The sequence below is a fragment of the Arvicanthis niloticus genome, chromosome 2 (assembly GCF_011762505.2).
Source record: "Arvicanthis niloticus isolate mArvNil1 chromosome 2, mArvNil1.pat.X, whole genome shotgun sequence".
NCBI classification, from domain to species: domain Eukaryota; kingdom Metazoa; phylum Chordata; class Mammalia; order Rodentia; family Muridae; genus Arvicanthis; species Arvicanthis niloticus.
In genome coordinates, this window is record NC_047659.1 from 144,034,789 (window position 1) to 144,100,492 (window position 65,704).

The following is a 65,704-nucleotide window of genomic DNA, read 5'->3' on the forward strand; positions in this document are numbered from 1 at the left end:
ATGCTTTACCACTTCAGTTACATTCATAGAGTTTCTCTCCTGTATTTGTTCGTTTATGTATTCAAAAAATATCACTTCCTGCAAAGGCTTTACCACATTGGTTACATTCATAGGGTTTCTCTCTTACATGTGTTCTTTTGTGATATTCGAGACCACTGCTTCCAATAAAGGCTTTACCACATAGAATACACTCATGGGTTTTTTTTTTTTTTATCAAGTATGTGTTTGCATATATTTTTTGAGATGACTACTCTTTACAATGGCTTTACCCCATTGGATACATTAAGAAGGTTTCTCTCTTGTATGTATTTGTTTATGTCTTTGGAGATTACTTCTTTGTGCAAAAGCTTTACAACATTGGTTACATTCATAGGGTTTCTCTCCTGTGTGTGTTTGTTTATGAACTTGGAGACCCCTGCTTCCTGCAAAGGCTTTATCACATTGGTCACATTCATAGGGTTTCTCTCCTGTATGTGTTCCTTTATGATATTCCAGACCACTCCTTCCTGTAAAGGCTTTACCACATTGGTTACATTCATAGAATTTCTCTCTTGTATGTGTTCCTTTATGTATTTGGAGATAACTTCTTCATAAAGGCTTTCCCACACTGGTTACATTCAAACGGTTTCTTTTCTGTATGTGTTTGTTTATGTCTTTGGAGGTGATTCCTTACTGCAAAGGTTTTATCACATTGGTTACATTCATAGGGTTTCTCTCCTGAATGTGTTCGCTTATGTCTTTGGAGATGACTGCTTTGTACAAAAGCTTTACCATATTGGTTACATTCATAGGGTTTCTCTCCTGAATGTGTGTTCTTTTATGTCTTTGGAGACAACTGCTTTGTCCAAAGGCTTTACCACATTGGTTACATTCATAGGGTTTCTCTCCACTATGTGTTCTTTCATGCCTTTGAGTCTGATATGCAAAAGCTTTACCACATTGAATAAATGCAGAGGCTTGCTCTCTAGTACAGCTTCTTTCATGTCTGCAAATACAGTTGCTACACGTAAAAGCTTCCTCACATTGATTATACTGATGAGTATTTTTATCTGTATGAATTCAAATACAATTTGGTTTAATTATCATGAGCAATCTGATCCTAACATAATATCACTTTGTTTATATTCAAAGCTGTTTTCCTTTATTAACAGTTGTTTTACATTCTTAAAGATGCATGGAATGAGAAAAGTATTGATTACCTGACTCCCATTTGTAGTATATTTTTGTATGAGAGATTATTCACATATTTAAAAAGAACAGGAATAACTGAGAGCTTTGACAAACTGATTGCATTCATAAATTTTGATATCATGTGTGTAGCACTACCTTAGGAACATGAAAAAATGCAAACAGAAAAAATTTCTACTTTCCTAATTCTCAAAAAGATTTTCAACAGTTTGAGTTGGTAAATGTCCCCAATAATGGTAGGAAACTAATTTATAAACTTATAGCACATTTAGCATGTTTACTCACAGTGGGTGTACTGCACAGCTGCTAACTGTTTTGGAAAAAAGAAAGGTATGTTGCTTCTTTCAGTATCCCTATGTTTACATGGCTTGTATCCTTAGTGACCTATGACATCCCTATTAAAAGTAGAATAAGAAGTGAAAGGGTTCCACATTACATTCACACAGTCTGACTTTTTTTTCCTCAAAAAGATGGGGTATAGGGATTAAGTTTTCTCCACAAAACGATTCTTGAATCTCATAAACTGTCCATCTCACTAAATTTAGCAATGTTATTACCAGTATACCATTATGCACAAGGTTACTATAGATTATTTGCTTATGACAAGTTTTTAGACATACACATATCACCTAATCAGTACGTTTCCGTTTTACTAAGTGGTATGAGACTGAACAGACAGGCAGTTCTATAGCATGGCTTTACTGGGCTTGATTCAAATAGTGGCATATCTGTTAAGCCCTTGTTTCCGTGTTTTTGAACTTAAAGGAACAGCTTGCAAACACAAACTGGATACTTGCCGACATACATGGATTTATGAGATTTAATAATCATCCATAAGTTAAAGCAGTGCATGTTCTACACTATTGCTTTTCTGTACAACTTGTAGCACATATTAAACTTTAATCATAGGCATTTTCTTATCCACATGAAAATTACCTTCCATGTCTTCTAGAACTTTGGAAATGTTCACCAATAGTATGGTCTCCCCAAACGTAGCCTAAAATATGGTACCAGAGAAAGTAGGTTACATTATTGGAAAATAGGCAACATTTAAGTTATTGAGTTGCGGGAACTTTAGAACCATCTCTGATTTATTCACCTCATTCTTCCTCATTCTCCACCGAAACTACAAAAACAATTAACAGTAACAAAACAAATCTGCCTACATTTTACAAAGTGAAAAAAAATATACTGTATTACCTATAGTTGTGAGATTCCTATAGGTCTCCAGCATCACATCTTTGTAGAGACTCTTCTGAGAAGGATCCAGCAAAGCCCACTCTTCTGGAGTGAAGTTCACATGCACGTCATCATAGGTCACTACATCCTAAATTTCCAGTATATGTATATACATAAGAAAGAATGGTTCCAACAACAGTGTAAATGTGTTTAAAAGGAATAGTTGCTGACTGGCCTGCCCATCCACATAGGACTTTTTATGCAATAATCAAACAGTTGTTCACAACTAATGAAAAACAAAAATTTAAGTAAATGTAGAAGCAAATAAATGATCTCTTGGAACCTGATGCCTCTGTATTAAGACGTTGGGTATAGAACGATGCAGCATCCTCCCAGACCTTCCTTGCATTTTGTTCCCTAAGACCCAGTACACAAGGGTGCCCTTAAGACTGCAGTTTCCTCTCACATGTCCATGCCTCTTGTAGATACATAAAACCATTTTCAACTTCCCTTCTCTTTTTGCCCCATCTCTGTGTCTGAGCTCTGAACTATGTGTAGAAACCCCCTACTCAACCACAGGCCATTCCTCCAGAAGACTAAACAGTCTGTCTAAAGACCCATCCTATTATCTGTTAGCCAAGACCCAATTCTCACAGTTGCCCAATGCTCTGCAGCACAATATCAGGGAAACCTTCCTCTGACCATTTCCATGTGACCAGTTTTCAAGTTCTCTTCAAAACAACTGAGGGAACTACACCAGAAAAAATGTGGACTTGACCAATGTTAACTGGGCTTGTATACAAATAAAATAATAACAGATTTCATGACTCCTACAAAAATAACTGAAGTGGCCCCTAAAATGTTATATTTCTGTCCCTACAGTTACTACTGATCTGTCTTCCAAATAGAGAGGCCTGATGGTACAGAGTTCTGTCAGTAAATCTAGGTGATCAGAAAGGTGGTCCATGGCTCTGCAGCTCTTTATGAGCCCCAGTGATTTCAGGTAAAACTAGCTCCAGTGAAGTCTAACACAACACAATACTTAATATTAATTTAATATCTCCTTCCTACCACATGGATTATGTTATAAGACGTGGAATCTGTCCTATTCACCTACCCAGCACTATACATACCTGAGAAACTTCTACATCTCAGAAGCTCCTTTTGTATCCAAGAACTGAATTTCTGTGTATGCCATGGCTATTGGAGGTAATAGAAAAGTTAATGAATTCTAATTAATGTTTCTGAAAGATGATTGCTATCACTGTTTTCCTACTAATTTCTAAGCTCTTTAAAAATTAGTCACACAAAACTGGATAAAGAAGTTTTAAAAATTCTATGAATCCAACCTTCACTTTTGCAATGTTTTCCTACTGCACACCAAAAGCAATGCTTGTATGTACATGTGGATAGTGACATTTAAGTTCCACACCTTGCCACTCAGAGCTTTACAGACCCTCCCTGGGAATCCACAGTCAGAAAGGGTCAAAGGAAAACGGCCTCTTCTATGATCACCACATGGAGCAAGAGAACCACACTCTGACCCACAGTCCCTCTTAGTACCAGCTGATCTGACTCTGATACCTCAGCAGACTTGCTCCTTCTGTCCTGGCAATGGAGATGGCCACAATCACCTGGGCATGACTTGTGGTCTTCCTCACAGCTTGTAACACATGCATCTGAGGTGAATCCTGTAAAGAACCTGCAAGCTACCTTCCATTAGTGGTCCTGATTGACAGGCCTGCCAGAGTCCCTCATTAGCTTGGAAAACTCAGCTGGGCCTCAGGACAATAAGCAACAGGTCCTCTACTTGGGATTCACAGAACAAATGAGTCAGACAGCTGAAGTCATCCAAGCTCTGCTGTTTCATCCTACATGCAGACAGAGCCCTAGTTTGGGAAATTTGCATTTAATAAAATGTTCCAGTCTCCCAGAACACTTATTTTCCTCTTTAACGGAACTGGGTCCTTTATTTGCATATTCAGTTATACATGCAATGTCCATCTCTGCTTCATACTGGGGAAATCCTACAGCCAAATTGTAGTCAAATTCATAGTTTAACAACAGCTAAAAAGAAAATGTGGCTATAAATTTTAAAACTAGGAGCAGTAATGGGAGAGAAAAGGGAAAAAAAGAAGAAATAAAAATGATAGGATTTCACTGCTCCTAGGCATGATGCAGTAGAAAATTTATTATACACAGAAGAGAGAACATAGCCAGACCCAGTTATATCTGGGATGGTTTAGAGTAGACATGACCTTGAACCTTGTGCAGAGAGGAAGAAGAAGAGACACAAGAGCCAAACCAAGAGATCAGAATGATTAATAATAGATGAAAAAACCAGTCCACAAATTGTTGGATTACAAAGAATGGCAGCTAGTACTTTGGCAGCTATAATCTTGGGCTAGAGGGTGAGGTGTGCCATCAGTATTCTGTAACAGGCAGGAACCGTAGTCTAATAAGTGAACCAGACATCCAGGTTTCCTTTGGTTTGTTAAATAGACCACTCAGCTGCTTGTCCCAGAGTTTAAGACTTAACACCAGGGAGAAAGGAGAAGGAAGCAAGAGTGATTATACTCTCAAAGATTATTTTTAAAAGTTAATACACACTTTGTGGTCCAATATTTTTGAGGAACTAAACCTAAGAACTAGAGCGCACCAAGTAGCACTCACATCTTTTTCTCTTACAGTGTGTCTGTTCACACAGGAATTATAACATTCCTGCTAGGTACAGCCACAGCAGTTTGTCTAGATCTTCATTTGCTCGAACTAGTGAAAATACAGAAATTTGGTTTCTAGATATAAGTACAGGTCTTCATTTAAATTTGTCATTGCCCTAATCTGGGAAATGCCGCAAGATGGCCAGTAAGAAATTTTACTGATTATTTTCTAAAATTGCTTACTTGACGACTTATGGTGAATGCCAACTACTGCCAAAGGGAAAGACCTCACTTTCTTTCCTTCTCCTCCTTTCCTGTGCTGGAAATATACCATCTAATCTATTTCCTCCTAGTTCAAAATTATGACCATTTTCAAACTATCCCTTAAATGACAACCTATCTATTATTTATAAAATAACCATAACCTGATAACCAAAACCAAGGGAAAGCAATGATGACTCTCCACAAATATTTCTTGCTGAATAGAGGTAAAAAGAAATTCTTTAAAAGGGTAGGTAAGGGTAGGAAAATTAGAAAAATTGGTTAGACCTAAGAAAATTAGCTTCAGCATCTGTTCTGTAGATTTCATATTTTCAGAGGACTCACGATTGAGCTGTAGTACAGACTGGTTCTGTCTGAAAGAATAGATGAAGTGAGGTCATCTGGAATCACCAGCTATTCCTGAAATTGTTTTGGAAGCAATTCTCTGGAAACAGCTTCAGGAGAAAGAGGCTGGAAGACCAGGTCGCTTCAGGGTTCTGTCCAGTTTGATTTTCTTGAAATTTTCTTCTCTGTAGCCAAAACCTTCTGGGTCTTCTCCCATCAAGTCTGATCCATAACACTCTGGAGGAAGTCCAAAGCCTTTTCTTTTTCTCTGTTAACACAAATATAGAGCCTCGCTCCCAAAATAGCATGTCACTTGTCCAATGACTGGAAATCATTCAAGTAGAGATTAGATTAATTTAATAGTTTGTTCCCACTTCCAGAGGAATTTTAATATAACAATAAAGCTCATAACCATATGCATTTTGATAATTAAAACAATTCAAGCAATTAACACAATCTAAGTATTATTATCTGCCTAATTTATACGCTGCTCTTTGACCTACATGAGATCAAGGCCTATATTTATTCATGTATGTATTTAACTTCAATTGAAATCCTTTCTGCTTACTGTATGAGCCTATTTCTATGGTCAAACTTTGTCAAACCAGGCTGAATAATCACATAAGTCCCATGTAGACCATGTTCAAAGATCCTGTCTCTCTGCCCTGGCATAGACACTTTTGAATTTTTTTTAAAGAACTTTTCAATCAGTTACCCTTCTGTGTGTATTTGTTTTCCATATTTGAGATCAAAGGCTTAGATTTCTTTATTCCACATATATTTGAAAACATTTAAACAATTACCATTATATTTTCTCCTAACCTTACAAACAATGAAATCAAAATTAATTTATCTCTCTCCTGTGATTATCTGCTTGTTGGAGTGTTAGGAGCCGCAATATAATCTGCCACCCCAAGTTGGCGCTACATTGATCTGCGCAGTTGGTAGGCTGAGAGGCGTGCCATAGTCACTGAATGTTGGGTGGTGAGCGAACAGCCAATCAGAAGTGAATACGTCACTCTAGACTGTACTTAAGCCGGACCCCTTCCTCAGCTCTCCCCTTCCGCGCCTCTCCACGTTTCCCCACGTGTGTGAGACAGATTAAAGCCTCTTTTTGCAGTAACTACCTGATCTCTGCGTCTCGTGCTTTCTCTCCCACGGATGCAAGGCTCAGGGGGATGCGTTAGATCTGGTGCCGAAACCCGGGTAAATTCCAGGCGCGTGGAAATTCCAGGCATGCGAAACCCACGCGCGGTTTTTCCAGGCGGCAGAAATTTCTACGCGTTAGCGGAGGGACCCCGAGCCTCGAGGACGGTTAAAAGACTGCGGCTGTAAGAGGTACACCCTTTGGAAGTTATGTCTAAAGTAGAAATCTTGACAAGTGGATTTAAATCCACCGCGGCCACTGCATTAATTAAACTCTTGCTTATATTGCAATTGTTTTATGGCTACTCGGGCATCTCAGAACCAGAGTGTGTTAGTGTTAGCCGGCATCAGGCCAAGGAGCCTGGAGGTCAGGCCAAGGAGCCTGGAGGTCAGGCCAAGGAGCCTGGAGGTCAGGCCAAAGCGCCTGGAGAGATAGAGTACTCAAAAGGAACAAGGGCTACTGCAGAGTCCATTAAGCTTGAGGACCCTCCACCGGATGGTGGAGAGAGAACGGAGGTCAAATGGACCCCATTGTACTTCATTAAGGAGCCTGACTCTATAGAACTGGGCAGCTCCGAGGAGGAGAGCATAGAGGAGGAAGTAGCCGCTTGTGCAAAGGATTGCCGTTCTGAGATAAGACTAAGAAAGATCTTAAGTCACTCAGCCCAGCCCCACGGACCTCGGCTGGCGCCAGCGGCTCGCTCGGGCTGGAGGGTCCCCTGCCGTGCTTCTCGCCTTGGGCTGTGGGAACAAAATCCCTGCGATGGGGCCTAGGTCAGACCGGTTGCAGAGGCGTCTGCGCTCTGCTACCTGCAGCGGCTTGCAACAAGGCAGAGCAAGAGAGCGTGGCGGGAAAGGCAGACAGAGGAGGGAGATAGTCTGCCCTGGGAAGCGCAGTGGGCACACAGGGAGTGTCCCGCGAGCTCAGAGCAAGCAATGCCAGTGATAGAACAGATGATCTTTGAGGATGTCATGGCTGGGTGCCGTGCAGCCATTGTCCCTCTTAAGAACAAGAGGCTACAAGATTGGCTAAGGGCCTGCTGTGGCCCAGGAAGGGAGGCTGTTTGTGCTTATTCCACAGGTGAAAACAATTCAATTTGGGTCCCTACGCGGCTGGTGCAGATTGTGAAGAATGAAGCTAGGTTGCAAGATTACGGTTCTGAGTTGGTGATAAGTATACCACTGTGGGCCATAGTCAGATCTTAAACTGTTCTCTTGCCAGTATATTCAAATGCTGAAGTATTGCCTAGTTCAAAGCTATTGAGAGTTACTTGGTTGCCCTGGCCTCAGGCCCATCGCCAAAAGCCTGGGTCATAAATGCTACAAGTTTTCCATTAGACTTTACACTTTGTTTTGTGGCAGCAAACTTTATAACATATAGGTAATCCACTTGGTGTTAATTTGAGAGAAAATAGATTGCTTACATCGTTAAAGATTGTTTTTTTGATTTGCCTATGTTTATAGAGAAAAGATACAACATGTGTCTTTTAAGGTTTACAGTTTAAATTTAAGGTTCAAAGCTAAAGCCAAAATGCACAATTCAGGCTTAGCCAAACCTCAGAGAACAGGCCTGAGGGAGGTTACATTTACATTTGAATTAGGACTGAGCTGCAGAAGCTCAGGTGTTAAAAGCTCCTTTTGTTCTGGGTCTTTAGACCAGGCACTAGAAATGTGCTTAAGGGAATTTGTCTTTTGTTCTCATTGTTTCTTGTGAGAGGAAGGGTAAACCTAAGACCCAAAGATTTTACAACAGTCTGTGGGCTAAAGGTTATGATTATGCTGCAGAAATTAAAATTATGCCTGCTTCCCTCCATGAGTATAGCTGTGTCTGCTGATAGAATATGGTTCAGGTTGTTTTAATTCCTCTGTATTTGAAATTGTTGAGGATGAGATGCTTTAGATTCCTTTAATGTGTGTAACAATTGTTAGAGAATAAGATTGGCTTTTATCCGATATTCTCATTGGACAAAAAAAGATTGGTTATTAAATTAATCCAAAATAAAGTTCAAATTTAAGATTTATACAGCTTAACTTGTCTATTCCAGCTGCCATTTTAATAAATGCTTATAGAATTTTATAGATATAAAAAATGTTTTTATACCATCTCTTTACATTTCTGGTAAAGGTAAAAGGTTTACAATTAGTAAATTTATTCATAATTTTTAAGAGCCCATGAAGCGATATTTGTTAGAAATAATTGCTTCAGAAAATGGTTAATCATTTTACATTTTATATATACAAATATTGTTGTTGCTTTAATACAAAAAATTAAGAAGTTAAATCTTTTAGTGTAAATTATTCATTGTGTGATACTTTATTAGTGGATTTCTCTAAAGAAATTTTTTCTGCAAGCCATTGCTCCAATATAACGAGCATTAAAAATTTTTTGGAAATAACTTGTTGCTCCAAAAAAAGATTCAAAGACAGTGTCTTTCAATATTTGAGTCAATTTGGCTTTAAAAATAGCTCAGCCATTAAAGGCTGGACTTAATTTAAAATATAAAGGCTAAACTCCCAGCGGCCACGTGGTGACTCACAACCATTTGTGGTGGGGATCTAACGCCATCTTCTGGCTTGTGAGTGTACATGCAAAGAAAAATAGTTTACTTTTAATCTTGATTTGCTCTTAGTAATTTTTAAAGGTTGTTAAGAGATATTATTTGACTAAAACCTCATCTTAAGCTTACCATAAGAGGATTTAAAACCTCTGTTTAATGTTTTCAAAGGGATACAAGTCCAAAATTAAATCGTATGTATATTTTCTTAAATTTACCCTGCTTCAACACAATTAAATTACGTGTTGTAGCCACTGTTTAAAATGTTATAAGGGGTATATCTGCCTTTGTCTTGTTAAATATGTTTCATAAAGTGCAAAATGTTTTGGCTACAAGATTTAATATCTCTAGCCATTTAAATAACATTAAAATTAATAAGGTGTTTAAAAATGCATTTACACAACCAGTGTTGGTGTGTGTAGACCCTTCATTTTTCTTTATGTTATCCAACTTTCAGAATAATTCTGATATCTTGGATTGTAAAAAGGTTACATGCTTTTTAGCACAAGGCTGGAATGGATCACTAGACCTAGCCTTGGTTGTGCATGTGCCTACCTTTGTGCCCATCTCAGTACATCGTTATGGAGACTTAAAAGAGACCTTGGTCAATCAAAGAGTTGATTGGCTCTAAGCCCATGTGAAGCAGCTCACAGATGTGGTTCAAATAAGCTGTGTGTCAACAGCCTCACATCCAGGTGTTACACCTCTAAGATTTGTGAATGATGCATTTACTTAAAGCCATAATCTTTCTGCTTATTTAAAAGGAAAGTGGAATGGGAAGTTGGACCAGGTACAGGAGCAATTGCAAATCCAGATTTCCAGCCTTGATGGAGTGCGGATGGAGCCTGTTTCCTGTGGAGATTTTACTTCTTAAATGTCTTCTGCCCTTTTCTTTCTTTCTTTCTAAAGAGCGGGAATAGGCTTGCTTGGTACAGCCCTATGATGTGAATTAGTATTCATAGATGGTTGGTTTGTAAGCTCAAAGCCCAACAAAAACGTGACAAGGTAGCTTAAAGCCTAAGCACTCGCAGCCTTAGAGCAAGAGTCTCTCCCTGAAATTTGACTATCTAGGCTAAGAAAATAGCCTATGACAGAGACCCTCTCAGTCTATGCACACCAGGGGTTCGTCCCATTGCACTGGGTTAGATGAGAGGTCTAAGTCCAGCCAGCTCTTGCCTAAATAATTGTGGTACCTAATAATAGGTTGACAGCCCTTGCACTCCTGGGAGCTATACTCCATTGTACAGGAATGGGTGTCAATTCTCTTTATATTTCCTTAGCCCGAGCACCCAGAGGACTGGTTTCCATTGCACCTGGAAGGGTAAGGAAAAATCTTCGGGCTATAAGCTCTTGATCGCTTATTCCCCCACGATGGAGTTTGCTTGATCGGGTTTGAGTTCGAATCTTAATTGGTGCTACATTTAATAGGCAAAAGGCTGTTTCATATTAATAATTTAAACAGGGGGAGATGTTAGGAGCCACAATATAATCTGCCACCCCAAGTTGGCGCTACATTGATCTGCTCAGTTGCTAGGCTGAGAGGCGTGCCATAGTCACTGAATGTTGGGTGGTGAGCGAACAGCCAATCAGAAGTGAATACGTCACTCTAGACTGTACTTAAGCCGGACCCCTTCCTCAGCTCTCCCCTTCCGCGCCTCTCCACGTTTCCCCACGTGTGTGAGACAGATTAAAGCCTCATTTTGCAGTAACTACCTGATCTCTGCGTCTCGTGCTTTCTCTCCCACGGATGCAAGGCTCAGGGGGGCGCGTTAGATTGGAGGCCAGTAGTCTGTATATTCTGCTTATCTCTGCAGTCCTCTGAACAGCCTGCCTGTTTGAACAGCACTGATTCCCAGTACCTCTAATCCTAAACTCTTTGTATAGTTCTGAACTGTGGAAAGAAATCCCCACATAGCTTGGTTTAAGTCCATAACCTGCTAAGAAGCCAATTCTCTCCTCCTTCTATTCTTATATCATGTTGTGTGTATTCCAGCCCAGGATCTCTAAATAACTTTTAATAATGAGTTCTCGCCCCATATTGGGTGCCATCTGTAGTGGTGAATTGCTTATTCACTTGAGCTCCCAGAAGGTCACTCATGCATTGTACCTGCCCAAGAGTTCTGAATTCATGTATAAAAAGCACACACATGTCAGTTTAAATTTTAATATGTCTAAGTATGTCAATGTATGTGCACTTCTGATCCTTCTGGTGGCTAACACATACTTCTCTCCATATTCTTGAGTGAACATTTTCTAAATGTACTTATGATCTTTAGTTCCCTAGACCCAAGCTGGGGAGTAGCCCCAGGGCCATTTCCTGGATACTTATATGTTGGCATTCTTATAATTCTGATCTCTCTGTTCCCTTCATGGTGATTCTTTCTTTTCTTGTACCCTTTATTTTCTTGCTTGGGCAATCTAAAAGTCCTGCCTCCATCTCCATGCACAGCCATTGCTGAACAGCCATTATTTATTACCAATCAAAGCCAGGTGGAGGCAAGGTCACTCAGCAACTGGAAGCATGCATTTTTGGGAGGTGAATTAAGTAAGACACAGCATTATATTCAAGTCCCAACACATGTACGTAAGTATAATCTTCGAATCTTCAGATGGGTTTACTTTGAAAGAGCACAGCTGTTACCAGGCTGCTAGTCTGCTACAGAAATGCCCAGTCTTTCTTAATACCTTATAATCAATGATGTTATATGCAAGCCTTGATTTGTTTTCATACAAATTAATTACTAAGGATAATTCTGGAAATGAAAATGTAATTGTTAAGAAGAAATATTGATCGAACTCTACAGTTTTCTAGATTTTTTATTTTTAATAGTATATATTTTTGCATTCATTGGTATTTTGCTTGTATGTATGAGAAAGTCAAATTTGCTGAAATAAGTTATAGACAGTTGTGAGCTGCCATATAGCTACTGGAAATTGAATCTGAGACTTTTGGAAGAATAGCCAGTACTCTTAACCATTGTGTCATTTCTTCAACTCCAATTTTTTTCCATTATCAGAATTCTAAATGTATATAAAATTAAATATAATTCTATATACCCCTATCTCCCCTCTACAGCCCCCAGATCTATCCAAAACAATCATCTTTTAACTACATAATTTTCTCCTCTACATGTTGTAACATGTGGCAGCTACACGTGTATGTGTGTATGTGTGTGTGCATGTGAGTGGAAGTTCATGGTGGATGTGTGTGTGCCTTTGTCAGAGATCAAGTGACTTTGTGCAGTTATATCTGAATCTTCAATTCCAGTGCATCAATCTGTGTCTGGCTATGTGTCAGTACCATGCTGATGTCTATGACCACAGCTCTGTTGTATAATTTGAAATCAGGTAATGTGATGACCCTGCAATACCGTAGAACATTTGTGTCACCCCTCTGCCCTACAATGGGCCACAAATGTCCTGGGTACAGATATAGGCACATCTACATGGTGTGTGGATCTATTCACAACTTACTATTGATATGGATACTTTACATTCCCAGATCAGTGTCATCAGTCACTCCAGACTGAAGAGTTCTTCAGTAGTAGAATTGCCTGATTATTTTTCAAATTCAATCATAAATTTTTGTTATAATTCTTTGTTGAATTTTCTTATAAATTTGGGAATTATCATAGGATTAGTTATTCTGCTCCTGTTTCTCCTTCCAGTCATCTTCAAGCACTTAGGGTCTGCTACCAGGACTGCTTAAAGGGAGATATATATGCTTCATTTATATTATTCGAAGGGAAGAGATGTCAGGAGCCATAATGGGAGAAGCTAATAATTAGCAGGTGATCATCCTAAAATGGTTTGCCTTGAATTATTATATAATCTGTGACAAGTGAACCCTTATTCAGCAAGGCTGTAAGGGACTTATTTTAAGAAAGATTCCTGCTATTAATATGCTTTTTCTATTATTATTAAACAAATATAACAATCACTAAGCAATAGCACACCCTTTGGAGCAGATCTCTGCACAAAGATGTACTGTCTTGTGGTGATGCTATATACACAAATAGATGAGTTCTTAAGTCTTAATGATGATCCTATAAGAATTCCTAAAATTATATCAATGATTATTAAGCTCTTTTATAGTGGGATTGCTATTAGGTCCCTTTCTGATAGTCAAAACTGCAATGAAAACTCTGCCAGTCTCCCATGTGTCATCAGTTAATTGCTCTTAGATAGTAACCAGACTTTCTCCTACTCTAGAGCACATTTCAAGAGGTTGTAAAACAGTTAACCAAAGGACACTAAAAGGGAACTAATGATTTATTATAGGTGCTAGGACAAGATAAAATATTGCCTGGGTTTATCTATACAAAACCTCACTAATTTCTTAGTTACAGTTTTAAACCTTCAGTGAACCTGTGGAGCTGTGACAGGTGATAGATGTTTAGCCAGATAATTACTCCTAATAATATGCATGTAAACATTCTCTGTTGTAAACTTCTGTTTCAATTTATGATTTGATTTTTGGTGTGAACTTGTGATGAACTTTGTAACATGTGATCATGTACTCTGAAAGATGTATAACTGAAAAAAAGACAAAGAGAGGGTCGTTCATCCCTTCCTTCCCTTTTCCCCTGGCTAGAAATTTTCCCTTAGAATTTTTCCCTATTAGAATTTTTTCTTTTCCCCACTTAAGACCTTTCCACCTTTCCCCTTATATAGCTTTCACAGGATACTTTTTACAATTAGTAATAAATTCTATAATAACTTCTCTAAGTGTCTTTTCTTCCTGTGACCTCAGAATAGCAGGCATGCTGAGACAGAACAAAGACCACGTTGCCTAATCTTCTGTTGTTAGGCTACAGGTGTCAATCACCTAAGGCTGCAGTCTTTTATCCCCAGAAGAAGTTTTTAGGACTTTTTAGAAGTTATCATCACCATTTCAGTACAGGTCAGAGAGCCAGAAAGCCCTGAGACCCTCAGACTTTAGAGACATCACCAGAGTCCTACTTTCTGCCCCTGCCACTACCCTCTCAGGACTGGGAGGCTCCTGTCAAACAATGGTATTTTATGCAAGTACAATCATGGGTAGATTTTTTATTAATAAGTTGCACTGAAATGAAGTTTATAGAAACAAAGAAATCTTTAAAATAGTTTTATTTCACTCCTTCATTCTATCTGGGCACACCACCTGCTCAGCAGACCCAAAAACATTGAGCAATACTGGTGCACACCACAAGAGGGTGGCCAGCACCTTTCTGACCTAGAGTTCCCATGCAAAATAGCAAGCTAGCTTCTTCTGGAGAAGCTCCTGCCTTGTATTTTTCTTTATTTTTTAAAATTGGATATTTTCTTTAGGTACATTTCAAATGTTATTCCCTTTCCCAGTTTCCACTCTGGAAACCCTTTATACCATTCTCCCTACCCCTTGCTTCAATGAGGGTTCTCCCACACCCACCCACTCACTCCTGCCTCCCAACCCTGGCATTCCTCTACACTCGAGCATCTAGTTTTCACAGGACCTAGGGCCTCTCCTCCAATTGATGCCCAACAAGGCCATTTTCTGATACTTATGCAGCTGGAGCCATGGGTCACTCCATGTGTATTCTTTGATTGGTGCTTTAGCCCCTGGAGTCTCTGTGGGATCTGGTTGGTTGATTGTTGTTCTTCCTATGGGGTTTTAAATCCCTAAGACTCCTTTAGTCTTTTCTCTAACTCTTCCATTGTGCACTTTGTGCTCAGCCCAATGATTGGCTGTACTCCATTTTTTATTGTGTTATTTGATTCTCTGGAGTCTACCTTCTTGAGTTCTTTGTATATTTGAATATTAGCCCTCTAACAGATGTAGGATTGGTAAAGATATTTTCCCAATCTGTTGATAGCCATTTTGTTCTAAAGACAGTGTTCTTTGCCTTATGGAAGCTTTGCAATTTTATGAGATCCCATTTGTCTATTGTTGATCTTAGATCATAAGCCATTGGTGTTCTGTTCAGGAACTTTATCCCCTGTGCCCAAGCATTCAAGGCTCTTTCCCACTTTCTCTTCTATTAGTTTCAGTGTTGCTGTTCTGTTCAGGATATTTTCCCCTGTGCCCATGTGTTTGAAGATCTTCCCCACTGTCACTTTTGCCATTGTCCTCCTCACAGCTGCCTTTTCAACTTGAACAGACATATCCAATGCCTGCACTGAGGTAGGATGCTGGCTCCATGGTAGGGAGAGCTCACAAGATGTCATGGGAGATTCTCAAGTACCAACTATTCAAGAAATTGTCTTCAGGTCTGGAACTCACCCTGGATTATGATTACAGCAAGTGACAAGTGCAGCGTTTGTTGTTGTTTCCTGGGGAGAATTCTGTAAATCCAAGAAAGAGCATGTTGAGAGACAGGAGATGGCTCCATCCAAGTATTGCTTGGTGCATCAGTGACTTTTCTTGTTGTTGTGAATAAATACCTAATGAAAATATTTTAGAAGTATGGAAAGGAAAGGTTTATGTTGTATCATAATTTGTTGGAAGTCCATGGTTACAAAGGCAGAGTGGGAAGTGGGTGAGAGGATGGGCAGGACTGGGAGCCAGGTGGGAACCAGGTGGGGAAAGGCTAGCTAGTGGGAAGAGGGAGGCAGGTGGGGAGACAGAGACAGTTGGGAATGAGTGGGAGGCAGGTGGGAATTGGATGCAGGTGGGGATAGGTAGACAGGGTTGGGAGTAAAATGTAGCCTCTCAAATTGCATCTGTGATCCAAGCAAAGAAAAATAAAAGGTGTTCAACTCATTTTCTGCATAAGCTGGTCCACCATTTGGAGCCTTCCCTCTCAGGATGGACCTTTAATCTTTTCTTAAACCCATCTCAAAACTCCTAAACATACCAAGAACTGTGTCTCCTAAGTCATTTCGAGTCCAGTGAAGGGGAGAAAAATTGTTATTGGGTTTGTACAAGCATGGTTGACATAGGGAGCTAGCTGCATTACTAACAAAGTGACCTAACATGGGTGATGATTTGGGGGAGCTGAATCCCTGGAGTCTGCTATACTGCTTGCAGGCAGTTCTACAAATGAGTGATCTCTCCCTCAGCAATTGGTTTTTGCTCATACAACCTCATTTAGAGCCCTGTGAGTCTTATGACCTCTTTCTAAGTTAATTTAAAATTAGTGGGAGTGTCTGCTCACTAACACTGCTGTGAGCTAAGGCAGGGTTAGCAGAGTAGGAATCTGCTCTCTCCTGGCTGGAGAAAAGAAGGTTGCCTGACTGAGGCTGAGACAGAGGGAGGCTGTCCATCAAGAGCTAGGCCAGCAAGCAGACACCATCGGATCTACTGCTCAGGGTTGTGTAAGAGGGAGATGCTGCCACTACTGATGGTGCCTTCTTAAGCCAGCACACATGAAGTGATTATGAACCAGGCATTAGAACACACTGCCTGATCTGTACGCATAAGTCTGCCAGCCATTTTATTTCTGTGTCCTGTCTTCTGGGGTAATGCATGGCTAAGAGAGCACTAACCCTTAGAGGCATGGGCAGGATTTGAACCTACTACCTATAAATTATTAGTTATTAAATTTATGCATAACTTTAAAAGAATGAGATTTAAACTATGATATTTATTTATTAGGCTCTGTACCATTGCTGGTTGTTAAGTCTAATCAAAATCTCTAAACACTCCACTGGCTACTGGTTGAACTGTGATCCACAAATGCTTGCTGTTTGAAATTCTCTGGGTTATTTCTGCTCCTGTAGTCTTGCATCGTGAAAGGTATATCATTCTGGCATGTGCTATTGGCCCATCATAAGTCAGGGAGGCCTCCTCTTTTCCCCTGCTCTTCATCTCCTTCACCTCCTCTTCATTTCCCTCCAACTCCTCCTATCTCCTCTCCTTCTCTTTGTGGAGTCTACCTGTGATGCCTAGCTGAGTAACTCAAACCCACCTCTCTATCCCAAACCCTCATAATTGGCTGTTGCAAGTTTCATTTAACCAATAGTTTTAAATTGGAGAGCAAGTTTACACAAGGTCACTTGGTGTCCATTAGGATCTGCTATGGGGGCAGCAAGATCTTGAGAAGCAGTAAATAAAATTTCCACACAAGTAGCAACAGACCAACCAGTTCTGGGGAGGAGGTAGCTCCTGTATAACCAGGTTTACCTGTACTTCCAACCTTTGCAGATATCCACACTAGTTATCAACAGCCTGGGCCCTAATGAGAGATGACTCACCTGGATCATCACATGTGACTGCCATAGTATAGAAAAGAGTTCATTGTGGGAAGCATAGCCAAGCACAGTTGCACACAGGTAGCAATCTGGGAGGGAAAGTGATGGGCTTCTGGACAAGGCTTCCAAAAACATTCCAGCATGATATCTGGGGACACTGACCCGCTTAATCAAATATACATACATGTGGGGCCATGAAAGGACAGCTTGGTTTATGGCTGGGCACAGGCCTGGAACCTCAGAACCTAGTGGGACAAGAGAAGGTGTCAACCCATCCAATTGTCAAACACCAATTTCTAACATTATTAATGATACTCTGTTGTTCTTCCAGACAGGAGAATGTTGTCCTCTGAGAGGCTCTACCTAGCAGCTGACCAAAATGTTTCTGGTGGTTGGCCCCGGTGGGGTCTTTCTTGTAGGTTCCTCTTGAGGCAGTGAAGGGGGAAGAGCATCAGTGGAGGGTAATCTTTTGTCTTAAGAGATATTTAGGATTGGTGTATGATAATAAAAAGTTTACTTAGTTAAATCTAAATTACTATGCTACTGTAGCTGACCTACCTTCTGTGTTCCTCTGAGGCCAGAAACTGCAGTCTCTGGCACTTAGCACCTCATATCAAAACAGCAGGAGAATAAGTAAAAGTTAAATTGCTATATCCTTTGCCCTTTTGTCCAGATGACTCTTTCTTCTCTGGCTAGGGGCTATTTTGGAGCAATAAACTTCTATTGAGCTGGGAGACAAGAATAACACTGACAGAAGGAGAAACTTTTATATGAGGCAATATGCAAAAACTCACAGAAGTTCATGTATAGATTAACACATGCATATTTATTCATTTCAATTCCAAACAGTTGGGTCCAGCCTGCATGCATTCTCAGAATTATACACACACACATACACATACACACACAGACACAGACACAGACACACATACACACACACACACACACACACACACAGAGAGAGAGAGAGAGAGAGAGAGAGAGAGAGAGAGAGAGAGAGAGAGAGAGAGAGACATTCTCTCAATTACACAGGAACATCCATACTTACATACGCATATGAAATAAAAGATCAGGTACCAGTGCAGAAAGAACTCACACATTCTGGATGAAAAGTTTGCTCCAATATTTATTGCATAAAGAAAGAAAAAGCTTTTACCCTTTTAATGCTAAATGACTTAAATCCAAGTTCATAAGAAGACAGCATTGTTCCTTTAATACTTCTAAACCTTCCTTATTAGTAAGAAAAAGATCTGTTCTGTCCCATGGTAAGGAGAAGCCTGCCTGTTCCTTTTGCTCTCTCTGTAGCTTCTTATTTTTTCTACTTTACCTCTGCATTCTTCACATTCTTGTCTAAGTTTTTATGTTACCTATATATTCTGTTATTCTACTCTGGATTCTTTCTAATCTTGCTCCCTCCTCCTGCTTTGATGTCATAATAATGCTCTTACTCTCAACTCCTTTTCCTCCGAATGCTATGCCTATACTTCTAAGTTCTTCTTGAGTTCAGGTCAGTCCAAAAATTTTTCTGCCTAAAAAGTTCTCCTCACCTCATTTCCTCTCAGTTCAGTTTTTCTTAGCTCAGTTCTGACTTTTCTCTTTGTCCTACACACTTAAAACATCTTTCAGATTACATAATAACATGTTAAAAAGACAGATGCAGAAAACAACATCCTAATAGTGGATGGAGCTTTCACATTCCTATAGAAAAATAGGAGGAAGGATTGTGGTACCTGAAATGTATAGGAATTCTACAGGAAGACTAACAGCATCAACAAACCTGAACCCTTGGGATTCCCAAAGTCTGACCCAGCATCCAAGAAGGTATAAGTGCTAGACCTATGTGGGGCTGTAGCTCACGTGTGGATGTGGGTCCTGTTGGGCTGAGTAGTGGATCTCACATGCTCCTCAGGGAGCAGAAGCACTGGAGTCTGACTGAGTTCCCTCTATGCAGCACTGGGCAGACGTCAGGCTATGAGAAGTTGCAGAACTCCACCTGGGAGTGGAGAGACCTCAGTCCCAAGACCCCATGGGGGGCAGAGCTCTGGAGTGGGGGAGTCTCTGGGCCAAGGCGCCCATGAGAGACTGGTGGTCTCAGTTCTTGGGCACCCAGATGCTGCTGGGTACCATGGAAGGACTGGAGATGGAGGTGTATGGGATGGACAGGCCCACAGCCGAGAGGTACAATGGAGAGCTTTGGCAGTGCTCCGGCTGTGCCCTGTGGGGGTGGAGACTCTTGGTTACTGTGACTCTCTCTCGGCTGGCTCAGTGACCTTGCTTCAGTTGGTGGCTTCCATTACAGAAACCTAGAGAAGTCTACTAGTGGGAGATTAGGCAGCATCAGCAGCTCATTAGTTAAAGGCCTTGTCCACTGTTTCCAACAACTGGGCCACAAAGATGAGAGGAAGTCCATGGTTTCAAAAGCTTTATTGTCATGGAGGAAAGTGAATGAAGCTGTACTCCCACACTCCCTGTGCTCAGGGCGGACCTGAGTTTAAATATGTTCTGTAGGGAGGATGGTCTGGGAAGGAATGCTTAATTGGCTATGCCCTCTGACCTTTAAGTATCTCATTAATATGGAGATCTCTTGAGGCTCTGTGGCCTGTAGTCATGCCCTCTATCTGTGGAGGGGCTGGTGGGAGCATGGATTTCCTTGTGTTATTGTAGCCCACCATGGAGAAGCTTAGAAGGGGCCTACAACTAATGAGCTGCCACCTAATCTCTCACTGAGGACTGTTCTGCGTTCCAGCTATGGTGCCCACCAACTCAAGCAAGATGGCTGAGCCAGGGATGACCCAGCCAAGTGAGTCACCTTGACCAAGTGTCTCACCCACCCAGTGGAGCACCACCAGAACTTCTCTCACTTGCCCCTTTCATCTGACGGCCAGTCCAGCCCATATGTCCCCTGTCTCAGTCCCTCTGCGGCCTCCCAGTGGTGCCTGGGAGCCCAAGGTCTGAAACCAGCAGGTCTCTGGCCACCTGCCTTGGCCCGGAGACCCCCAACCCAGGAGCTCTGCCCCCACATGACTTCAGACTGGGATCTCCCCATGCCCAGAGCAGAGTTCTGTGACTTCTCACAGCCCAACATGGAGCGGCAGATGTGCGGGACCCACAACTCAGCCCAACGGGATGCATGCCCATGCGTGAGCTACAGCCCCACATGTACTCACTTATAAATGGATTTTACCCACAAAGTACTGGAAAACCAGGGGACAATTCAGACCTAAAATATGCTAAACTACAAAGAGGGCACAAGGGAGGATGATCGAAGCATGCTCAGAAGGGGAGATAACAGTCTTTAGAAGTGGATGGAGGGAGGAAACCGTGTGGGAGAGGGGAAGATGAGGAAAATGTTGAAAATCCTTAGTGCCAAGCGAAGCTGGAAAGAGTGAATGAGAATCAGCAGCAGGCATGGGAAGGGCATTTTTAAGGATGTGTCTTAGACATGGAATGGGGAAGGCTACATGGAGTCTATGTTTGTGATTGTAGCTAAGACTCATGCCAAGGAGTGTGTGGTATGGAGCCTGAAGTGATGACTCCTGTAACCAGGCAGGACCCTCAGTGAAGGAATGATGATACTTACCCATCTACAAAGCCTTGCTTACAGGAGCAGGGATAATGAAGGTGAGGTGTCTGAGGGAATTGCCTACAATGACTGACCAAATTTCAGACCCATCCCATGGATAGGAACCAATACATAACACTATAAATCATACTCTGCCATGTTTATAGACAGAAGCCTAGCATAACTCTTCCTCTAAGAGGCAGCAGACAGTAGCTGTCCAAATGAGACCTACAACCAAATATTTGAGGGAGCTGGAGGAGTCCCATGGAGAATTTGCAGAATGAATTGAGTATTGTGGAGGGGAAAAATACTTCACAAGTAGACTCACAAAGTCAACTAACTTCAATCTTTAAGAGTTACCTGAGACTTATTCACAAACCAAAGATCAATCATTGGCTGTACCTGTGCCACCACCCAGAAACATGTGTAGCCTATGTGCAGTTTGGAGCTTGTTATTCAGGAAGGTTCTCCAACAATAGGAGCAGAGAGAGTCCCTGATTCTGTTGCCTATCTGAGGAGTCTGTTCTCCTAACTCTCTTGTATGCAATGCTGGAAACCTGACTTGGTCACTGCATAATGATGGTCAAATAGACCCTACAACGTTGTCGTTCAGTCTCCACATGTCTTTCCTTGCTTAAAAACCCCTAACACATTATACACACACATACTCACACACTCATACCCAAACAGAAACAAACACACACACAAAAACACATATCAGAAATGCTTATTAAAATTACATCTCATTGCTGTTATATTATCGAGCATCTCTAGAGAATCCCCTTAAATGGCATACTTCAAGATTTAGTACAAAATGGTAACTAATGGTGTGGAGAGCTTTTGGGGGGGACGCTTGGCAGGAATCTGACTTTGGCCTAGAACAAGGAAATGGGCTTAGGCAGGAATCTGACATTGGGTCATGACAAGGAAGTAAGTTCAGGCAGGAATCTAATTTTAGGCTAACACAGGAAAGTCATTTCAGTCAGGTATCTAAATCTTAGGCTAGAACAAAAAAGTAGGCATGAATATGACTTTGGGCTAGGACAAAAAAGTAGGCTCAGTTATTTGGATCATCCTGGTAAGCCTTCAGAAACAGTGTTCATGGTAAAGATTATGGGACTTTGGTTATTGCCTTGCTTGTTTCTTGGTTATTTGCATTTATTGTATTGCTAGCTGCTTAATATAGAACTGACCTAAATACCTGTATGTAATTAAAATGTTATAAAAGTAAATTGGGGAAAAAAGTAAACCTGCTTTCAGCCTCAGGACTGGCTAGGGTCATGCTACAATGCTGTCTAATGGTCTTTTTTCTTTTTAATCCTCACTCCTGAACTGGAGAACCTGTTGATTGACTCAGCTGGCCTGGTCGCAATGGGAACATAAAAAAGCATAGAACATCAATAGATGTGTGCACATTGAAGTATTTTATGATTGTTATGTCCTCTTCTATTAAGCAGTTTAACATTAACATTGTTGAGATATGCTAACAAAACAGAAAATATTGGGGTGCATCTACTATGCTATAATTTGTATTCAATAGGCTGAACCATGAAGATCAAGAGATACAATATATCCTTGAGTAATGACTGACATCCAAGTCATGATACATAACAAATCACAACATCTGAAGGGAACTTGTAACAGTTGTGTTGCTACATCTCATGTGAAATCATACCCCACCAAAGCCATATGCCAAATTAAATTCTTTTATAAGTCGCTTTAGATATTGGGTTTTAGCACAGCAACAGGAAACACATTAATACACAGTTATAAAGTTTGACACTTGGTTGGAAAATTTTATGTAATTGGAGAGAAGTAAGATTACAATTTCAAACAAAATAGAGAAGAACATCACATTATACACCTTGAATAGACTGTTGACACATTTTTTCCTAATAAAGAACTTTGTGTGTTGGCTATAGATCTTACCAAATCCTTTATGGTTACTGATGCCCTTCTGAGTGGTGCCTTATGTTCTCAAAGAATACTGTGACGTGCAAAGAGTTAAGACTGATTATACACTAAACATATTACTCTTAGATAAAAGAAATTAAACTGCAAAATGTTCCCACACTGCCTTCAAATACGGGTTCATCTGCAGCATAGCCTTTCTCACGGTACTTGAAAATATAGTTACATGCAAATGATTTACCAATTGCTTATTCATAAGTCTCCAGTCCAGTATGTGCTATGTAGGTGTGGATAACTGTGTTGCAAAAAAGGCCTTATCACATTAATTTCATTGGTAGCATTTCTTTCCAATGTGGAAATTTTCTTGTTTATTGAAAAATGACTGATAGGCAGATATTGGGCATATTAGTAACTGGTTAATTTCCTGCTCCCTGATGGTGGCTGTGCAAGTCTACCAATTAGAACCAGCTGAGAATAGAATGCACATCATCACAAATGCATGGTTCTTGGACAATTTGGGAACTGATTTAAAACAAGTAGCATTAGAGGAAATCCAAAATATTTCACCAATTTCTTCCAGCATCAGGAGGCAGGTAGCTGCATCAACAGGTCATCTCAGCATCCCCAACAATGAATCTTGTCAAAAGGGGGACATTCTGCAATATATGAATCTTACAACTAGGATTTCAGTACTATTAAGATATTCCTATGGATTGTGCAAGGTGCACAGTTTACTTAAGGATCAAATTTTGCTTCTGATCTGAGCAGGTACAAGAAAACTATCCTTTTAAAAGTTAATTTGACCAGTAAGTAATCGTAATAAATCTTCATTCATGCCATAGTAATGATGGCATGTTGAATCTTAAGTGTTCCATAAACAACAACATGAATTGTCTACTTTTATCTGAAGTTTTATGTAGAGACTTTTTATGGAGGAATCAGGAAATCATGTTTCCTGCTTGTTTGATTTTCTGAAATTTTTTTTTTCCTTTAGTTAAATTATCGGGGGGACATCTGCTGTCATATCTGACCCATATCACACTGGAAGGGATCAAAAGCCTTTTTTTTCCTACTAGCACATATATAGGTCTTCTTTCCCATAATAGCATGTCCTTGTTCCAGGAACACAAAATCACCAATGGTATAGAAAGATTCAATAAGCAGCCTTCTTTTTCTTTTATAATTTTTTGTCTTTTCATTTATTGTTCAATCATTTTTTACAATCCAGATTTTATACCCCTCCTGGCCACCCCTAACTCTTCCTCATCCTACTCTTCCTCCCTCAGTCTCCAAGAAGGGGAGACCCATGCACAACCCCCACACCAGACCTCCTCACTCCCTGGGGTCCCACGTTTCTGGAGTATCACGCATATGTACTCTGACTGAGTCCAGACCCAGTAGTCCTCTACTGTATATCAGGTGGTTTATGCTACCTTGTTGGTGGCTTAGTGTCTGAGAGATGCCAGGGGTACAGGTTAGTTCAGACTGATGGTGTTTCTACTGGGTCGCACTCCTCCTCAACTTTTTCCAGCTTTCCCCTAACTCAACCACAGGGATTACCAGTTTCTGTCCATTGATTTGGTAGAAACATCTGCATCTCATTGTCTCAGCTGCTTATTGGGCCTGTTAGGAGTCAGTCATGACAGGCCTCTGTTTGTACGTAGACTATAGCATCAGAAATAGTATCAGACCTGAGGGCACCCATTGAGATGGATTGAAATTTGGTCATATCACTGAACCTCCTTTTGCTCAGGCTCTTCTCCGGTTTTGTTGCCGCAGTTCTTTCAGACAGAATTAATTGTGGGCCAGCGTTTTGGACTGTAGGATGACAGCTCTATAACACTATGGCTCACAGTGGGAAAATGTGTGTTACAAGTCACACATTATGTTCCAAGTATGTCATGATCCAGCAGCAGCTTTATTAACATAAACTCCTGTCACCTGCATTACCTGAGACTGAGTGGTGTTGGATCTGAGAGGACCCCACACCAGAAAGGCTCTACCACATCGTTTACACTCATAGACTTTCTCTCCATTATGAGTACTTTCATGATGATGAAGACCATAAAAATGTATAAAGCCTTCCTCATATAGTGCATTCATAAGGTTTTTCTTTCATGCTGATGAAAACGAGAAATCTGAAAAGGATTCACAATATTAGATGTATTCATAAATTTCTACGCAGCATGGATTGTTTCATGGTGATGACAACTATAGAAATGTGCTTCAGTATATTAAATACACTCACAGAATTCCTCTACATTATGGTTTCTTTTGTGCCTCTGAATATGACTGACATATCAAAGCTTTACCACACTGCTTACATTCTCACCTGTATGTCTTCTTTTATGTACTTGAAGGGAATTGCAAGGAAAAAGGCTTTATCCTGTTGATGACGTTTAGAGAATTTCTCCTGAGTGTGTCTTCTTTATTTACCTGGAGAGAACTGTGACTTGGAAAAAGTTTACCACATTGCTTATATTCATAGGATTTCTCTTCAGTGTGTATCCTTTGATGTACTAGGAGATGACTCTTTTGTGCACAGGATTTACCACATTAGTTACATTCAGAGGATTTCTCTCCAGTACATGTCCTTTTATGTATTTGAAGATGATTGGGACATAGAAGAATTTCAGAACATTGATGATACAAACAGGGTTTCTCTTCAGTATAAGTTCCTTTATATATTTGGAGGACACTGTTTTGTGACAAAGGTTTAAAACCACATTGCTCACATTCAAAAACTGCTCTCTTGTATGTGTCCTTTTATGACTTTAGTGACCACTGCTTCGTGAAAACGCTTTACCACATTGAATACACTCAAAGGGTTTCTCTCAAATATGTGTTCTTTGCATATTAAAATATTGATTTGTAAAAAAGTTTTAGATTCATTACATTAATAAGGATTTGTTCTTGTATATGTTCATTTATGTTTTTGGAGGTGACACCTTACTTCAAAGCCTTAACACATGGAGCACATTCATAGGGTTTCTCTCCTGTATGTGTTCTTTTATGATATTTGAGACCACTGCTTGCTGCAAAGGCTTTACCACATTGGTTACATTCATAGGATTTCTCTCCTGTATGCATTTCTTTAAGTTTCTGGATGTCACTGCTTCCTGCAAAGGCTTTACAACATTGGTTATATTCATAGGGCTTTTCTACTGTGTCTGTTTGTTTATATCTTTGGAGATTACTCCTTTGTGCAAAGACTTTACTACATCCGTTACGTTTATAGGGTTTCTCTCCTGAATGTGTTCTTTTATGATATTTGAGACCCGTGCTTCCTGCAAAGGCTTTACCACATTGGTTACATTTATAGGATTTCTTTCCTGTATGTGTTCTTTTATGATATTCAAGACTACTACTCCCAGCATAGGTTTTACCACATTGGTTACATTCATAGAGTTTTTCTCCTGAATGTGTTCGTTTATGAATTTTGAGACGACTGCTTTGTGCAAAGGCTTTACCACATTGGCTACATTCGTAGGGTTTCTCTCCTGTATGTGTTCTTTTATGATATTGGAGAACACGGCTTCCTGCAAAGGCTTTACCACATTGGTTACATTCATAGGGTTTCTCTCCTGAATGTGTTCTTTTATGATATTGGAGACCACTGCTTTGTGCAAAGGCTTTACCACATTGGCTACATTTATAGGGTTTCTCTCCTGTATGTGTTCTTTTATGATATTGGAGAACACTTCTTCCTGTAAAGGCTTTACCACATTGGTTACATTCATAGGGTTTCTCTCCAGTATGTGTTCTTTTATGATATTTGAGACCACTGCTTGCTGCAAAGAATTTACCACATTGGTTACATTCATAGGGTTTCTCTCCTGAATGTGTTCTTTTATGATATTCGAGACCACTCCTTCCTGTAAAGGCTTTACCACATTGGTTACATTCATAGAGTTTCTCTCCTGTATGTGTTCTTTTATGATATTTGAGACCACTGCTTGCTGCAAAGAATTTACCACATTGGTTACATTCATAGAGTTTCTCTCCTGTATGTGTTTCTTTAATTTTTTCGTGGTCACAGCTTCCTGCAAAGGCTATACCACATTGGTTACATTCATAGGGTTTCGCTCCTGAATGTGTTCTTTTATGATATTCGAGACCACTCCTTCCTGTAAAGGCTTTACCACATTGATTACATTCATAGGGTTTTTCTCCTGTATGTGTTCTTTTATGATATTCGAGACCACTGCTTGCTGCAAAGATTTTACCACATTGGTTACATTCATAGGGTTTCTCTCCTGTATGTGTTCTTTTATGATATTGGAAAACACTGCTTGCTGTAAAGGCTTTACCACATTCATTACATTCATAGGGTTTCTTTCCTGTATGTGTTCTTTTATGATATTCGAGGCCACTGCTTCCGGCAAAGGCTTTACCACAGTGGTTACATTTATAGGGTTTCTCTCCACTATGAGTTCTTTCATGCGTTTGAGTATGACTCTGATATGCAAAAGCTTTGCCACAATGAGTAATCTCAGAGGGTTGCTCTCCAGTACAAATTCTTTCATGCCTGCAAATACAATTGCCACATGTGAAAGCTTTCTCAAATTGGTTATACTGATGCATGGTTTTATCTGTATGAATTCATTTACAATTTGGTTACATTGTAAAGTGTAATCTGATCTTAACATAATATCACTTTGTTAACATTTAATGGTGTTCTCTTTCATTATTGGTTGGTTTACATCTTTAAAGATGCATGGAATGGGAAGAGTATTGATTACATGGCTTACATTTATAGCATACTTTTTTTTTATAAGAGGTTATTCACATATTTGAAGAGAACAGGAAGAACTCAGAGCTTTTACACACTGATTGCATTCAGAAAATTTCCTATCATGTGAATAATACATTAGGAATGTATACCAATATTAACAGAAAAAATTTCTACTTCCCTAATTCTCATAAAGATTTTCAGCAGTTTGAGTTGGTAAATATCCTCAATAATATTGGGAAACTAACTATTTATAAACTTTTAGCACATTTAGAGATGTCTATTCAAAGTGGGCAGTGCTATACATCTTCTGATTGTTCTGTAACAGAGAAAGATATGTTGATTCTTTCAATATCCTTATGCTCAAAAAGCTTGTATCCATCATGACTTATGACATCAATATTAAAAAAATAACAAATGAAAGAGTTCCACATTACATTCACAGTTTGACTTTTCCCCTCATATTGATGTGGTACAGGGATTAAAGTTTCTCCACAAAAGCATCTTTAAATCTCATAAACTGTCATTCTCAATAAATTTAGCAATGTTATTACAAGTATACGGCTAAGAACAGATTTACTATGGATTACTTGGTTATTACAAGGTTTTAGACATATACTTATCACCTAATAAATGTGTTTCCCCTTTGCAATAGCTAAGTGGTATGAGATTGAACAGACTGGCAGTTCTAGAGCACAGCCCTACACAGCTTGATTCAAATAGTGACATATTTGTTAATCTCTTCTTTCTGTGTTTTTGAAATTAAAAAACACCTTGTAAATTACACACAAACTACATGTCTGCCATTGACATTCATGGTTTTGTGAAATTTAATAATCATCTATATCTTAAAGCAGTGCATATTTTACCCTATTGCTTTTCTTTACAACTTGCATCACATATTAAACTTTATTCATAAGCATATTTGTATCAGCTTGAACATAAAAATTACCTTCCATGTCTTCTAGTACTTGGAAAATGTTCACCAACAGTATGATCTTCCCAAATGCAGCCTAAAATATGGTACCAGAGACAGTATGTTATATTATTGGAAACTAGACAACATTTAAGTTATCAACTTGAGTGAACTTTAGAACCATCTATGATTTATTCACCTCATTCTTCCTCATTCTTAACTGAAATTACAAAAACAAATAACAATAACAAAGAAACAGATTGCCTACATTTTGATAGTGAAAAAATAAATCACTGTATTACCTATACATGTGAGATTCCTATAGGTCTCCAACATCACATCTTTGTAGAGACTCTTCTGAGAAGGATCCAGCAAAGCCCACTCTTCCGGAGTGAAGTTCACATGCACGTCATCATAGGTCACTACATCCTAAATTTCCAGTATATATGTACATAAGAAACCATGATTCCAGCAACAGTGTAAATGTGTACTTCAAAATGAATAGTTGCTGACTGGCCTGCCCATCCACATAGGACTTTTTATCCAGTATGCAAGCTGTCTTTCACAGCTGAAGGAAAACAAAATCTTAAGCAAATGTAGAAGCAAATAAATGATGTCTGGGAATCTGATGCCTCTGTATTAAGATGTTGGGTATGAACCCAGTAGGATCCTGCCTGACCTTCCTCATTTTCTATTCCCTGAGACATAATACCCAAGGGTGCCCTTAGGACTGCAGTTTCTTCTCACCTGTCCATGCCTCCTGTAGATACAAAGGACGATTTCCGTCTTCCCTTCTCTTCTTACTCCATCTCTGTGTCCGAGTTCTGAACTATGGGTAAAAACTTCCTATTCAACCACAGGCCAGTCCTCCAGAAGACTAAGCAGTCTGTCCAAAGACCCATCCCACTATCTGTTACCCGAGACCCAATTCTCAGTTGCCCAACTCTCTGCAGCACAATATCAGAGAATCCTTCCTTTGCCCATTTCCATGTGACCAGTTTTCAAGTTCTCTTCAAAACAACTGAGGGAACTACACCAGGAAAAATGTGGACTTGACCAATGTTACCTGTGCTTGTATACAAATAAAATAAAAACAGATTTCAAGATTCGTACAAAAATAACTTAAGTGACCTCTAAAATGTTATATTTCTGACTTTTCAGTTACTACATGTCTGTCTTCCAAACAGAGAGAGAGGCCTGATGGTATAGAGTTCTGTCAATAAAGGTAGGTGATCAGAAGGTGGTCTATGGCTCTGCAGCTCTTCATGTCCCCTAGTGATTTAAGGCAAAACTAGTTCCACTGAAGTCTAACACAACACAATATTGAATAATGATTTAATATCTGCTTCTTGCCACATGGATTATGTTAGAAGATGTGAAATCTGTCCTATGTAACTATCCAGCACCATACACACCTGAGAAACTTCTACATCTCAGAAGTTCCTTTTGTAACCAAGAATTGAATTTCTGTGTACCAGGCCATTATTACTGGAGGTAACAGAATGACTAAAGGAGTCTAGTTAATGTTTCTGAAGTATGATACCTATCACCTCTTTTCTAGTAATTTCTAAATTATTTATAAAATTAGTCACACAAAACTGAATATAGAAGGTTCACACATTCTAGAACTCAAACCTCCATTTTTGCAATGTCATCCTACTGCACACAAAAAGCAATGCCTGTGTGTACACACTAGATAGTGACATTTAAGTTTCACTACTTGCCACTCACAGGGCTACAGACCCTCCCTGGAAATCTACTCAGCAAGGGTCAAAAGACAGGGTCCTCTGCTATTATCACTACATGGAGCAAAAGGACCACACTCTGAACCATGGTCTCTTAGTACCAGTAGATCTGAGTTCAATACCTCAGCTGACTTGTTCCTCCTGTCCTGGCAATAGAGATGGCCACAACCACCAGGGCATGGCTTGGGGTCTTCTGCATAACTTGTAACACATGCATCGGAGGAAAATCCTGTAAAGAACCTGTAAGCTACCTTTCACTCGTGCTCCTGATTGATAGGTGTGCCAGAGTCCCTCATGTTTAGAGGGTCCTGTTACCTACAGGGTCCTTTCTTTGCATATTCAATTATACATGCAATATCCAGTGCAGCCATCTCTGCTTCATACTGGGGAAGGCCTGCAGCCAAACTGCAATCAAATTCATAGAGTAACAACAATTAAAAAGTTGCTATGAATTTTAAAGCTAGGAGCGAATAAAAGGAGAGAAATAAAAAAAAAAAGCAGAAATAAAAATTATAGGACATCACTGCTTCTAGATATGGTTGAGTAGAAATTTTAGTATACACAAAAGAGAGAACATAGGCAGACCCAGTTATATCTGGGATAGTTTTAGAATAGACATTGAACTTTGTGGAGAGGTAGGATTGGAGAATGAAGAGCCAGACCAAGAGATCTGAATGAAAAAGACCAGTCCCCAAATGGATGGATGGCATAGGGAATGACAGCTGTGAGACTGGCAGCCCTACTTCTGGGCTAGAGGGTGAGGTATGTCATCAATATTCTGTAACAGGTAGGGACTGTGGTCTGATGAGAGAACCCAGCCAGCCAGGTTTGCTTTGATTTGTTAAATGGGCCCCTCAGCTCCTTGTCCCAGAGTTTCAGATGTAGCTCCAGGGAGAAAGGAGAAGGAAGAAATGATGATTATACCCTCAAAGATTATTTTATAAGTTCAAACACACTTTATGGTCCAGTATTTTTGAGAAACTAAACATACGCACTAGAGCGCACCAAGGAGCACTCACATCTTTTCTCTTACACTGTGTCTGTTCACACAGGAATAATAACAATCCTGTTAGGCACAGCCACACCAGTTTGTCTAGATCTTCTTTTGTTTGAACTAGTGAAAATACAGAAATTTGGTTTCTAGATATAAGTTCTGTTCCTCATTTAGATTCCTCGTTATCCTGATCTGAGAAGTCAAGATGGCCAGTGTGGAATTTAACTCACTGTCTAAAATTGCTTACTTGACTGCCCATGGCGAATGACAACTACTGCAAAAGCAAAACAGCCTCACCTTCCTTCTTCCTCCTCCTTGTCTGTGCTGCAATTATTCCAGCTTCATCTGTGGTCACTGAACTCAGTTCTTATACAGGTCCCTCTTTATTTGTAATCCCCTCACCCCTAATCCGGGGAGGTTGGACAACACTCATTCCCTGGTGGTTTGTCTCACTGATCAATCAGAAGCCAGACTGAAAGGAGTTGTAGGATTGTTTTCCAAGCACTGGGCAGCAGAGGCAGGTTCAGGTGTTCAAAGGAAGTCCTAACTGCATGGCATAAGGAAAGCCTGAGCTACAGGAGATGTTGCTCTAAACAGGCAGATAGGAAATCTCTTTAGAAAAGGGAATAGCATTCTTAATTTCTGGGAAACATTGGATAATAGAAACAAGTAAGGGATCAGAGTATCTATGAATGAAGAAAATGGAATTGAAAAACTAATAACAAAAATTAACTTTTTGAAAAGATAAATATAAATGAAAAACCATATTGGTATACTGACTTCAAAAAAGAGCAGACCCTTCCTGGTAGAGGAAATGGCATTAATAGGATAGTGACTGTCCTTGCCCCTATGTGCAGTGTTAAGTGCTGAGATCTATAAGGTGACACACACAGCTACATCTAATGTCATGTGTTTTAAACTTCTGGACCAACTTAAATATGTCAGCTAGGATTGCTCATATCTATATAATACCAGTCCTAAAAACAAAATTCATCATCCACTGGCTCAAGCTAAGCTGCCCCAATGAAACACCCACCAATCTAGTTTAATGTAATCCTATGTAATATTAAATATACACTGTGAAATTATAAAATTATTCACCCTACCTGAATCAGGTCCTACTCTAGAATTCTGACGCCTGCAGCTGACTCTCATAAACTTTAGTCTGTGATCCAGCTATTGCCTGCCCTGTGTCACCTGACAGTGAATAAAGTAAGCCATTCCTCCTGTTCTCATCTGAAAATGGAAGAAATGGATAGTTCATTATATGATTCAAATGAGCACACTTACAATGCTGTTGTGCTGCATTCTTTTAATTCAACAATTTATGAATTTTCATGAAGCAAAAAGCAAGGTCATTGCCCTGTGGAGCAACAGACAGAGATCAAGGCCACCTGAGTCAACAGAGCTTGTCTTAGAAACATCTCTATAAAAGGAAAAGATGCAGCTCTCCCAGAATTAATATATCACCCCAGAAAGAAATCACTCCACATACAACATTAACATATTAATTAGGAACAATCTCCCTAAGGACAGCATGGAATCAGCTCTGACTAATGCTCAAAGAGGAGCCAACCAAAAACAGATTTTGGATACTGTCATCCATAAGTTTGTTTCCTGTTCATAAGTTTCTTCCTGTTGTTATTTTCAACAATCTAAATATGGACTAGAGATTGTAAGTCCTACGTAAGACAGCTATGAGATTTACACAGCAAAGATCCCCAGAATCATTGATTAAGTGCATCAGAGCCCTGAAATAGCAGGTCAGTTTTTAGTGATGGGCTCCTGAGTTGGAAGTGGAGATGAGAAAGATAGGAAATGTAGAAGGTAGAATGCACAGCAGCTGTGGTGGGGAGACCTTGCACAAGCTCTGTCCATGTCAAGTAAGCTTCTTAATAGCAGCATCTTGTGTATTACTTACAGGGGAGAAAGGGAACGAGATGGAGACTTCTAGGAAGGCAGCAGTGACTATCATACACTGGGACAAACTCAGGAGAAGTGGAATAAAACAACTCTGCACAAGGGAATCCATTACTGACCAAGCCCACAGTGGACTTGAGACTGATACCCATATCACCCTATGCTGGAAAGAGTTGGAAGCTCAGGATCTGAAGCTTCTCCTCCCCAAATGCTCTGGTTGCAAAGCTTCACCACCTCTGCCAACCTTAATGCTGGTTAAGGAGAAAGGGCACTGTTTTCTATTCAATACCCCAGGTCCTTAGGTAAAGCTCCTGAAGCTTAAGGCTCCAGGCTGTTAAGGGGATAGACTTTAGGAAGGAGATATGCAATTCTCCATACATTAGGATCAAGACTTATTTGATTGGACCAGCCCAGATCACACAGTGTTGTCCTTTTCAAAGAGATGTCACCAGGTGTAGTCCTGTCCTTGTGGCAAAACTATGCTTTTCCCAAGAAAACTGGATCTTCATGGCATACCAGGCCTTAATGTTGGCTGTGACCCTGTAATGCCTCATTGAGCAGCTTGTCAGGGGCCTGTTCTTTGATATCAGCATGAGCCTAATGGCTGACTGTAAATCAGATTTGTCCCCTTCATTAAGGTTTGGGGACAAACGTCTGGACAATCCTGGTAAGGAAACATGTATACTACAATACTGATTTTTAACAGGACTGCATATTTAGCATGCTACATACTTGTCAGGTGTTTACAGGCAGTGCTTCCTCGGATAAATTCCACTTAGTGTGACTTACTATTTCCTAAATGTTGGTAATTCCTTATATCATCAGTTCCACACTTGTACATCACAGCTTAATATTGGAGTGATACCCAACACACTGAGATTTCTTTTTACAGCCTTCACAATACCAACTCCAAGCGGAACTTACACCTACAACTTCATTGCTAAGAGCAGAACTTAGAGAAGAAACTGGAGAAACCAGGGCTCTCAGGTTTGGCATCATGCCGAGTATATTTCTACACACAAGCCACTGCTGCCCAGTTTTGTGCAGATGCTCCCATAACAAAGTTATTCAGAGGCCACAGCCGGGTACAAGGAGAGACCACAAAGGACCTCACAGGAGGCTGCAAGTGTCTGGCTGCTGTTTACCATCCAGACACCGGGAAGACCCACGACACATGCGTACTTTGCTAAGCCGCTTCCGCCTCCCGGTCGTGGGAGATGAGCTTGCACTTACCATGTCTGCAGTTCTGAGCTTGCCGAGCTCCGCTCACAGCACCCAGGAGAGTCACTCAGAAGGTTTCACCCAGAAACACTCAAGCCGGCTGAGTTACAGGAAGAAACTTCAGGCTTGTTACCCGGAAGTGCCGCCTCCTCTTCTGACCGGCAGGTTCATGTGCAGGTTCTGATTGGCTAGCGACACTCGAGTGACATAATTACCACTCTTAGGGTTAGAGTCTCTTAAAGAGACACAGCATAGTGGTTCCAGCTTTGGCCAATCCTTTTCCAGATCTACAGATTTGAAGTTCAGAAGCACAAGTGCCTCTCCTCCAGTACCTTATTTGTCCTCCCATCAAGGTCCTGGGACAAAGTAAGAGTTCACAACCCTGCTTCTCAACTGCCTGCTTCTACCCATGTGGGCAGTCACACTGTGTTCATTGCTTTGCAAATTTGGAGCTTTCTTGAACTCCCATCACAGCACTCAGGAGGTACTTCCACTTCATCCTGGATTCAGTTGGATGGCTCTGGCAGTCAATAAATCAGATTACAATGGAGTTACTAATCTGTCCCACAAGTGGACAGGTGCCCAGAATATTAAAAATTAAGAACGATTTTAGAAACCTTTTTTTTTTTTTCCTTCAGTCTCGGTTGAGGTAAACTGCAAGTACTTTTCACCTGATGTTTATGAGACAGGTCTCAGAGCAAAGCAGGGAATAAGTGACAGACACCTTGGAGCACTCTTCTTAATCAGCTGAAAGTCCTCAGTGAGTCTATAAAATGACAATAGCAACAACAACAAATCAGCAGCTATATTACATATAGTAAAGTTTCTCCAGATGAACAGAGCTGATAGAATGAGTCTCTATTATGTAGGAAATGCATTTATTAGGTGGCTCACAGGCTGCGTTTCCACTAGTCTAACAATGGCAGTCTACAAATGGAAAGATTAAGAATCCAATAGTGGTTCAGTCCATGTGGCTGGATGTCTCAGCTGGTCTCAGTAAATACCTAAATTTTGTAATGTTCCTAAATTTTGTAATGTTGTAATGTTTGCTATTGACAGAAAATAAAACAAATAAACAATAAATACAAGAAAAAGTTGCTAACCAGAGTTAGGGAATAAGACAAAGAGAAAGAGCTACCATCTTCCATGTCCTTCATGTGTGTAGGCTGTCACCACACAAAGTGCCCTAGGTTAAAGATGGATTTTATCACCCCAAATGACCCAAGTTAAAAATACTTTTCTCAGTTCGAAAACTTTAATTATGAAAAATTCTGCAGAGTACTCAACTACTTGAGTTTTATTTAATTCCAGATGTTTTCAATTTGAGTACCAAGAATAGCTAGCACAACAGAAAAGACAGAACAGCTGGGATTTTTTCCTGTATCAGGTGAGGAGAGCATAGGAGCCATTTCCAAAGCAATGCCTTACTTCAAGAAAGGGAGCATTGGGATTTTACTTAGGTGTTCTACATACATTTACACATCTGTTTTCTCTGGAGAGCTCCAGATAGCTCTCTGTGTATGTTCTGCTAGAGACTGTTCACCAAACAGTTCTCTCCTGCCACTCTGCAAAACTCACTCCATAGCTCCTCATTTGCATACCATAAAAGCAATCTGTCATTTTCCCTATCACCCAGGCAGTTACTCCTTTTATTAGCCTCCCCTGCACACAGGCCCCTAATTCTTAGGAGACAGCAAACAAACCTTTTCTTTTAACTTTGCAAATGCATTCAGTTATCTGCCTGCCTCTGTTAAACACAAATGCTAAGGTGGCTGGTTGGGACCCAGTCCTGAAACTACCGATTCTACCTCACCTGTCCTAAAGTTGCTCTGTCCCAGGCTGATCCTGAAGTCAGTAATCTGTCAGCCTTTCTAAGCATGACAACAACAACAGCAACAACAACAAAATAACCTTTAGTTGACTGGGTTCTTCTGTAAACATCACTCCCCACATCTTTCTCTTTTTTTTATTAAGAGATCTCACCTCAAGTTTCTTTGTAACAGCATAGAACACTAGTCATCTGGGAATAGTGTGTGGGTAGGTGTGTCATAGCAGTCCATCTGTATTCTCGTTGGTAGGAGCCTTTTCTATGGGGCCTTCTCAGGGGCCTGGGCACCTTTGGGAGCTTGTGCTGGAGAATCAACCTGGGCCTTAGCTGGAACTTTGGCCTCTGCCTTGGTTTGAAACTTGGGCAGTGGTTGGCAGATCCTATGCCCCTTGGCCATGTAGCTTCAAATCCACTTCCCAAGCTTGGAGTGAGCAATGAGAGCCAGACAGCTGAGTTTGCAGCTTGGGCCCTATGGAATCTTGGACTTGATGGCTTTCACAAGGGCCTTGATGGCTTCTGCACATGCACTCACTGCCTTTGCATTGTTGGCCTGCATCTTCTTCAGGCTTTTCTTTTTGTGTTTCTTGGCAAAGTGAATGTTCCTCAGGAACTTGAGGTCAACCACCTCAAGAGATTCATATCTTTGTGTTTCTTGATGCCATTTCTGCACCATTTGTGGAACTGGTTGTGTGTGGTGTGGTTGTTGGACTTGGCCATGTCTGCTGGTAACCTGTGGCACCTGCAGTGCCTGGGACAGAAGAGCTCCCCACATCTCTTTATCTCCTTCCTCCATGTCTCTCTGAGAAGCTGACTTACAGCACACCTGCTTTTGTTCCTTTATACTCCTGAAGTTCCTCATAATTTATATTACATCATTATTTATTGAGAAAAACTTTTTGAAGCCATGTCTTCACAGGTATTTTCCCCAGCTGTAAGGGCTGTCCTGAAGGTTGCAGCATTTACCATTTTGATGAGACATTAGCCACACCTTTGCCTGTAGTACTTGTACTGTGTCTGATCCACATGGAGTCATTCATGTTGACATGGAGAACATACGTTAAGGGAGGAACGTAAAATACATACATTAGTTTGCAAACAAGCCTATGCTCATAGCTGCCATTGACACTCTTGAAGGCCCACATCCACTGGTCCTGTCCCAGTGGCAGGAACCATGTCATTCTGTCCCCACTAAGTCCATGGTGTCCCTGGCACTCTGTCCTAAAAGGGAACATGAAAATATTGTTTGGTGATTACGGTCGTTTAACTGTCAGTTGCAACATGTGATATAAAGAATGAAAGTATATTCTAGTAGTATATATAGTCAGGAGAAATAGTCCATTATGGTAGGCAGCTTTGGGGACAATGTTGGGAATCTAGCTTGATAAATGGGTATGAGGTCAAGAATCAGACATGAAATAGAAACATAAAATGGCTATTAAACTTGAGTACTTAACAGCAATCTATTTCTCAAAGGAGGCTCCATTTCTTATAAGCTGCACACATCTTCAAAATAGTACTGTCATTTTGGGATCCATGATTCTTGAAACACATGGACTCTGGAGGATTGAGTGGTGAAACCTACACCATCTTAGGACTGGCTTCTATCTTAAAGAAAAGATGAAAATCCTGAGAACTTGACCTGCAGTAGAACACAAGCTGTACCCACATACCAGAAAGGACCTAACAGCTTTTCCTTGGTCAGAGTTACTCCCTAGCTATTTCCTAGCATCAGTTAATTAAAGATTAGTGTTGTTGTTTTTGATATAATTTCAGATCATTTGTAATTTTATACAATCTTGCTTCAGAGCACCTACCTTTTGGCTCATGTCATTCTATTAAATGGATCACAGGCTGTGGTTCAACTAGTCCAACAATGGCCGTCTATCAATGGAAAGATGAAGAATCCAATAGAGGTTCAGTCCATGTGGCTGGATGTCTGGGATGGTCTTCAGTACATACCTGAATTTTGAAAAATTGGCTCTAATGCTGAAAAAATATTTAAAAAACAAGCAAACAAACAAACAAACTGACAAATGACAACAAAAAGTTCACTAGGCAGAGGTAGGGCAATAAGACAAAGAGAACAAACTACCATCTTTAATGTTCTTTATATATGTAGGCTGTAACCACAAGCCATGGCCTATATTAAAATTAAAGGTCAATCGTATCATTCCAAAATTCTCAGATTAAAAATAATCTACTCGGATCTAAAGGTATAATGAAGAAAAATTCCTCACAGTACCCAACTCTTTGTGTATTAGTTAATTCCACATGTGTTCAAGTTGAGAGCTAATAGTAGCTAGCCAACAGACAAGGTAGAACAACTGAGAATTTTTTTTTCCTGTGGCAGGTAAGGAGAACATAGGAGCCATTTTCAAAGCAATGCCTTTCTTCAGCAAAGGGAGCACAGAGATTTTACTTAAGGAATCTGGATATACTTATACATAGTTTTGCCTACTCCTGTGAATATTAAGTTTGACCAAACCAGCTCAGTCAGTCAACATGTTCTCCAGCGCAGAAGGATTAAAAAGAAGAAAAGATGATTAGACAACGTTGCAGCCTGACCCCAGCAAATTCTGAGATTGAAGGCAGCTTTATTTTTTCCCAATTTGCTTCTATAACATTTTAATTATATGCAAATATTTAGGTCAATTCTAGGTTGAAGAACTAGCAATACAAATAGTCAAGGAACAAGCAAGACAATAAGCAAACTCTACTGATCACTGTTTCTAAGAGCTTATCAGGATGCCCAAAATATTCAAGTATACTTCCCTGTCCTAGCACAATGTCAAATTCAATGCCTGAGTCCTACTTCTTTGTTCTAGCCTAAGATTTAGATTACTGCCTGAATGTGTTTATAAAATGATAAAGAGAAACAATGTATGCCTCATGCTGAGGCATCTCTTTTTCCTGAGGGACCAGCCACACACTGGTATAGTATAGAATAGAGTTTATTCAGGGCATGGGGAAGAGAATTAAGAGGGTAGTAGAGGGAGAGAGAAAGAGAGACTAGAGAAGCAGAGGAGTAGAGGCTGGCCATGAGTACCTGGAGAGAGGGGTTAGGGAAGGGGGAAGTGGCAAGGAAACTGGGAGAAGCAAGAGGCAACAGAGAAGCAAGAGAGAAAGGAGGGGGCAAGTAGACCCTTTTATAATGGGCCAGTCCTACCTAGCTGTTGTCAGGCAACTGTGGGGGTGAAGTTTTGACAGAATGCTAACCTGACTGAAATTAAATTTTTGTCATGGCCCAATGTCAGATTCCTGCCCAAAGTCCATTTCCTTGTCCTTGGACAAGGTCAGATTCCTGCCAAGCAACCACAAAAGCTTGCCACATAAGTTAAATCTTTTTTTTGAACACAGTCAAATGTAAAAGCAGAGATTTTTAAGGGCATTCTTACCTCAAAGTCTTCCAGAAACATATGTAAATTATAAAAATGAAAGACAGAAATGCATCTGAGAAGTTCATCTTGTACTACAACGTCTTAGCTGAAAATCAAGTAAATGACACTATACAGTAGATTGCTCAGAGGCCAGTCCTACCTTTTAATCATGATCTGTGATGTAACAAATAAATGGATCAATGCCACAATTTTCACAGATACAAAGTGTTGGGAGCCGACTTTAAGCAGAAAAACGTGGCTAGAAAGCAGCTATCAACTTTGCAGCCATCTGGAACCATATACCCTGATAAGAGTCTTGTTTTTCAACAGCCTACAACAGCTGAGCACACTCTGACAAATATCTTGTTTATCCCACATAGCTTGTTTTGCTGTTTAGTGACCCCAGCTGCATGGTGCACATGGAAAAATATCTTCACCTGTGTTCTCCTGCTTGTGCTTATAAATGCCCAGGATTTCCTTGTAATAGTGTCAATAGGAGAAGTCAATAGGAGAGGTCAATAGGTGGTGGTCACTAAAAGGTGCGAATATAGTCTATGGGAGACAGTAAAGGAGACTTGGCTACAAATCCTCTGGCTTGTCTCTATTCTTCGAGTCTCTTGCCCCTCCATCCCCACTCTCTCTCTTGACCAGAGCACTTAGCCCCAAAGCGTGGGGCAGTGTGGACAGCAACATAGTAGCCCCAAAGCTTGGGGCAGTGCAGTTCTCAACAACAAAGGACACAGAACACAAATTCAGAAAATCTCAATGAACAGTCACCTATTCATCACGGTGGACACTGTTCTTAGAGAAACTGCTATTTATCTCAGAGCTATGACATCATTCACACACATAAATGTACACACACAAATATATATATATATATGTATATATATGTACATGTATATATATACATATATATGTGTATATATATGTATATATATGTATATATACATATACATGCAGACATCACTTATATATGCATGCATATGTAAATACATACATACATATAGGGAGAGAGAAAAAGACGTAGGGAGACAGATAGAAATACATAGCCACAATATATTATATGCTGAATAAAATTTACACTTGTGTGACTCAAATGCTGATTTCTCTCAAATCTTGTTTCAGTCAGGACATGGCATTGTAATACATATACAAAGAATCTCCTGTTTCAAGTTTGTGTAAACAGGTCTAACCTTTTATTTCTACCTTGTGAATAAATGGTGAGCAAGCAATCCTGAATAAATGACTGGGCAGAATCAAAGAACAGGGTGGGACTTCCACTAGCAAGAGGCAGGAGAGAAGGAGAGAAGACATGCTCTGTGGACAGAAGAATTTGATCTGTGAAAAAGGGGTCTGAAGAGCCAGCTCAATAATAATATTATGTAAGGGATGAAGTGTGAGGGTAGCCGAATTAGCATAGAAGGTCAGGATAGGTCATTTATGGCTCAGCAATTGAGGTGCAGTTTTAAATAAATCTTAGTTTTGTGGTGCAGGTATTGGAGACAAATACCAGGTATAGAAATACCACTGCCAGATTAATATACCCTGTTTACATTTATGTTAAAATTAATTCATGATCACATACATGTATTTATGTATATACAAAAAAAGTGTATTCGTTTGTGTATGTGTGTGCATGTGTGTGCGTGTTTGTGTGTGTGTATGATTGGCCATCTCCTCTGAATTCGAAGAGAGAAGCATCCCTGAGCAAAAATGAGAAATTTTTATATTCAAACTGGAGGCCAAGGTACATAGTAAGTGATTGCAAAACTGGAATTGTTTTGCAGTGAGTAATTTAATTAAAAATTGGGTAGTTCTAAAGACATATCATGAACAGTGAAAAATATTTACACCATGTAAAACTCAACATTTTTGAGGAAAAACAAGTCAAAATTACAAGTTGTCCTTTAACATGGGTCATGATTGGAGAAAACACCATAGATAACAGTATAGACATTACTGAAATTTTATCTTTAGCATTAATTTGGTACAGGAAAAAATAATCCTTAACAGGAACTTAAAGTTACAATTTTGGGGCAGTGGTGGCACATGCCTTTAATCCCAGCACTTGGGAGGTCAAGGCTGGTAGATTTGAGGCCAGCCTGGTTTACAGAGCATGTTCCAGGACAGCCAGGGCTACACAGAGAAAACCTGTCTTATAAAACCAAAAAATAAAAAATAAAAAATTACAGTTTTAATTGTTTATCATCCTTTTTTTCTTGAGAAAAGTTCTTATTTAGAATGTCAGCTAACCTTGATTCACTAAATAAACTACAATTTACAACACTTATTGAATCTGTAATAAAGAGGAGTATATATTTAATCCTGTGCTTTTTTTCTGAAAAGTATAGAAAATTCTTTAAAAGCTATAGAAAGTTTTCTCTATGTCTCCTAGAGCTGAGCAAAAAATTTAGGCAGGCTGGTTCCAGGAACTGGCTGACCACAAAGAAAAATGCAAGTCATCTGGGTGGTTCCAGGAACTAGCTGACCACAAGTTAAATGGTTGAATGAGATTACATTCTTGAGAAAAATGTGTGTACAGGATGTTTTTCACATGACCAACTGAATTATGGGTTGTGACTTTCCACTATTTTTATGATATGTTCCCTTGGTTACCCTCTCACCCCCCTGGTTTGTGGGTTTTCCCTTTAAAAAGCCCTCCTCTCCCCAGGCTTTTTGTCAATTCCTCTGCTCCTGCATGAGTTATGAGTTGACCATCAGCCAGTTGATCACTAAATATACCTCTTGCTGATTGCATCAAAATCAGTCTCTTGTGAGTTATTGGGTGGCTGCAAGTTCCTGAGGCTTGGGTGAGGTCTTCCTTTCATGGGGGGTCTTACAGGGCCTCCCTTCCTTACATGAGAGTCTTCACTACAAAATGGACCTGATTCATTATTTGGTATTGGTTAGGTTAGAAGTAAAAAAGAATGTTCTTAAAGGGGTTGCTTCTTCAGGAAAGTCTATAATTGTGAATATTGAGATCACTGCTAACTTCAAAGGCAAGGGGCAGATCACAACTGCTCTAGTGATAACGTTTGAAAAATATTCCTTCCCGGTTTCTATAGTTGGAAGGGATGGTTTTCTGTGTTCTGATCTTCCACAGAATATTTCTGTATATTTACCTTTCTACTGTTTTCATAAAACACACTATAGAAAAAGCAAATTATAATTAAAGGCATAAAATCAGACTTCCAGTTCCAACGTGTTAGAGTCAGTCCTGGCAGCATAAACATATGGCATCAGGCAGAGATGGGAATTCTTATTTTGAACCTCAGACAAGAGGTAGGTAGCAAAATGGACATGGTCAGAAGATATTAAAGACTGAAAATATGACATGTGAAATACCTCTTTCAAAAATGCCACAAGTATGTTCCATACCAAAGAGTTCCACAAACTAAAAATAACCTTTCAAACATATGAGTTTATGGGAAGCATTCTCGTTTAACTACCACATGCTTTTTCAAAAGTGAAAACTATATTTTATTGGACCACACTGTACCATCCTTAAGAGACACCATTATGTTTCCAATGTACAGTGTTACTGAAAGACCCCTGAGAGGGGATACCCTCACTCAAGTCTCAGGATGTCATGGCTACCCAATAACTCACAAGACACCAATCTAGATGCAAACAGCAAGAGGCTTTAATCCAGGAATCAGCTGGCTGATGGTCAACTCATAACTCACGCATGAGCAGAGGAATCGACAAAGCAGCCTGGGGAGAGGAACACTTTTAAAGGAAAAAACCACAAACCAGGAGGGTTAGGGGGTAACCAAGGGAACATATCATAAAAACAGTGGAAAGTCCCAGCCCGTAATTCAGTCAGTCATGTGAAAAACATCCTGTACACACATTTTTCTCAAGAATGCAATCTTGCTCAACCATTCATCTTGTGGTCAGCTAGTTCCTGGAACCACCCAGATGACTTGCATTTTTATTTGTGGTTAGCTAGTTCCTGGAACCAGCTGGCCTACATTCTTGGCTCAGCTCTAGGAGACATAGAGAAAACTTTCTATAACTTTTAAAGCATTTTCTATACTTTTCATTTCCCACTTCTAATGCATAGTTTTAATCATAAAACTAAACTTCAGTATCATCATAACCCTCATTTTCTTGGTTAGGTAAAGTTTGATATTGTTGGCATAGCATTAATATCTGGACAGCACTTATTCTTTCTCTAACAAAAGTTACTAATCTATTTAACACACAGGGGCCTATAGTCAGGAGCAAAAGCAGGATTAAAAGGGGTCCAGCGAGGGAAGATATCAGAGTAATCATCCACGGGGATCTATTAAACCAACTTTCAAACCAATTTTGTTGTGCCTCTCTGTCTTTCTGTCTTGGTCTAATCTCTCTCTGAGTTTGCTCATAGAGTCTCTAATCACCCCTGAATGGTCTACATAAAAATGGCATTCTTCTCTAAGAGCTGCACAAAGCCCTCTATCTTTTAAAATCAGTAAGTCTAAACCCCTCTTATTTTGTAGAATGACCTCTGAGAGGGAAGTCAAGGATTCTTCTAGCTTAGAGATTGACTGTTCTAAGGCTCTTCGGTCTTTATTCATGGCACACCTAAGCTGGTGAAAATATTGAGGGGCCTGAACGAGGGCAGCGGTTCCAGTACCTATTCTTGCAGCCACTCCCAAGCCCAAAATAACTGCTAGAATCAGGGAGATGGGCTCTCTCTTATAACATCTAAGGCAAAGATCAAACTTATCTATAAAAGTATGAAAGGGGTGATATAGCACTCTAGGTGTAAGCTGAATCAATATATAATAATCTTTGGTATCATTAAAAACACTAGTAGCCACACAAGGTGTCAATTCTGTACTGTAGGCCCACCATTTGTTAATGCCTGGATATAGATATAGGGAGTCAGAACTTTTAGGGCTCTGTTTGGTTTCATTATATAGATATTGATAAGCAGCAGGAGGATTACCCAAACAAGTCCCCTTCCCTGACATCTCAGTAAGAGTCAGTTTACTCCTGCTGTCCCAAGCACAAACATCATGGCTGGTGGGATATTTCAATCTTGGAATCACAAGCTGTCATTCAACTTTGGGTGTACACACCCTAAGCCCCACCCTCTAAGGCTGTATCTGGGACACAGTTTAGATTCAAATGTCTCTTATCTCTGACATTTGGATAATCTCTACCCCTGTGCCTGTAGGGTGGGGATATCTCAGGAGTCAAGGCCTGCTGCTCTTTTGCCTTGTAGAACAGCAGGTGATCTTGAGCTTGAGGGGGTTGCTCAGGTGTCTGGCTGCTCTCCAGTTGGCATCAGGTGTGGGTGAAGTCAGGCAGTTACTCCATCTACTTCAACGAAGGTTGGATGGTCAACAGCACCAGGAACAGCCCCTTAATAGCCTGAAAAGTCATTTCTCATACAAGAGGGGCATTCCAGTTTTGGAACAGGGACAGGACAAGGGACATCCCCCAGCCAGCATCAGTTTACAAGGGCAATTTAGTTAAGGTCTCTTTTTAGGGTTCTGCTTATTCTCTCTACCTGCCCTGAGCTCTGGGGACAGTACAAACAATGGAGCTTCCAATTAGTCCCTAATAACTCTAACAATTCCTGACTTACCTTAGAAACAAAAACAAGACTGCTATCTGATTCAATTACGTCACAGACTTGAAACCCCAGAAAGATTTCTTTCTTTTTTTTATTAGATATTTTATTTACACTTCAGATGCCATCCCCTTTCCCCATTCCCCCCCCTTAGAAAACCCCTATCCCATGCCCCCTTTTCCTTTTTGCATTTATACATTTTTTTAAAATAATGTTAATCATAAGCGTTATAAGTTTGGAATTGTTCAATCAGAGGTGTAACCCACTGACCAACCTAGATATAACAACTATCTTTGACTGGTGGAGATACATGAATATCTGCCTCCCTGTCTCCCCCCTCTTTCTCTCTTTCATCACCTAGCTTCTCCTCTCCTCCTTCTCCTCTTCTTAATCCTTTTCTTCCTCTCAGTACTCCTCCTACCTTAACTCCTCCTACACATCACCCTTCCTGTTAAAATGAAACTTTTCTCTCAAAATACAATTAGAGCATAATTATGCCAATTTGTACCAGTGAGGTACAAGATAGTCCTAATACCCCATCCATCCTTTTGTTGACTAACCAGCACCTCTGTCATTTATCCTAACTAAAACATTTAGTTCTGAACCTGGCTTTAGGATGAATGTCAGCTGATGACCATCCACTCAAATCTTTTCTCTTATGGTAAATAGCTGTAAGTTTTCAACCCCATCAGAAATCCAGAATGACTGAGTTAACTATAATTGTGGGAAGCACAAAGCATAGCTTCTAAAACTTAGCCACTTTATAGAGACCTCTGAACACCTGAAAAGCCCCTATACTACCGAACATTGGAGCATCAAATCTTCAGCCTTCTGGCCCAGAATCATCTGACAGACCTTGGTGATGCAGGATTATTAAGGACTGATTACTCTGTCTAGGCAGATATAATCAGTCGACTATTCTGCATGTGTGTCCTTTTCTGGACAGTAATTTGTCTGTAGATGGAGAGAGGCAATTCTTGCCTAGTGGCTGTTACCACACAACTGGAGTAACTCCAAGGATGCTCAATTTCTTCTTAGAATCCACGACAGGAAGCTGTCAGGAGCAGACAGGTCTCTAATCAATATGAACATTAATATATAAATATTTGTAGCGTCAGTTCTGTGGACTTCAGATGTTTTGAAAACCAACTATCCATGTAAGGTAACCTGGACTGTTGTCTGTTCACTCCTCTCAGCTATTTCTAAATAAAATATGGGAAACACCCTAACAATAAACTCAAAAATATGAATTTGCTATAGTCCCTTAACTCATAGGTTAAGCGTCCCAAATCAGTTAAAAAGGTTAAAAAAGGGCTGGGTCTAGGCATTGTATTCCTAAATGTGTTATACAGGCACAATGCCCATGAGCGTATCAATATTCATCTCATTTTTATATTCATAAGAGGCTTGTACCAATGAAAACCTTAAATTTGAGATCAAAATAAATTTTGTACCATTTAAGAAATTATAACTTCATCTTGATAATAATTATACAGATTTCTACCAATAGGTTATGGCTATGCAATAAGTCCTAGCTAATCCCCCCTGTTCCAACAAAACCACTACTTGTCCCTAGAAAGACAGACTATTATTAACCACATTAGTCCCCAAGCTCAGGGAATAGGGGCGCTGACTCTTCTTTAACTTCTTCATGCTGATTAAGGGCGTTGAGATTTTAGAAGAGGGGTTGGGGGGAAGAGTAAGTTGATAAGCCTCTGATGCTGTGTCTTCACTGAATCCAGATGGAATTCCAGGACATCAGAGGTTTGGGCAGGTCTGCTCAGTATGCTTGATGAGTAGATACACCAAGGCTGTGTATTCTGCAATATACAATTCTCAGAACAAGTTTTAGTATCAAGAAAAAAAAAATTCCCACCCCCAGGGGGCTGACATTTTTTTTTTTAAAGATGTTGGTTCTGAAGACTTTTTTCCCCGCTTGTTAAAATTGGTTGTAGTATTTACATTTCAGATTTTATCCTCTTAGCCTACTTCCTCCCACCACCCAGAAACCTCCTATCCCATCCCCCTCCTCATGCTTCTATGAGGCAGTGACTGCACCTACCCCCCTCACTATCCTCTCCCCACCCTCACATCATTCCCCCCCCCACTGTGTGTTCATTTTTTTTTTATGGGACCAAGAAACTCCTCTCCCACCTGTGTCCGACAAGGCCATCCTCCCCTACATAGACCTCTGGAGTCTTGGGTCCCTCCCTATGTGTCCATGTTTTGTTTCCCTATTTGCTCCCTTGAGCATTTTTGTTTCTCGTTCTAAGTAGAACTGAGGCATCCCCTCTTGGTCTTCCTTCTTCATGAGCTTCATGTGGTCTGTGGGTTGAGTCTTCACTAATCCAAGGTTTTGGGCTAACATCCATGGAGATACGTTTGTGTAACTATCTTCTTTTGGGGTTTTTGGAAGATTACTTTCTTGCTTTTTCTAGGTTATAGTTTCCCTCCTTGTGTTGGAGTTTTCCACCAATTATTCTTTGAAGTGCTGGATTTGTGTTGAGATACTGTGTAAATTTGGATTTGTCATGGAATATTTTGGTTTCTCCATCAATAATGATTGAGAGTTTTGCTGGGTATAGTAGTCTGGGCTGGCATTTGTGTTCTCTTAGGGTCTGTATGATATCGGTCCAGGATCTTCTGGCTTTTATGGTCTCTGGTGAGAAGTCTGTTGTAATTTTTATAGGTCTGCCTTTATACGTTACTTTGCCTTTTTCCCTTACTGCTTTTAGTATTTTTTCTTTATTTTGTACATTTGATGTTTTGACTATTATATGGCGGGAAGTATTTCTTTTCTGGTCTAAACTATTTGGAGTTCTGTAAGCTTCTTGTATATTTATGGACATCTCTTTCTTTAGGTTAGAGAAGTTTTCCTCTATAATTTTGTTGAGGATATTTACTGGTCCTTTTAGTTGGGAGTCTTCCCCCTCATCTATACCTATTATCCTTAGGTTTGGCCTTCTCATTGTGTCTTGGATTTCTTGTGTATTTTGGGTTAGTAGCTTTTTGTATTTTGCATTTTCTTTGACAGTTGTGTCAATGTTTTCCATGGTATCTTCTGCACATGAGATTCTCTCTTCCATCTCTTGTATTCTGTTGGTGATACTTGTGTCTATGACTCCTGATCGTTTTTTTAGGTTTTCTATCTCCAGGGTATTGTCCCTTTGTGATTTCTTTATTGTTTCTACTTCCATTTTTAGATCCTGCATGGTTCTGTTTAATTCCTTTTCCCGTTTGGTTGCATTTTCTTGCAATTCCTTAAGGGATTTTTGTGTTTCCTCTTTAAGGGTTTCTATCTGTCTACCAGTGCTCTCCTTAAGTTCTTTGAGAGCGTTATTTATGTCTTTCTTAAAGCCTTCTATCATCATCATGAGAAGTGATTTTAATTCTGATTCCTGCTTTTCTGGTGTGATGGGGTGTTCAGGGCTTGCTCTGATGGGGGAGCTGGGTTCTGATGATGCCATGTAACTTTGGTTTTTGTTGCTTATGTTCTTGCTCTTGCCTTTTGCCATCTGGTTAACTCTAGTGCTGCCTGTACTTGCTGTCTCTGACTGAAGCCTGTCTTTCTAGTTATCTAGCTTGTGTCTGATCTCCTTCGGGTCCAGATGTCTCTGTGATCTTTTCCAGCTGTACTGATTATAGTGGTACCTCTAGGATACCTCAGGATATGGTGCCTCCAAGGTAGTAGTCCAGCTAGGTGTCTGCTGTTCTGGGTGCAGTGTCTCCTCTAGAATATCTCAGGATATGTTGTCTGAAGCTCTGAGTTCATTTGTTCCTCTGTGGCTCTGGATTGAGTGGACCTTCCAGTGTGTCTCAGGTGGAATCCGGGGTCGACACAACGGCAGACCTGGCAGAGGTCTGATCCAGGCCTCAGATCTGGGAACTAGTTTCTAAGACACTGTCCAAGTTAGAGCGCCTGGGATCCCTGCTTCCTCTGGGTTCTTGGAGGTTGGGGACAGAGCTGCCACCCAAGATCTGCTCAGTGCTCTGGCCCAGACTGGAAGGAACCAGTGTTCCAGGCCGGGAGTGACTTCCTGGGTCCTTTTGGTTCCCAGTTACTCCCTGTTTAGGGCGGGCCCTGCTGTCTGCTTACCTAAGATACTGCCTGAGTTCGAGCGCCTGGGATCCCTGCTTCCTCTGGGTTCTTGGGGGTTGGGGACAGAGCTGCACCCAAGATCTGCTCAGTGCTCTGGCCCAGACTGGAAGGCAAGATTTCTTTTAATATCTTCTTGGTTATCACAGTAGCTGCTTCCTGCTTGGTGGAAAAAACCCCAACCCATCTAGAGATAGTATCTATAAATATTAGAGGCTATCTATATTTTCTTGGCCTAACTTTTATAAAATTTGCCTCTCAATATATTCTAGGCTGTTCTCTCATGGGTATTTTCTTATTTATTTTAAGCCTCGTAAGCCTTTGCTTGCTGGCATACCTTACACTGTTTTATTATCTCTTTGGCCCAAAACCTGAGGTCCATTATATGCTTTAGATCCCTTGACTCCTTGGATGCACTTATATCCTAAGAGACCATCTGTGCATTTAGCCTAGTAAGTCTTCTGTATGTTTTCTGGGAAGTATAGTTCTCCCTTCTTGTGTGCACTATTGCCTCTTTTTCTCTAGATAGTAGTTGGCAGGATGGCGAGCAATCTGAGTTCTTTCTTTTTCTCTGTGTTTTAAGTGAGGCCATCTCCTAATATAGTCTCAATCTCCAGTGGGTGTCTCTTGTAGGCCCATAACCAGGACATGCTCCTGTATAGCCATTCCACTTGATCTGTCTGGTTATTGCCTTGGGCTACTGAGTCTCTTCCCTTCTGGTGTACTGGGCAATGAATACTCACAGTTGCTGGCTTCATCAGGGCATCCAAGAGATCTGAAATTTCTTCTTATGTGAGCAGTCCTCTCTTTTGGTATACAGCCCTGTGGACATGGGCTGTGGCAAAGGCATACCTGCTGTCCATGTAGATGTTGATTTTCTTGGTGGCCCCAAGTTCCAAGGCTGCTCTCTGTGCCGACAAGCTCAGGGGTGGGGAGTAGAAATTCAGCTCAGATGACATTTGTGTCATCTACCACAGTAGTACTGGTTTGTTTCTGACCAGCATGGAGAAAATTGCTCCCGTCTGTAAAGCAGGCTGCCTTGGCTCCCAGCATGGGTCAGTAGGTAAAGTGTTTATTCTACCCGTGGGTTCTCTTTTTTGGGCCAGTTAGTTGTAGCCCATAGGGTAGAAATTGTATCTGGGCCCCCATCCTGGGAAGTAAGTCTTTACCCAACAGAGGGTAGGGACAATCTGGGATGATCATAAATGAATGAGCTACCTGGCCCATTTCTCGGTCCACCATTTTTCAGGTAATCCATGAATACATTTTGGTATCAATGGCTCATTGGAACCAAGATCTTGTCTTGGAAATGAGGCCATCAGCTTGGAGGAGAAGCAAGTGTTGAGTCCCTGTGTCCACCAAGAGTTGGGTGAGTCCAAGCCCCATCTACCTCAATTGCTGTCTTCACACAGACCTAATATCTTTGCCATTTGGGGAGTTCTTCTCAAGGCCTGGGATTTCCTGACCCTGGCTTCTATTTGTTAGGGAACTCTTGGGCCCTGCAGCTGGCTTCTTTACTTGTAATGTGCACACTGGTCTTTTTCAAGGAGTTTTCTATCCCCCTTTGATTGGAGTCTCTCTTCTCTGCTTTTTCTTAACTATTATAGCCAAGCTTCTCTGTAGATTCCTTTACTGTCACCTTTCTTTTTCTTCATCTCTCTTATTTTCTTTCTTTTTCTTTCTCTGCTCTTTTTCTCCTTGATATGGTAGACTTCCTCAGCAACTTACACTAATGACTTATCTTTTAATGACTTATTTTGTAGTCCCTCTAGCCTCTGAAGCTTTTTTCCTGGTATCTAATAGCTTGTCTATACTGAGAGAATGTCTCTGTGAGCTATTCTAGAAAGGCCGTGGGCACCTCAACTGATTCCTGCTTAACCTCACGCACATTGGCCAAAATTAGTGGGGCCTCATGTAGCTCTCTCAAGACCTGCCAATAGAATCTGGTGTGGGCTTTCAGGTGCCCCTTACCTTCTGCCACATGAAGGTCTCAGTCAGATCTGGTCAGAAGTAACCTGCTGATGACCATGGCCTGATAAATTGATGATGTCCCCATTTCTGAGGGAACATTCTTTCTTTTTGGTATCTTCTCTTGCTCTTTAGTCCTGAAGAGCACTCTTGACAGCCAGAACCTACAAGGGTCTTGGGGAAAAAAGGCTTTTATTAGGGGGAAGGGTGTTCCTCCACTAGATTCATCTAGGTGACTATATTGGGCACTTGGTCTGGGTGCCCAAGGGATCTTGGCCTATCTATTGTTTTGATCACCTGTACAAAGGTCTTTATGGGTGGCTACCCTAAGCAGAGAGTAACTTACTTACTTTTTTAAAAATTTGTATCTGTATCAAAACAGAGGCCTATTCTTTTGGCTCTCTGACTCAGGACAGCTTGTAACATTTTACAGCAGGTGACCTGCCAGACTTGCCTGTAAGCAGTTTTATTGGTTCAGAGTTTCTAAGCTGGAGTCACATGACATGTCTCAGCAATATTCACTCATGTGTTAAAAAATTAAAATATATCTATTTAACTCTCAGGTGAATAATCTTGCCAGGGCTCTTTTGTCCAGCTGCCATGGCTCAGGGAAGATGTCTTTCTCCTCTGCCAGGTTCTTTATCACCTGGGCCCTGACTATCTTTTTGTAGATGTAGTTTCAAGAGAAAAGCACATTGTCACAGAGATTTTTCTAGAAAAAACAGCTCTCAGCTTCCTTATCATAGAAGCCAAAAAGCTGCTGGTCCCTTTTGTTTGAACATGAAACATAGAACACCAATCATTCAAACAATGAAACAAAAACAGACAATTGACACACATTGGACATATTGGCATGCCAAGGACAGACAATAGGCAGAAAGAACAGAACTAAGGATCTCCCCAGTAGGAGCCAGAGAAAATACAGGGTCTATCCTGATTTTTCATGCTCCGAGGAGGGCTCTAAAATAGCCTTTTTCTTTTCTTTTCTTTTCTTTTGCTAACAAGCTGGAGAGCAGACAACTACTTTAGCCCTTTCTCACCCTCATCCTCAAGGCTTAACTTTTTTATCTCCTCCTTAGGAGATGTAGCATTTTTTTCATCAACAGTCTCCTCTCGGGGAAATATCACCAATGAAATTTTTTAAAGATCCTTTTTCCTTAACCCTTCATCCTCATTCATGTCTTGAGGGACTTCTTGAGAACTTTTAATAACAAATCATGTTTGCTTATTGCTTGTCCCAATGATCGTGTTCCTCTATCTTACCTTAACTGGATCAATCTCACAGCACGGCTACTCTATGGCTATCACAAAGCAGGATCTTCTCTCTTCACCCACCTTCATGGTGAAGCCTCTATGGTGAAGCGTTGATCCTATGCCTGATGGATGTCCATGTGGGAGCAATGTTCAATCGGACCCAAACCCAAAGGCCACATGTCAGGTGCAAACTGCCCTGGCCCGTGTGGATTTGACGAGACCCTAAGGAAGGGGGTGAAAGAATGAAGGGACAAGAGATACAAAGAATGAGAGCTAGTCTGAGGTTCTGATCAAGCTCTGAAACTTTAATTTCAGGGGCAGGTTATAAAGACACAGCAAACCAGGAAGTTTGGGCAAGGGTTATTGTTTAGGGCTATCCCACCAAGACTATCCCACTGCCATATCCTTATTGCCTTAACCACACCTGGTCCTAACTGGATCCCAGGGAATGCCAGATGTTCAAGTTCCTGGGACCTAAGACCTGCAAATGTCCTTTCTTAATCTTGTATTGACTATGTTTTCTTGAACAGCAGGTAGTTTACTGAATTTGGATCCTGGAAGAAAAACATGAACTCTGAGTGGATTGAGAAGCCAAAACTACTCCATCTTGGGACATTCCTCCATCTTAAAGAAAAGAGAAGAGAAGAGAAGGGAAGAGAAGGGAGGGGAGGGGAGGGGAGGGGAGGGGAGGGGAGGGGAGGGGAGGGGAGGGGAGGGGAAGGGAAGGGAAGGGAAGGGAAGGGAAGGGAAGGGAAGGGAAGGGAAAGGAAAGGAAAGGAAAGGAAAGGAAAGGAAAGGAAAGGAAAGGAAAGGAAAGGAAAGGAAAGGAAAGGAATCCTGAGAAAGTGAAGTGCAGCAGATCTCAAGCTACACCCAAGTACCAAAAAGGGCATCATAGCTTGTCCTTGGCCAGAGTTACTCCCTAGTTACTTCCTAGCAACAGTTAATTAAAGATTAGTCTGATTTTTTTTCAGATGTACTTTCATGCTATTTATGAATGTATACCATCTTGCTTCAGAGCAAGCACCTATTGGCTTATTAAACTATTGGATGCTTAAAAGGGTGGACACCCCATCCCTCAACCCCCTCACTTGCTCCTATTTTTCTGTAGAAGCTTGTCCTGCTGAGGGTTTATTTAGGGCTGCTCTGCCCTTCTTCTTGTCCTGCCGAGTCAGGTGGTTTGGAGGAGAGCCTAAGCCAGAGCTTGTAAGAAAGAAAACATAATCATCAGAGACACCATCTTGGTAGTCTTTTGGGGTTCACAAAAGCTTGCTGGCCCAATAGGATATTTCAGATTCAAAATAAAAGAAGTTAGTTCTGCAGGCAAATGTCAGTGCTCATGGCCTAGTAAAACAGACAAAATTATGTACATTATGTATTGAAACATTTAAAATATACTAGTGAAAAAAAGAAAATATATCAGTGGAAGCTTGACATATGTGTGCTACATCAAATTGGGGAAAACTCTCTTATACACTTCAGACTGGACGTCATGACCATGTTAGTCTCTCCGTGAGTGAACTAAAGTAGAATGTCCATGGGGACTATGATCTTCTTACAAGTTACACAGACCTCAGGAACACACAACGTTCAATGTCATCCTGGAGTCCAGTGTTTCCTTACTCCTCTGTTGGCTTGGCTCACTTGTAAATGCAAAGATCATGTGAATGGATTAACTTTATATTAGTGACAAATGAATCATTTCTTTTCTATTTTAGAAAGGAAGTCTAAGTGTAAAATTATTTTTTAACCAGGGTAACGTTTGTACTTGTTCCCTTAATTGGTGGCCAGAACATTATGCAGAAAAAGAGGAAGGCACTTTATTTTTATGTTATCTATATCACGTTATATTCAGTGGATATGATTATAGCCAATTTTGATTGTGGCAAAATTAAAGGGGTGATTCTCTGTTAATTTAACAGACATATTTCAAACCCAGGGGGATGACATTTTTTATCTTTAGAATTATTTTACACTCCAGTCATTATCACACTCCCATTCTTTCCTCTGACAATTCCTCATTCAATTCCCCCTCCTACATCTCCAGGAGGATGTGCCCACACACACATCACAGCATCCCTCCAGTCCTCCTTAATCCCTGCAACCTTAAATCCCTCAAGGATTAGGTGTGCCTTCTCTCATTGAGACCAGACCATGCAGTCCTCTACTGTATATATGTTGGGGTCCTCGGACAAGCTAATGTATGCTACCGGGTTGTTGGCTCGCTGTCTGAGAGTCCTTCAGGGTCCAGTTTTCTTCAGGCTCCTGGTGTTCCTATGGGTCTACCTTCTCATCCTTTTCCAGCGTTTCCCTGATTCAACCACAGGGGTCCCTGACTTCAAACCATTGGTTGGGTATAAGTATCTGCTTCTCTCTCAGTCAGCAGCTTGTTGGCCTCTTGGGGGCATTCTTGCTAGGCTTCTGGCTGTACACTCACTGCAGAATCAGTCAGTGTCAGGTGTTGGAGCCTCCCCTTGAGATGGGTCCCAGTTTGTGATGGTCAGTGGACCTCCTTTCCCTCAGTCTCTTTTCCTTATTTTCCCTGCAGTTCTAATATATAGGAACAATTCTAGGTCAGAGTTTTTGACTGTTGCATGGCAATCCCATCCCTCTGCTTGATGCCCTCTCATTCTACTGGAGGTGGATGCTTTTTACAAGTTCCCACTCCCCACTGTAGGTCATTTCATCTATGGTTTCTTCTTTTGAGTCTCGATATTCTCTCAGCTCTACCAGATCTCTGGTACATTCTAGAGTGTCAAGCTTCCTTGATTATTGTGAATGATCATTGTGATGTGTTGTAAAAACACTTATTATAACTGCCTTTTTTGATATATACAGCACAACCTTCACATTGTGGAAGGTTCTATATGTGGCTAATGCATCTTCTCCAGTTTTGATGAGAGAAGGAAGCAACACAAATACTTTTGATAATCATACGTATTCTTCTGCCTCTATGATTCATTTTGAGCAAAAAAGCTTGATCATTGTATTTGCTTTAAAAATACTTTAGAGAATTCCTTTACAATACAATTATTTGAACACATGTCAGCATACAGTTGGTGGTATTTGATCAAAATAAAGCACTGAAAATAAAATATCATGATCTGGGTCATGTGGTAGTACTATTTCGAGTTTTCCGAGAAACCACAAACATGATTTCTAGAGTAGTTGTATCAGTTTGCGATCCCAACAACAATGGATATTTGCCCTCTATCATATGTAGGGTTGGTGTAGATACTGTCTGAATCTCTGGCTTGTAGATTTGTCCTATTGACAGTGTCTGATGCCTTACAGAATCTTTTGATTTTCATGGGGTCCCCTAATAATTGTTGATTTTAGAACCTGAGCTATAGGTGTTTATTTTTCTTCAGGAAATTGTCTCATGTACCAATGTTTCCAAGAGTATTTCCCACTTTCTCTTCTATGAGATATAGTGTGTCTGGTTTTAGGTTTTCTTTCATCCACTTGGACTTGAGTTTTCTGTAGGGTGATACCTATGGATCTATTTTCATTTTTCTACCTCTAGTTACATCAGCATCCTTTGTTGAAGATGCTTTTATTTTATGGTTTTGCCTTCCATATAAAAAATCATTTGTCCATATGTGTGTGGGTTTATTTCTTAATTTTCAGTTGAATCCATTGATCAACAAGTCTGTTCCTGTACCAATAGCATGTATGTTTTTTAAAAATCACTATTACTGTTTAGTAAGTACAGCTTGAGGTCAGGGATGGTGATTCCTCCCAACATTTTATTATTCAGGATTCTTTTGGCTAGCCTGGGTATTTTGTTTTTCCGTATGAGGCTGAGAATTGTTCTTTTAAGTTCTATAAAAAAAATTGTTTTGGAGTTTTAATAAGGATTGCTTTGAGTCTATAAATTACTTTTGGTAAGATGGCCATTTTCATCATGTTAATACTCTCTATCCACTAGGATGGAAAATCTGTTCATCTTCTGATATCTTCTTCAATTTTTTTCTTAGGACTTGAAGTTCTTCTTATACAAATTTTCACTCGCTTGTTTAGAGTTACACCAAGATATTTTGTATTATTTGTGGCTATTATAAAGAGTGTGGTTTTCCTAATTACTTGACCCTTTTTTTCATTTATATAAAGGACAGATACTGAATTCTTTGAGTTAATTTTGTATGCAGCCACTTTCTGGAGGTGTTTAACAGCTCTAGGATATCTCTGGGAAAAATTTTTGGAGTATTTATGTATGGTACCATGTCATCTGTGGGTAGTGACATTTGACTTCTTTTTTTCTAATTAGGATCTCCTTTAGTTCTTTATTGCTCTAGCCAGAACCTCAATTACTATATTGAATAGATACAGAGAAAGTGGGCGGCTTTGTCTTGTTCCTGATTATAGTGGAATTGTCTAATTTTCTCTCCATTTAATTTTGTGTTGGGAATTGGCTTGCTGTATATTGCTTTGATTATATTTATGTATGTGTTCTGTAACCATTTTATTTCTCTAATACTTTCAACATGATGGGGAGTTGGATTTTATCGAAGGCTTTTAAGAGTCAAATGAGACAATCATGTTCTTTTTCTTGAAGTTTTTTTATGTGGTGTATTATGTAGATGGATTTTTGTTTATTGAAGAGTACTGCATTGCTGGGATGAAGCCTATTTGTTTGTGATGAATGATGTCTTTGATATGCTTTGAATTCAGTTTGCAAGTATTTTGTTGAGTATTTTTGCATCTATGTTCATATGAGAAATTGGTCTGAAGTTCTTTTTCTTTGTTGAGTGTCTGTGTGGTTTAAGTATCAGAGTGACTGTGTCCTGACAGAATGAGTTTGACAGTGTTTTTTTCTGTTTCTACTTTACAGGTAGGTTGAGTATTGGAATTAGCTCTGTTTGGAAATTCTGGCAGAATTCTGCACCAAAATCATCTGTCCCCTAGTTTTTATAGGTTGGGAGACATTTAAGGACTGCTTGTATTTCTTTAGGGGTTATAGAACTGTTTATATAGTTTACATGATCTTAACTTATCTTTGGTAAGTTATTTCTGTCTTGAAAATTTCTAGTTTGGTAAGATTTTCCTTTTTTGTGAGGTACAAGGATTTGAAGGAAGACCTAATTATCCTTTGAACTTCCTCAGTGTCAGTTGTTATGTCTCATTTTTCATATCTGACTTTGTTTATTTGGATACTGTTTTTCTGTCATTTGCTGTCTTTGGCTAAGTGTGTGTTTATCTTGTTGATTTTGTCAAATTACTCTTGGTTTTGTTGATGTTTTGTACTGTTTTCTTTGTTGCTATTTGATTGATTTCATCCATGATTTTGATTATTTCCTGCCTTCTACTCCTCTTTGGTGTGCTTGCTTCTATTTTCTTTTTCTTTTTTTATTCTAGACATTTCCGGTGCACTTTTAAATTGATCATACAATAACTTTCTTTTTTCTTTATGTAGGTACTTAGTGCTATGACCTTTCCTCTTAGAAACTGCCTTCATTGTGTCCCATAAATTTGGGTATATTGTGATTTCATTTGTACGGAATTCTATATACTCTTTAATTTCTTTATTTCTCCACTTCCCAGAGATTGTTGAGTTGTTCAACCTCCAAGTATGTTTAGGCTTTCCAGGTTTGTTGTTGTTGGTTAAGTCTAGTTTTAATTCATGGTAGCCCGATAAGATATAAAGTGTTAGTTGAATTTGCTTGTATCTGTTGATACTTGCTTTGTGGTTGACTGTATGGGTCATTTTGAAGAAGAATTTATAAGGTGCTGAGAAATTATATTGCTTTGTGTTTGGGAGGAATATCTATAGGTGTTTGTTAAGTCTATTTGATTCATAGTGTCTGTTATTTCATTACCTCTATGTTTATTTTTTATGTTCACATGCATGTAGTTGTCAAGGTTGGGTGCCTTTTGCATTCACACCCCACCTTCTATATTCAGGCAGTTCTCTCTCTGAACCTGACTAGACCAGTTTACAGGCAAGCCCTAAGTGTTCTTTTGTGTCTGCCTCTCCAGTGCTGGGATTACATCACACGCTGCTGCTCTCAGATTTTATGCAAATTCTTGGCATCTGAACTTGGGTACCCATGTTGATATTTGAAGTGCAAGAGCTTTATATATTGAGCTATCCAAATAGCTCCAAAATATTCTGTTGTGCATAGAGAATGCCTAAAGTCTGAGAATACTTCAAGTTAAGAAATAAAAGCAAAATTCTAAACATCATGTAAAAACATAAACAGGAAATTTATAGACAAGAATTGCAAACGTCTTTTCACAGAAAAAAATGATCATTTTGTTTACTATGTTAGAAGCTCATGTGCATAGGGAAGTCAGCATGCTGTAATGTGTGGGTGCAGGAAAAGCCAGGATTGTTTGTACAGGTAAAGATATTTGAGATGAAGAAAGGAACTAAAGACTACAGTTAAGTATGGTTTACCCATATATGCATAATTGGCTCTATGAGGTTGCATAAGCTTGGCTCAGGAAGTAGCACTGTCAGGAGGAATTACCCTGTTGAAGGAAGTGTGTCACTGTGGGGATAGGCTTTGACACCATCCTCCTAGCTGCCTGGGAGACAGTCTTCTTCTGAATAATTTCAGTACAAAATGGAGATCTCCCAGCCCTTTCTCTAGCATCATGTCTGCCTGCATGCTGCCATGCCTCCTGCAATGATGACAGAGGACAGAATCTCTGAACCTGTAAGCCAGCCTCAATTAAATGTTGCCCTTTATAAAAGTTGCCTTGGTCATGGAGCTTCTTCACAGCAATGGATACCATAACTAAGACATCATTTATACTGAATTCATGACACTATCACATCAGGTACTGAGGAGGAGCCTTAGCAACAAATACAAAATAAGGCTTTGACAAAATGAAGCCCATGTTCACATCTGAAAAGAACCATGCAGCACACAGTGAACAAATGGGAAGGTGCCAACTAAAACACAGGTTTTCATTACTCTGTAAGTAAATGGGAGGCTCCTCAGTTAATAGAACAGAGGACATTTGGGTGTCAGTAGGAAAGCCTGGTTACTACTCAGATGGTGTCAGAGATGACAGGCTGAGTGAGGGCATACTGGATATTTTGGAACTCTCTGTGTAGACCAGGCTGTCAGAATCACAGATATCCACCTGTCTATACCTACAGAGTGCTGGGATTAAAGAATGTGGCACCATGCATGGCTGAATGATTATTTTTATACTACTACAAGAACAGAGAGAGATGGATTGGACAGCAGGATTCAAATGTTTTAATGGATAAAGAAAAGCCCAACAGCACTTCTACTGTCCTACTGCTATTTCATCCCACATGCCCATGATGGCTATTCTCGGTTGTCAGTTTGACTAACAATGGAATGAACTATAATCCAGAAATGGAGGGCATACCTGTGATCTAGATCTTGAGACTGGAAGATGCAAGTTTTTGATTGGATCTTGACATGGAGTGCTTGAAGTATAGTGGCCAAGAAAACTTTATGCCCTGGAAAAGGAGTGCATGCCTTCAATCAAAGTAGATTGAGGCAAGCAGATCTCTGAGGTTTATGGTAGCATGGGACAAAGAAGGTTCCAGATTCAGGTCTGTTGGTACACACCTTTATTCTGAGCCACATGTTATCTGGAGGTCTACATAAAGATATTTTAAGAAGTCTCCCTCTTCTTTACCTACGTGACATCACAGCTGTTTGTCGGGGACCTTGCTGCCAAATGTTGGAACCCGCACTGCCCCAAGCTTTGGGGGCCAAATTGTCAGAGCCCGCACTGCTGCTCCATTCAGTGGGTCAGGGTTCAGCAAGATGGAGACTGAGGGCAGATGTGAAGAATGGAGACCAGACAGAGTGTGATTCAGTCTCGTTTATTCTCAAGTCTCTCTTCTTCTCTATTTCCAAGTTCCTTGTTCCTAGTCCAAGTTTCAAGTCTTGAGTTCCTAGTCTCTAGTTCCTAGTCCTTAGTGCCACCAAGTTCCATGTTTCCAGTTCCTCTTCTGTCGGCCTCTCACCTTCTATAAGTCTCACTTCTTAAGTCACACCTTTAAGTCACACACACCTAAAGGAAAATCCTGAGTATATAAAACAAGACGTTATCAGAATGTGCTCAGCTGTTGTAGGCTGTTGAAAACACATACTCTTTTCAGGGTATGTGGCTCAAGATGGCTACAAGGATGATAGCTGCCTTCTGTTGGCTCCCCACAGCTGTTCAAACCTACTTCTTTAATATGACAGCACATACAGAAGACCAGATAAAACAACTAGCCTTGTGGGACTGAACAAATCAAGTTATGTGCTGTTTCATATTTCCAAATCTTTCTTTTCTATAGCCAAGATCTTTACAGGGTCTTCTGTCAAACTCGATACGTATCACTCTGGAAGGGGTCCAAATCATTTGCTCCTTTCCTATTAACACAAATACAGAGCCTCTCCAAAAATAGCATATGCTTGGTACAAAGACAAGAAATCACTAAAGGAATATATTGGAGTAATTTTATAGCTTTACTCCTCTCCCATAAGAATTTTAATATAACGAAAAACCCATAACCACATGCATTTTAATAATCAAAACAATGTAAAGAAGTTAAATCAATCTAAACAAATATTATCTGTTGACATTGTGTTCCCCACCAACTCCTGCCAAGACCTACATGTGATCAAGACCTAAGTTATTTATTCATCTATATAATTAAATTCTCCCTTCTATAGCAAGTAATATATCTTTCACTCAGTATGTCCCCTTTCTGATTGTAAAACTTGAAGTAACATATGTTTTTACTATCTGTCTGAGATAAGGTTTTCCAATTATTCCCTATCATTGGACCTATTAAGATCGAAAGGATTAAATTGTTTATTCACCCATGTACTTAGCTTTAATTAAATTCCATTTTTTTTTATTTTATAACTCTACTTCCAGTGTCTAAAGTTGTCATATGTGGTCAAACAATCCCAGAATTTTGTGTGAATCACATTCAAAAGAATCCAAGTGTTTGCTCTAGCATAAAATTGTTCAAATTTTCTTTTCTTTTTTTCTTTTTCTTTTTCTTTTTTTTTTTTTTTGTTTTGTTTTTGTTTTTCAAGACAGGGTTTCTCTGTATAGCCTGGGCAGTCCTGGAACTCACTCTGTAGACCAGGCTGGCCTCAAACTCAGAAATCCACCTGCCTCTGCCTCCCAAGTGCTGGGATTAAAGGCGTGTGCCACCACAGCCCAGCTCAGATTTTCTTTAAAGCATTTTTTTTTTCATTCAATCTCCCTTCTATCTGTATGTCTTTGTTTCTTATATTTGAGATCAAAAGCCAGGATTGCTTTTTCCATGTATACTTAAAACTATTTAAACAATGACTTTTATACTTCCTCTTAAACTCCAAAACAATTAAATCACATTTCATTGATTATTATTTTTTATTTATCTGGTTGCAGGAGTCAGGCAGCTTCTACCATTTGTCTCTCCTGGAACTTCAGGCTGCCTGACTCTGCACAGAAGGGTCTCCAGGCACCTCTGTGCTCATTCTCTTTGTAGAGTTCCAAACACTGGGAAGAAATCCTCACATGGCTGAGGCAAAATTTGTAGCCTCCTTAGAAGCTAATTCTAACTCCTAATATTACATCATGGCATGTGTGCATTCAATCTGAGTATAGCAAATAATTTTTAGTAGTAAGCTTTTGCCTACCAGGTTGTGTACTATCTGTAGCTTTTAATAGTTAAATGCCTCTTTATGCTTCAGGTGGATGATCCGAGCCACCCTGCAGAGTACTCAGATTTAAAAATGAAAGACACAAGCACAAAAGCTTAATTTTGATATGCCTTTTTTACCTCAATTGCTGGACATTTCCAAGCCTCCCCTTGGGTAACACTCATTTCTCTCTGGTATCCCTTAGTTAACACTTTCTAAATATATGTTTTATCTTTGTTGTGCAAGACCCAATCTTGTAAATGGTCCTTGGGGCACTTTTCTGTCTCTTCCTTGTTGAGTTTTTAATTCTGATCTGAGCAACTGGGCGGCAACAGTGGAGACACAAGCAGAGACAGCAGCAGAGGTAACTGAGGTGATTCCCCCTCCCTGCTCACACTCTATATCACTTGGCCTGAACCCTGTAGCTGGGCAGGCCAGAGATCTTTGTGGGAAACCCTCCAGAACAGCGACAACAACTTGGGGGAGCTGAATCCTTGGAGTCTGATATACTGCTTGCAGGCAGCTCTACCAGAGAGTCTTCTTTCCCTAAGCAATTGGTTCTTGCCTACAGAACCTGATTAAGAACTCTGTGAGTCTTATGACCTCCTTCTGAGTTAATTTCAAATTAGAGGTAGTATCTGCTCACCAACAATTCTGTGAGCCATGGCAGGGTTAGCAGAGTAGGAATCTGCTGTTTCCTAACTGGAGAAATGAAGGTTGCCTAACAGAGGCTGAGACTGAGGGAGGTTGTCCATCAAGAGCTAGACCAGTGAGCAGATTTTGTATCAGATCTGTGTAGATCTGTACCAGATCTGGCCTGTGTAGGAGGGAGATGCCCCCACTCCTGAAGGTGCCTTCTCATGCCAGCACATGTGAAGTGATTGATTATGGACCAGGCCTCAGAACACACTGCCTGATCTGTACCCATAAATCTGGCAGCCATTTTATTTCTGTGTGCTGTCTTCAGGGGGAATTCATGGATATGAGAGGACTAACCCTTAGAGGCATGGCCAAGATTTGAATCTAGTACCTATGATATATTAGTTATTAAATTTATCCCTAACTTTAACAGAATGAAATTTAAACTATGACATTTGTTTATTGGGCTCTGTACAATTGCTGGGTGTTAAGTCTAATCAAAATCTCTAAATGGTCCACTGGCTACTGGCTGAACTGTGCTCCACAAATACTCACTGTTTGAAAATTTCTGGGTTATTTCTGCTCCTGCAGTCTGGCATCCTGGGAGGTATATCACTCTGACATGTGCTATTGGCCCAGCATGAGTCAGGGAGGCCTCCTTTTCTCCTCAGCTTTTTCCTCCTCCTCCAACACTTATCTCCTCTCCTTCTCTTTGTGGAGTCTACCTGTGATGCCTAGCTTAGTAACTCAAACCCACCTCTCTATCCCACACCCTCATATTTGGCTGGTGCAAGTTTTATTTAACCAGTAGTTTTAAATTGGAGAGCCAGTTTATATAGCATCACTTGGTGTCCATTAGGATATGCTATAGGTGCAGCAAGATCTTGAGAGGCAGTAAATAACATTTCAACTCAAGTAGCACCAGACTAACCCCTACAGGTACCAACTTAAGGCCTCCAGTGCTGTGGAGGAGTAAGCTCTGTATAATCAGGTTCACCTGCACTTCCAAACTTTGTTGATATCCACACTAGTTATCAACAGCCTGGGCTCTAATGAGAGATGACCCACCTGTATCATCATAGGTAATCTCCATGGTACAGGAAAAAGTGCATTGTGGTAAGCATGGCCAAGCACAGTTTCACACAGGTAGCAATCTGGGAGGGAAAGTGATAGGCCTCTGGACAAGGCTTCCAGAAATACTCCAGCATGACAACTGGGGACACTGACCCCTCTTCCTCAAGCATTAGATGTACATAAAGGTCCATCACCACTGTTCTGCAGATACTATGGACATCACCAGCTTCAGGAATACATGCAGGGACGAGGTATGTCCAGGTTATGACCTAGCACTCCTCTGTTCTTATCATTTGTGAAAAAGAAACCACCAGAAACTCTATAGACAATGGTATTGTAGAGTGAAAAATTATAAAGACCATTTTATGAAATATATGTAGACTTTTTCTTTGCCTTTAGACCTGGGCAGAAAATGTGCAGGTTCCAGAACTCGGAACTGAAAATAAGATTTCAGGCCTTTACTGCCCCAGGACACATTCCGGGTGAAGGACATTATCCCTGAATCAGAGGACTGATTACATTCCTCAAGCCTCAGGCAGTAGAACCACCTGTGGGTAGGAAAAGCCCAAAGCAGGAAGACACATTCCTTACCAGAAAAATACAAGTCATCTTGGTGGGGCTGTGACTGGAGGAAGTGAGAAATATTTAACCTGCAATAGTTGGTAATGACATGGTAAGACTACATTTTTTGAGAATGAGTGTGCAGAGTGATTTTCACATGACTCTAAACATTTAGGGTGAGTACCTCTGAAATGTTCCACTATTTTTATGTTTTGTATCCTTGACAACCCCTCACCTCCTTCCTACTCCCCTGGTTTGTGATTTTTCCCTTTAAAACCCTCAGACTGCCTGGCGGGGTCAAACTCTACTCCTGCTCGAGTGCGTAGTTAGACCACTGGCTGCCAGCTTTCTTCCCTAATAAACCTCTGCTGATTGCATCCAGGTATGGTTTCTTGTGGTTTTGGGGTGGTTGTGATTTCCTGAGACTTGAGGAAGGGTCTCCTGAGTTTGGGGGTCTTCATTTGGGGGCTTGTCCAGGATTTATGACCACCCTAATCCAAGAACCCCACTGGGAGGCGAGGGAACACCGCAGTTTTCTGTCTGGTTGTTGTGTGACCTTTTGTCTAAATTGACTGGTTTCTGGTTTTTCATGTGCTGGGTTGTCTAAATAGTCTGATTTCTCGTGTGCCATTTTGTCTAGGTTTGTCTAAGTTGTTTGGTTTCTAAGTTGTTTGTGCCCATCTGTCTGAATTATTTGGTTTCTGAAAAGTGCACTTTTGGTTTGGACTGGCAGCTGTTTCTGTCTTGTGAGGAACAGTAAACGGTTTCTGTCGGGAGAGGAGATAAACGAGTGATTAGCAGACTTGCTGTGAGGTCACTAGCTGCTGTACCCCCCAGAGACGTCTGGGGGTTCATCTAGGTGCCGGAGAGGATGTGGAATCCCTCTTCAATGGCACTGAGTTCATCTAGGTGCCGGAGAAGATGTGGAATCCCTCTCAGCTGGCACTGGGTTCATTTAGTTGCTGGAGAAAATGTGGAATCCCTCTCGGCTGGCACTGGGTTCATTTAGTTGCCGGAGAGGATGTGGAATCCCTCTCGGCTGACACTGGCGATTGAGCGATTGAGACAGGTTTTTGTTAGTCTTTTTGTGTGTTAACAATGGGGCAGAGAGGAAAGGTCAGAAATGGCCGCCACAGCCTAGGGCAGCGGTTGTTGTGCTCTCACTTGTTGTGCTCTCATGACAGTGTATCTATTTTTGGGTTGTTCATTGCTGGCGTGTTAGAAATCTG

General features: G+C 40.4%; 1 protein-coding gene across 3 annotated transcripts; it reads right to left on the reverse strand.

Annotated features, from left to right (window-relative positions):
- Positions 1-12,189: 12,189 nt before the first annotated feature.
- Positions 12,190-34,642, reverse strand: LOC117703659 (uncharacterized). Of its 3 annotated transcripts, none has more exons than XR_013109070.1 (5): positions 34,499-34,636; positions 28,909-29,035; positions 28,643-28,703; positions 25,291-27,486; positions 12,190-17,730 (listed from the first exon to the last, which is right to left on the reverse strand). XR_013109070.1 is itself a non-coding variant. In XM_076930344.1 (5 exons), exons 3-5 carry the CDS (start codon positions 28,940-28,942, stop codon positions 25,908-25,910), a joined length of 1,674 nt encoding a protein of 557 aa, XP_076786459.1. In that variant the 5' UTR covers positions 28,943-29,035; positions 29,354-29,435; positions 34,499-34,625; the 3' UTR covers positions 18,230-25,907. The 3 variants fall into 3 exon arrangements, 2 of the variants coding, with proteins under 2 accessions (XP_076786459.1, XP_076786458.1); XM_076930344.1 differs by lacking the exon at positions 12,190-17,730 and adding an exon at positions 29,354-29,435 and having other exon boundaries at positions 18,230-27,486; positions 34,499-34,625; XM_076930343.1 differs by lacking the exon at positions 12,190-17,730 and having other exon boundaries at positions 18,230-27,486; positions 34,499-34,642.
- Positions 34,643-65,704: the final 31,062 nt, after the last annotated feature.

Coding starts and splice junctions, on each gene's coding strand:
- LOC117703659 (XM_076930343.1), bottom strand. Junction 28,704..28,908: donor TAGGAATCTCACATGTATAG/GTAATACAGTGA, acceptor ACCATATTTTAG/GCTGCATTTGGGAAGATCAT. Junction 27,487..28,642: donor AGTACTAGAAGACATGGAAG/GTAATTTTTATG, acceptor TTGTATTTGCAG/GCATGAAAGAATTTGTACTG.